This window comes from Macrotis lagotis, chromosome 2 (assembly GCF_037893015.1).
Source record: "Macrotis lagotis isolate mMagLag1 chromosome 2, bilby.v1.9.chrom.fasta, whole genome shotgun sequence".
In the NCBI taxonomy this organism is placed as follows: domain Eukaryota; kingdom Metazoa; phylum Chordata; class Mammalia; order Peramelemorphia; family Peramelidae; genus Macrotis; species Macrotis lagotis.
Genome location: NC_133659.1, coordinates 188,060,392 through 188,129,093, shown reverse-complemented (window position 1 = coordinate 188,129,093; position 68,702 = coordinate 188,060,392). Strand labels below are relative to the sequence as shown.

The following is a 68,702-nucleotide window of genomic DNA, read 5'->3' as shown; positions in this document are numbered from 1 at the left end:
ATGAAGAAAGTAAGGGAGAACAAAAAAGTCGCTGGTCAAAACTGCCTCCTAAATTAATTAAAATCACAGTCAGCACAATTCACTCTACACCTAATCATCTTGGTTGCAATAAAGGACTCTCTTTCTGCAAGCTCTGAACAAACTCTAGATATGAACAATAAAAACATAAAAGCATTACATTAATGAGGCAATCCTAAAGTAGTCTTGATAACCTTTCTATGACATCAGTGTGCAAAGGAGTCAAACTAAAGGTAGTCTGGATAAGGCTTAAGCCATAACTCTTCCCCTCTAGATCTCCATAAGAATGAGATCCCCAAATTCCCCAGAGCTCTTTTAATCACTATGGTCCATGCTGCTGAGTGCTCCCAAGTCTGATTCATTGTTATGTAAGTGACTTCTATGTGCTCCTTTCCATCCCCCTTCATCTGCCTCTCTCTGCCACTTCATTCCCTATGCCATCCCCAAGTAGTCTGACTCTGTGCTCAGTGTCTTATTAAAGTGTGATTGTCCCCATTTGCTGCCAGTATCATCTTTCTTGGTCACAGCCAAAGAACTGGGCTCATTTGCCTTCATCCAACTGGTAATTCCTTTCAGTCTTTTTCCTTAAGATTTAAACCAGATACCTGAGTGGAACTGAATTTGCATCAGTCACACTAATCATAAGTGACCGTGGTATCATGAACCCACTGACAGAAAGCAGGGGCTGACAAAGGAAGTCCCTTTGTATCTTTGGATAGGGACTCATGTTTCATTGTACAGGATAAACTGGAAACAATGAACAGAGAGAAGGCACTAGAATTAAGGGGGATCAGTTGAAACTTTGAAGATGTTTTCAGGATTCTATCTTTGCCCTCAAAAGAGATATTTCAAAGAACCACAAAACTGAAAAGTCAGAGAAGATGCCAGAGACCACATGTCCTACCAGACCTAACCAAGTGTCCCCTCTTCATTGTTCACCAACAAGTGATCATTTGACCTTTCTTCAGGAACTCATTATCTGTTGAACCAACCCCATCCCAGTTTTGGATATCTCTAACTATTTGGAAGGCTTTTTTTTTATGTTTTTGCAAGGCAAATGGCTAGGCAATTATTAAATGTCTGAGACTGGATTGGAACCCAGGTACTCCTGACTCCAGGGCTGGTGCTTTATCCACTGAGACACCTAGCTGCCCCACCCCTGCTTTCTTTTCTTTTTTTTAAAGATTTGATTTGTTTTGAGTTTTTCAATTCTTCCCCTAATCTTACCTCCCCCCCAGAAGGCAATATGCCAGTCTTCATGTTGTTTCCATGGTATACACTGATCCAAATTGAATGTGATAAGAGAGAAATCATATCACCAAGGAAGAAAGTACAAGATCAGACAATAAGATATCATTTTTTTTTTCTAAATTAAAGGTAATAGTCCTTGGTCTTTGTTCAAACTCCACAGTTCTTTCACTGGATACAGATGGTATTCTCCATTGCAGACAGCCCCAAATTGTCCCTGATTGTTACACTGATGGAATGAGTGAGTCCATTGAGGTTGATCATTGTTCCCATGTTGCTGTTAGGGTGTACATTCTTTTTCTGGTTCTGCTCATCTCACTCAGCATCAATTCATATAAGTCCCTCCAGGCTTCCCTGAATTCCCATCCTTTCTGGTTTCTAATAGAACAATAGTGTTCCATGACATTCCAAATTTCTCTCCAGAAGGGTTGGATGAGTTCACAGCTCCACCAACAATGTAATGTTGTCCCAGATTTCCCACAACCTTTCCAACAATGATCATTATCCTTTCTGGTCATACTGGCCAGTCTGAGAGGTGTGAGGTGGTACCTCAGAGAAGCTTTAATTTGCATTTCTCTGATAAGTAATGATTTAGAGCAATTTTTCATATGATTATGGATTGCTTTGATATCTTCATCTGTAAATTGCCTTTGCATATCCTTTAACCATTTGTTAATTGGGAAATGTTTTTTTTTAATTTGACTCAGTTCTCTGTATATTTTAGAAATTGAGTCCTTTGTCAGAATCATTCATTGTAAAGGTTGCTGAAAGGCTTTCTTTACATGAAGCCATAGGTTACCTTAGAAAGAATTAAAATATCATTTCTGTTTCAAATAGAAGAACCAATTCCTTGGACTAGTTTTTGGGAAAGAGACAAATTGAGAAATAAGGAATTTTTTTTAAAGAAAGATTTTATTTTGAGTTTTACAATTTCCCCCCCCATTTTTGCTTCCCTCCCCCCTCCCCCACAGAAGGCATTCTGTTAGTGCTTACATTCATTTCATGTTATACATTAATCTCAGTTGAATGTAATGACAGAGAAATCATATCCTTAAGGAAGAAATATAAAGTATGAGATAGTAAAATTACATAATAATATAACTTTTTTCTGATTTGATGGTAATAATCTTTGGTCTTTGTTCAAAGTCCATAATTCTTTCTCTGGATACAGATGGTATTTTCCATTGCAGATAGCTCAAAATTGTCCCTGGTTGTTGCACTGAAGGGATGAGAAAGTCCATCAGGGTTTATAATCACCCCCATGTTGCTGTTAGGGTGTACAATGTTTTTCTGGTTTGGCTCATCTTGCTCAGCATCAGTTCATGCAAATAAGAAATAAGGAATTTAAGGAGTGATTTCAAGTAGTGTTGTCAAACAAGTTGCCAGTTGGCTTTGTGCAATTATCAACACCTTTGAGTATATCATGAACCAAAAAAATGTAATTGCAAAGTATTTTTAAAAATAAATAAAATATAATAAAACATAGATGATGTTAATATTCTAAGCCAACATGCAACTGCAGGGATCTTTATGTTTATCGTGGCCACTATTTTTATTTGCATTTTGTACCACTGATGTAGAAGATTGGAATAGATAAGTCCATCAGTCAACAAGCATTTATTAAGTGCATGCTATATAATAGGCACTGTCTTAAAATCTGGAGTTGTAAAGAAAGGCAAAAATCTTTGTCTTTAAAGGTCTCTGTCTTTAAGGAGTTTAAAAAAAGTTGCAGCTGTGGTGTCATAGACTTAGGGTCAGAGGTACTGTGTTCAAGTCTTAGTTCTGCTACTCACAAGTTATGTGAGATTGGGTAGCTCACTTTATTTCTCTGAGTCTCAGTATTTTTCTTCTGCAAAATGGGAGTAGTAATTATTCTGTGTACCTTATAGAGTTAGTGAGGGTCAAATGAATGTTATGTGAGAAAGACTCACTAGGCTTTAACATACCATATAAATAAAAACTCTTCTTATGGATAGGGATTACAAGTTAGAGTCATAATTAAAAGAAACCCCTAGGTGAGGAAATTCTTTATGTTGGTTAGTCTCTTGGTTTTCCTTGTCTATTTCAAGGCCTAGCTAAAATTCTGCTTTCTGCAGGAAGCCTTTCTCAATTCAACCTAATCCTAATGCCTCCCTTTTTCTGAGTCATGCCATTTTTGTCCTGTCTATAGCTTGTTCAAACAGTTTTTTAAAGTTGTTTCCCCCATTAGACTGTGAACTCCTTGAAAATGAGGGCTGACTGTCTTTTGCTTTTCTTGGAGAATTATCCAGTGTCACACAGCTAAAGACTATGAAGGCATTTAAACTCAGGACCTCCTGGCTGCAAGGGTAGTTCTGTAACCCACTAAACCAAATTGCCTATTATAATGCCTATAGTGATGATAAGATGATAATTAATAGTAATAAATAGACTATAACAGTATAGCTTGAAGGGTAGGAAACTATCAAAGTCATCTAGAGGAAAGATGTAAGAAAAAGATGAAGATGGAGTTCCATTTTGACAGATATCATTTTATATACCTGGCTTTGTACAACTAAGTCATTTTCATGTGCTGAGAGGCAAATTGTATTAATAATGAATTTAATTTACAGGAGAAATTCCATCAGTAAATATTTGCAAACTTCCCTACCCTTTGGGAAAATAATCTATTTAATAAAGTTGTCCTGGGTTGGACAATGGATACATGGAAGAATTCAAAAGCTACAAATGTAAGGTATTGTTTTTAAGTTCAATATTGCATACACTCACAGAATAATCTAGCTGGAAGGGATCTTAGAGGTTGACCAGTCTAATAAATGCCTAAATAAGAATCCTTTCTATAAACTCTCTGATAATCATACCATCTGACTTTCTCTGAGTGATGAGGAGCACATTGTCTATTGAGGCAGTCCTTTCAAATAAGGAGTTTCTCCATAAACTTAACCAAAATCTGCCTCTGCCACTTTTCCCCCATTGCCTCCAGGTCTGGCTGCTAGAGTCAAATAGAGCAAGAGTAATTCCACTTCCATAGAGTAGTCCTTAAAATACTTGAAGATGATAAGCAATTTTTTTCTAATTATTTTTTCTAGAATTTTTTTTATTGGTCAGTCCTTCCAGTCATGTTTGACCCTCTGTGGCTCTATTTGGAGTTTTCTTGGCAGAGATACTTTAGTGGTTTGCCATTTCCTCCTCCAATCATTTTACAAAAGAAGAAGCTGGGGAAATCACTTGTCCAGGATCACACAGCTAGTAAGTGTCTGAGGTCAGATTTGAATTTAGGAAGATGAGTCTCCCTGATCCAAACCTGGGACTCATTTATTGCAACAGCCAGTTGTTTCTGGAATTCTTAGACTTTTGAATGTGTAGATTTTAAAACTAGAATGTTCCTTAGTCCCTAGACCTGAGATTAGTAGAGATATGATCAAAAGAGATGTGATCTCAAATAAAATATTAGAATAAAGGCAGAAAGCTAGGAAACAATTTTTGCAGTTAGTCTTTCTGATAAAGGACTAATATCCAAAGTATATAGAGAATTGAATCAAATTTATAGGAATCTATGTCATTTCCCAATTGATAAATACTCAAAGGATAAGAACAGGCAATTTTCAGATAAAGAAATTAGAGCTACTTATAATTATATGAAAAAATGCTTTAAATAATTATTGATTAGAGAAATGTAAATTAAAACAATGCTGAAATAGTACCTCACACCTATCAGATTAGCTAATATGACAAAAAAAGGGAAATGATATCTATAGAAGGGGACATGGGAACACTGGGACACTAATGCCCTGATAATGGAGTTGTGAATTGATCCAACCATTTTGAACAGAAATTTGGAACTAATCCAGTAATACCACTACTAGATCTGTATCCCAAAGATATTATAAAAAAAGGAAAAAACCCACATGCACAGAAATACTTATAGCAGCTATTTTTATGGTGGCAAAGAATTAGAAATTGAGGGTTTGTTCATCAATTGGGTTATGACTGAAGAAGTTGTGGCATATGAATGTAATGGAACACTATTGTCCTTTAAGAAATGATGAGCAGGTGTATTTCAGAAAAACCTGGAAAGACTTATAAGAAATGATGCTGAGTAAAGTGAGCAGAATGAAGAGAACATTACACAAAGTAAAAGTAACATTGTGTGATGATGAACTATGATTCATTTAGTTCTTCTTAGCAAAACAATTCTAAAAAAACTTGCTTTGGAAAATGCTATCCACATCCAGAGAAAGAAGTATGGCATCTAAATGCATAACAAAGCACACTGTTTTCACTTTTAAAAGTTTTTTTGTTTTTATTTCTCAAGGTTTTTTGCTTTTATTCTGATTCTTCTTTCACAACATGACTAATATGTAAATATGTTTATCAGGATTGTGCATATGTAATCTATATCAGATTGCTTTCTGTCTTGGAGAGGTGGTAGGGGAGAAAGGATGGAGAATATTTTATAAAATGAATGTTGAAAACCATCTTTACAAGTAGTTGGAAAAAAGTAAACAATAATGTCTTAAAATAAGAAGACTGACAAAAAAAGAGATGTGATTCTGGTCAGCTCAGAATATAGATTGTTCACTGTTGCTTAATGACAACTATTTCTTTAGAGAAAACTGTGGAGAGTAGTAGCATATCAGACTGACCCCTAGACCATGCCACCTTGCTGGCTTCTGAACTCTTTTTGATCATGGTACTTACTTTTGTTTCTGGTTCTATCCACTAGTATCAGAAAATCTTCTCAGTTCCAATTATTCAGGTCACCGACTCTAACTCTGGATAATCACTTTCTTACCTGACCATTTGGGGATGTGACTTTTCTTGCTCACCAGCTTTTTGTTTTTTTTTTTTTTTTCAGGCTTTCTATCTCTTGCCAGAGTCTTCAATCTACAATTTGGAAAGTCTTCAGTCCCAGTTCATGATGTGTCCCACCCCAGGCCCTGCCCGAGGGTGAGGTCGGGAGGAGCAGAATATCAATTATTAAGAACTTGTCATGACTTTGATAATTACCATATCATTTTCTTAACTGAAATATGATAATTCACTGAGATTCATTCTTTGGGCAATTTGCCATTCTGCATGATCTGAGATCGCCACCATAGGCTACATATTATCTGATAGCATCAACCCATCAGTCTAAGAAATAAAAATGAAGGAACATTCTTTAGTTAAAAAAGTTTTCACACACACCTCTTCATATATAGGCCAAATCATTTTACTAATCCCAAAGAACCTGGAAAATTCTATTAAGCATCTTTTAAAATCTGTCTCTTTTGCTGACCACTCACATTTGTCCTGCCTTCAAGAATTAGTCCCTGGTTTTCTTCTGTCTATATACTTTCTCTCTAGATCTCTTTCACTTCTTCAGTATTATCACCTCATATCAATGACTCCCAAATCTAAATCTCCACTTTCAATTTTTTCCAATAGTCCCCCTAAGACCTAGTTTCATTTTTTCAGTTATCTGCTAGAAACTTCTAGCTTAATGTCCTATTACCACATCAAACATGTCCAAAGCTGAACTTACCTTTTCCTCAAACTTTCTCCCATCCCTCCACCCCACTCACTGCTTTCTGTTGATGTCATCAGTTTTCTCCTGAGTTCCCAGGATTACAATTGTGTAGTCATTTTTGCCTCTTCCTTCTCCCTCATACCTGTTCCACCCTCTCCAGTCAATCAATTAACAGATCTTTTCAATTTTGCTTCAAAAAGATATATCATCATAGAGTCATGGGAACTAAACAAAACAAAACAAAAACCTTAGAAATTCAGTAGGACAATCTTCTGACTTTATCGGTCAAACATGAAAAATAAAACTTTTTTAAACCTACTCTGTGTCAGATGAGAAATCTGAGTGAGTTTCAGAGAATGATTTAAGTTACCTAGGTAGTAAGTAACTCTGGCCCTGTACAGGTTCCTCTGACTACAGATTCATGTTCCTCCCATGTGTTACAATCAATAAGTTGCATTTTCTTTACATTCTCTAATCTCATCCTTTTTGCTTCATTTCAGAGTTTCATTTCGTACCTGGAGAGATTACCTTTCTCCAGTTGTCTCTAATTCATCCTTCACACTGCTGCCTAAGTAATCTTCCTAACATAGGAAGGAAAGAAGGAATAAGCATTTATTAAATGCCTACTATGTACCAGTCACTGTATTAAATACTTTGTACATATTTTCTCATTTTGATCCTCACACAACCATGGGTTATGTCTGTGTTCAGTTGTATCTGACTCTGATCCCTTTGGGAGTTTTCTTGGCAGAGATACTGTACTAGTCTGCCTAGCTAATAGGGTCTGAGGTCAGATTTGAACTCAGGAAGATGAGTCTCCCTGACTCCAGGTCCAATGTTCTACACACTGCATCATCTGGTTGCCTCTATAAACCTGGGAGGTAAGTCTTATTACTCTACTCATTTTACAATTGAGGAAAATGAGGCAGAAAAAAGCTAAATGATTTGCTCATGGTAATATAATTAATAAATGTCCAATGTTAGATTCAGTTCTTCTTGACTCCAAGACAACTAGGTGGCACAGTGGGTAGAGTGTCAGGTCTCAAGTCAGGAAGACTGATATTGATCCCAAATTGACTTTTTTATAACTTTTAGCCATTGCTTCTGGTTCTGCCCTCTGGGGACAAGCAGAAGAACTTTATTTCTTCTTCTAGGAAAAAACCCTCCTGATAATTAACACCAGTTATCATGCTACCTCCTCACTCTTATATTATAATTTTAGTGTCCAGGTCTCTTTCCCATTGTGTCCTTCTCCTCATTCCTTCATATTATCAGTTCTTTGAGTGCATGGTATGTATCTTTAGAATCTATGCATCTTAATTTCAGACCTTGAACACTGTATGTGCTCAATAAATATTAAATTGAATCATATTATATTCAAATACTGTCTTATTAGACAATACAAATAAAAGTATTACTCAGGAAGCCCCTTTATTTATAGATACACTATGAATAAACATACTATTATATATTAACAACAAAAATCATACCTAAAATGCCAAAAAAAATCATACCTAAGTAGGCTAACCTTTTAAATGAAGTTTGTATCAACATAACTATAGACAGTCTTTTCAAGCCCCTCAGTAGAATTGTCATTATCTATATATATTAGAGAAGGGTTAGAATCAGAAGGAAAAAGGCTCAGTGGAAAACAAGCACTGGATTTGAAATCAGAGAATGGGTTGAATCCTAGTTCTGAATATATTCCCTATGTGACCTTGGGAAAGTCATCACCTCCATAACATGGCATCTGTATCACAAATGTGATCTTTTCCTCTGAGATTCCAGGCACTGGAAGATAAGCTTGTGATTTACCTTGTCATGTCTCACTACTTCATAACTAACCCCTTCATTTTCCCATCTCTTCTTTATGCATTGTTTCTTTCCATTAGAATGCATGCTTCTTGAGGGCAGGGACTCTTGCTTGATTTTATTTGTATTCCCCATGTTTAGCAAAGTGATAGGCATATAGTAGATACTTAATGCTCATTAGTTTTATCTATCTATCTATCCATCCATCATGTCTGTCCATCCATCCACCCATCCATCCATCCAACCATCCAGCTATCTATCCTCTTTGGATTCTAATTTTTTTCCCTCTGTCAAAATAAAGAGTTTGGACAAGAGGACCTTAAGGTTCCTTGTTGCATAAAATCCCAGATCCTCTAAGATATCAGTATACTTCTTTCATCAACTAATTAAACCAGATTGCTTTCTTCAGTCTGGACTTCTATTGTATTCCCAGTAGGTACTTCAACCACTTTAGATTCTGGCTTAAGAACAAAAAAGTATAATGGAAGAGGAGATAGATGGAAATGAGGGGAGAGGACTCTGATAGACTCCATGCTTTCCAAAAATGAGGAATACAGTTAAAGTCATCAATAGCAGATGGAGAATGTTAGATTTCTCTATAATTCACCTATTTCAAACTCTAGGAATTGAAAAGTAATGAACTTTGGTCCCTAAGGATCCAGAAGATGCTCTTGATCTAAATATGAAAGAAGTTTTATGAGACATGAAAGGAAACCTCTAAAACTACATAACAGCAAAAGAGAAAACAAAGCTTACATAGATTTAGAGCTGGCTGGGACCTCAGAGGTTATCCAAACTTTTGCAGATCAGAGTCACAGAGAGATTAAGTGACTTGCCCAAGTCATGTAAAATAGTAAATTACAGAATCAGGATTTGAACATGTCTTCTGATTCCACATACAGGAATCTATTAACTATAGCACACAGATATAAGATTTTTTCCCCCTTTGAATGCTGTTTGATTTTAGATTTTTCTTTTTGTTTTGTAAGGCAAAGGGGTTAAGTGACTTGCCTAAGGTCATACAGTTAAGTAATTATTAAGTGTCTGAGGCTGGATTTGAATTCAGGTACTCCTGACTCCAGGTGCTCTATCCACTGTGCCACCTAGCCACCCCATGATTTTAAATTTTTAACTAAGTTTTCCTATCTGGCAAAGAATACAGGTCTGTGCAATATATCAAATAGTTCAAGGAGGTGGTTTCATCAACATGAGTCCTTCCACCACCAGTGCAGATTATGACTATAAATTTATAATCTCAAGTGTTCTTTAATTGTAACCATAACTTACATTTACATAGCACTTTAAGTTTTGCAAAGCACTTTCAATGGATTTATTCCATGCACCCTCTGTACATCTGTGAGGTAATTACTACTGTAGAAATAATTTTCTCCATTTCACAGATGAGAAAACTGAAATTTAGGTTAAATAACTTGTCCATGGGCACATAACTAATAGATCTTTCCTTGACACTAAGAGCACAGCATTTTCATCAAATCACACTCCCTTTATTCATGCATTTTTGTGATCAACCTTATGAAAAGCTCTCCTAGAATTTAGCTAGGATGGTCCTTAGATGGTAGACATGGCCTGTCATTGGTCCAGGAGATTTAAGTAAGATAATATTTCTTATTTTATATAAGACTTTATGAAAAGCATTAAAATCCCCATAAACCATCTTACTTTATTTATTTTAATCCTTTATTTCTTTCTTTTATCCTTCTTTTCTTGCTGTTTCTCTTTCTCTCTTCTTTCTTTTTCTTTCTTTTTCTTTCTTTCCTTCTTTCCTTCTCTCTCTCTCTCTCTCTCTCTCTCTCTCTCTCTCTCTCTCTCTCTCTCTCTCTTCCTTCCTTCCTTCCTTCCTTCCTTTCTTTCCTCTCTTTCTCTTTCTCTCTGGGTTTAGATCCTACTTCTACCACTTACTACCTGTGTGTCTTCAGACAAATCATGTCACCTTTCTGAACCTTTTGGACCTTAGTTTCTTCAACTATATAATGAACAGGCTACTTAAGATGACATCAAAGTTCTTTTAAAATCTATGATTTACCACCCCCAGAAACAAATGTACAATAAGTGTGCTATTTAAAATACTGTTTAGGATGGTACCTAGCACATTGAAGGCACTTAATAAATGCCCATTGGCTGACTTTATTGACTGATTTTAGAATTTTTCTGTGAATTTCACTCAATAACAAGTTTAATCATTAACTATGTCACAACCTTAGACAAATATTTTAACATGAACCTATATTGGTAAGATAAAAGAAAAAGACCAATTTCTGAAGCACAGGATCCCTCCTTTGTAATTAAAGCTATCTCCAGATTCTTAATTTATCTTCTTAACTTCAACTAGTAATTCATCATAAGCTCTGCCCTCTTGTATATCCTGTTAGAGCAAGATTCTTTCCCTCTTCATTTCTGAAAGACTTGCATTGGAAAAATTCTGGTGACAATGTAGAACTGGTAATGTGTTACAGCTGGAAGGAATCTTACACAGTAATGGGTTTAGACTCAAATTGGAGACAAGTTAAAATCTTGCCTATTTTATTTACTATTATGTGACAGCAGGATAGATCACTTCCCCCTCTAAGTATCCTTGCAAAGTGGAGATAATAATACCTCTAGTAAGATGAGTCTCTGCAGGGGAGAAGGGACAAATAGATACAGACAGACAGAAACTTTTACAATATAAAAACCAAAGATGTCAATTGGAAATAATAATGATTTTTTTAAAACCCTGAGTTACATAGGCTCATCTTCTGTCTTTGAAACTTATTACTTGAATGACCTTGGTCAAGTCACCTATACTTCCTAGGTTTTAGTTTCCTTGACTATAAAATAAGGATGTTGGATTGGATGTATTCTAAATTCTGTTCAACTTCTAAATCCATGACCCACTGACCTAAATCATAAAACTATTGTTTCTCAAATGTGATAATATATATAAAACACCACATCAACTTATAATACTTATAAAATATAATTTATGATTATGTAGTTCAACCTTTCATTTTATAGATTAGGAAAGCAGTCCCAGAGACATTAGATGACTTGTGTATTGCTATTTACCTTGTTACATGGTAGCACATTTAGAAGTATGGCCCAGAGTCACTGAGGGAAATATAGAGGAGTCATTCTCCATGGGCATGAAGAAGGAAATATATCCCCAGCATCTGGTAATTTTCAGGTGTGTCTTCATGAATTTGAAGGGCTAGCATACTTAAGAGAGATTAGTTGTGTTCAGTGGTCCTCAAGAGAACAGAATTAGTGCCAGTGGGTAGAGAAAATGCAGAGATTTCGCCTGATGGCAAAAGAATGTCCTTAACAGTTAGAGCTGGACTGAAAGTAAAATGGAAAAGAGGATGGGGGTGCCATAAGAAGTTCTCCTTCATTGGTCTTCTTCAAATAGAGGTTTGATGATCCCTTGGTACATATATATATATATATATATATATATATATATATATATATATGTATATATATATAATATATTAAAGAAAGATTTTATTTATTTTGAGTTTTACAATTTTCCCCCCATTCTTACTTCCCTCCCCCAACCCCCCACAGAAAGCAGCCTGTTAGTGTTTACATTGGTTCCATGTTATACATTGATCTCAGTTGAATGTGATGACAGAGAAATCATGGTAGATATATTTTTTATTGGAACAGATGATCTATGAGATTCCTTCTAACTCTTATTCTGTGAATTCTTTGAAGGTAAGAAGTTGGATTTGTGGTACCACGAAAAGAGCTCTGGCTTTGCAGTAAGATGACCTGGCTAACCAGCCAGGTAACATGATGGATAGGCTACCAGAGGAGCAGTGGACAAAGCACTGGGCCTAGAGTCAGGAGACCTTATCTTCCAGTGGTCAAATATGGCCTTAGACAATAATTAGGTGTGTGACCCTGGGCAAGTCACTTAACTCTGTTTGCCTCAGTTTCCTTACATGTAAAATTAGCTAGAGAAGGAAATGGCACACCATTCCAGCATCTTGGTCAAGAAAACCTCAAATGGGATCACAGAGAATAAGATATGATTTGAACAACAACTAAATACTAGATCTGCAGTCAAGATGACTTGAGTTCAAGTATAGTTTTTGTCTGAGCTAGTCACCTCTTAAGACTTAGTTTTTATCACCTACAAAATGTGATAATAGCACTTATCTCCCTGAATTTTTGTAAGAATAAAATGAGACAGTATCGGTAAAATGCTTTGTAATTCTTAACTACTATAGAAATACTAAATCCTAGTGTTTTCACTTAATACTAAAGGCAGCAAGGTGATGCAGTAGATAGAGAATCGAGTTTGGCATCAGGAAAATCTGAGTACAAATCTGTCTTTAGACAATAGATGAGGGACAGCTAGGTGACACAGTGAGCACCGACCCTGGAGTCAGGAGGTCTTGAGTTCAAATCCAGCCTCAGACAATGGATACTTAAACTAGTTGAGTGACCTTGGGCAAGTCACTTACTCTATTGCCTTGCAAAGAAAAAAAGAAAGAAAAGGAAAAAGGACAATAGCTGTGCGATCGTGGGCAAGTCACTTAACCCTATTTACCTTAGTTTCCTCATCTGTAAAATCAACTAGAGAAAGAAATGACAAACCACTCCAGTATCTTGCCAAGAAATTTCCAGATGGGTCACAAAGCCTCAGACACAAATGAAATGAATGAACCATAATAATGCTGGATCATTGTGAGAATAAAAAGAAATCATACCAATAAAATGCTTTGCCAACATTAAATCACTATGTAATTGCCAACTATTACCAAATCCTGCTTTTATCACTACTAAGTGACCTTGAACAAGTCTATTTCCCTTTGCAACCTCAGTTTCCCTAACTGTAAAATGAAAGAGGTAAAAGATGGTCTTTTAAGCCCCTTCTAGTTCTCAATCTATTGATCTATGCTATTAATTTGATTGGTATTTATTGAACACATACTATGTAATTACTTGATAGTTCTCTGGGCATTGTAGAAAATACAAAACAAACAAAATCTAATTTTTCTTTGGAGGATTATAGGGACTATTTGGGGGAGACAAAACATACATATATGAAAAATATAAACAATGGTATAGTATCACAGTGAGGGTTGAGTCCCAGAAGAATATGGGCTGTGTTTGGGGGTGGGGTGGGGGGTGGTGATAATCAGTTTTAAATTTGAAGAGGACTTAGGAGAATGGCTGACAGTCTCTTTGGATTTGGCAAGACAGAGGTCACTGGTAATCTGGGAGTGAAAAGTTTCAGTGAGTGTTGGGGACAGAAGCCAGATTGTAGGTGGTTAAGGAGGGAATGGGTGGGGCGGCATGCATTGCTGTTGCAGACAGTGCTTCTGAGTAGGTGTCAAAGACAAATATGAGTGAGAGGGGGAAATCTAGGTAGAACAAAGAAGTTTAGGGCAAGATGAGGTCTGAGATGAAAGTCAGAGTTTTGAAGAATTCCTGGGAATAGTTCCATTCTACATGGGAAAAGAAAGCAAGACAATTCAGCTACTGGAGACATGAGAGAGCATAGTTGAGAGAACAGAAAGTGATATTACTAACAACAGCTATCTGGTGGGCACTTGTTACTTATGAAATTTAACTCAACAAATAATTATTAAGGATCTATTATGTGCAGTGCACTGTGACTGTTGGATATTTAACATAAATGTGGAGATTTCAACTCAGATGTTCCTGTCTCCTAGTCTAATAATCCAATTCACAATACTACCAGGAATCTTTTAAGGCACTGATCTTGGAGTCAGAAAAATCTGGTTAACAATCTAGCCTCTAGCTCTTTTCAGCTATGTGACCATGGCAATGTCTTTGTACTTTTCTGGATTTCAGTTTCTTCATCTGTAAAATGGAGATAATAAAATCTACTTCACAGCTTTACATGGAAAATGCGGGGGGGGGGGGGGGCGCATTATTAGGCATAGGGGAGGAAGAACCAAACAGTGGAAAGGATGATGACTCTGAGACGGTCTGGGATAAGATCCTGCTTTTAAGACCTTTTGCCTTTGTAGCTTTGGGCAAGTTGCAATCTCAGTAGTCATTTTCCTTTCCAAAGGCCTCTGTGATTCCTTGAAATTCTATATGTTAGGTCATGTAAAACGTATTAACAATTGTTGCTTTTCTGTTAATTCAGTTATATTCAACATTTTGTGATCCAAATTAAGAATTTATTTTGGCTAAGATACTGGAGTGGTTTTCCACTCCCTTTTTCAGATCATTTTACAGATGAGGAAACTGAAGCAAACAGGGTAAATGACTTGTCCAGGGTCAGATTTGAACTCAGAAAGATGAGTCTTTCTGACTCCAGGGCTAGTGATCTATCCACTGTGCCACCTAACTAGCAAATAATAGAAAGTCAATACACAGTGAGTACTAAAGAGAACTTGTTGCTCTCTTAGTTAATTGTTTGAAAACACCAAAAATAGTTTAGAAATAGTTATGGTAAGGATACTCATTAGGGCCATATCTGTGGTGGGTTATTAAGGTGATGGGTTCCATTCAGTTTCAGGGAAGGCACTTTCTAAATGGACATTTATCCTACCCACATCTTGGTAGCTTATGTTTGCATGTTGTCTTCCCCTTTGAACTATGGGCTCCTTAAGGGCAGGGAATGTCTTTTGTTTTTCTTTGTGCCCTCATCTATCATACCCTTCATTTTATGTAGGAGAAACCTGAGTTGCAGAGAAGTTGAGCGTCAGACAGATGTGGGACTTGTACCTCTAACTATAGAGATAGGATTCTTTCCATTGTCCCATACTGTCTTCCTTGACACAAAAGTATTCTGTGAAAACTTAAGCCCCAAATGTGAACTATTATTATTATTAGAAAATATGAGGTTGTCATTATTATTATTATGGGAAAATGTGAACTATTATTATTCTAGTTCAATGGAGCTCACTAGTCCATGGTGGTAGGTCCTTCTACTGATTGGGCATTCCCAGTTGTTGGAATGTTCCCAAATCTGCCTACCAATATTTCTTTATTTTTTTTTTAAGGGAAAGGGCATTTGATTTGGAGTCAAAAGACCATTTCTTTGAATCCTATTTTTTGGAAAAATTCTTCAAGCTAATTTGAGCCTTAGTAAAATATCAGAAATCTTTACTAGATATTTTCTAAGGGCTGTTATAGCTTCAAATCCTATCATTCTAAGATCACATTCTATCAGATACTTCTGACTCTAATCTCTGGCTCACAGGATAAGTTTAATTCTTCTTTTATGTGACAATCAACTCTCTAATTTATTCCCCTCCACCTTCTCTATGATTTGGTGACACTGTTCTTATGTCTTGTACAAAAATCTCCCATTTTCCATTCATTTTCTCTTTGTTTCCCTCATCCTGGCTTTCCTAGTTTCTTTCCAGGAAACCTTTCCTCATCCTCCTCAGTTAAAATTTCACTTTCTGTAAGAAAACTTCTCGTGGAGACTTTCCTTTTTCAATGCTAATGCCTTCTTTCTGAATTTATTTACAATTGATTTGTGTATTTGTATTTGCACATTGTCTCCCCCCAATGTGATCTCTTTAATGTTAGAAACTGTTTTTCTTTTTCTTTTTTCTTTACATCCCTAATCCTTAGTATAGTGCCTGGAACATAAGCACTTAATAAATGCTTTTTAACTTGGCTCAGAAAATGTAGACATCTGTCATCTCCCTATTCCTAAACCTCCATCTGTCTTTACCTCTAGTTCCTTTAATTAATTCCTCATATGGCATAATTTTGGAGATTCCCCACTATTTTAGTCACCTCTATACAGGTATTCTGTAATCTAGGTCTTCAATCCTAATTTCTCTCTTGGAAAAGGTTGATGGTCATACCAAGGAACATGATTTGGTAGGATTTGTTGTTGGCCTCCATAACCTCTAATTCAAATACAATATCAAAAGGGTTAGGATTGGACTAGAAGTACCTAACATGGCATTTCCTATTTCCCTAAAATTTCTTTGAATCTACTTCTTTATATAAAACAAGGAATGTCTCCCTCCCCACCTCCTCCCCACTCAATCCCATCCTTATTTCATTGACACTGAGTACACGGCTGGTTTTGGGACTTTCTGTATATCATCTGCTGGCAATGGAATCTTGTGTTCCTCCCTAGTTGGGTTTACCCTTCTTGGTGAATGCTGAGGTAAGACCTGTCACTCAGTACAATTTTGATTTCAGCACTGATTAACTGACAAGCTTCTAAGCTATAATTATTACCTTCCTTCAATTAAAATCATAATTTATTTGTTACAACACATGAATATTGCAAAATTTCATAACATAAATCAGATTTTGTTTCACATTAACAAACTTTCCCTGTCAACTGACCTTTATAAAAATATACACAAAACAACACCCCAACACAACAAAACCTTCCTGGCTGCCTCTATTGCTATGGTCCTTCAGCCAAATAGGGAATTCTGCCCAGCAGAAAGTAACCAATAAGTTTTGCCTGTTTGATTAGATTGCCCAGTATTCCCATTTGGCCATAGCATAGTAACACACATGCATTATGCTATTACAATGATCATTGACACCCAGAGGGTGCTTTAAAGCTTGTAAAATACTTTTCCTCAATTGAAACTCACAAGAATCTTGTGAATTAGGCAATATAGTATCATTATTTCCATTTTATTTATGAGGAAACTGAAAATCAGCAACCTTAAATGACCTGACCATGGTTTTAGAGATGGTGTCAGAGGAAGGATTACAGCTCAGGTCTATGTACTGTGCCATACTAATCTATTGCAGGGTTGTTGTTTTTTAAACCAACAATGCCTTTGAAAATGACTAAACTAAATAAATTTCTCATTTAAAATCATGTATCTTTCTGAGAATTTTAAAGCTCTTGATCACCATTATTTACATGTAGAACTTCTGCAGGGCAGAAGGTGCTCATTTTTGCTTTTATTTCTCTTTCCATTGGTTAGTACAATGTTCACACGTATAGAAGAAATGCCCCCACATACTCCAGATTTACAGGGACAATGCTATGTTTCTCCTCCTCCTCCTCTTCCTCTGCCTCTTCTTCTTCTTCTTCTTCTTCTTCTTCTTTTCTTCTTCCTTCTTCACATTGAGGATTGGAAGAATGAAACACTGGAGAGGAAGGAAGGGAAAAGTATTAGTGTTCAATTGGAGGTAAAGACAAATTTAAGAGACCATCCAGTAGGAGTTAAAGGAAGGAACCAAAGTTGTTCTGATTGGTGATTACCCACACGAGGAGAACTGAGGTAATTATTGTTTTTTTGCCATGGTAATAGTAGCTAGAGAAGTCTTTGTTAAATGGAGCATGGATAAAGAGTATAACAGAAAATTTCTGAAGATATATCAAGATAAAAATAATTGTTACCAATTTTTAGCAATTAATAAGAACAGAAATGAATGCTGACAAGAAAAAACTTTAAAAATAGCCAAAAATGATACTGATTTGGACAAGAAACTGAAAATAATAAGAGTACAGTGGATTTTTTTTCAGTATTGACCACTGGAAGCAAGAGATGAAGAAGAGAAGAATTGATTTATAATATGCAAGGGAGAGTCTGAGAATGGAATTTGGATTTTTATAATATGACAATATATAGGCATGACAGACTCCTTGTGAATGAATGTGATGTATACAATAAGGAGTGATAAGCATAAATTTGCCAGACCCCCAAGAAGAGATAGAATGTACTTTCCTCTATTCTTTTTATTCTTTGTTAAAAGGAATTGTTCTCTGAGTAGGGGAGGGGAAAGAATATTTTGGAAAATGGAAGTGACATACAAATATAAATATAAATTGAAAATAGGCAATATGTTTGCTGGATGTCTTGATATCTATTAAAGCCATTTAAGTCTCTGACCCTCAGTTTCTTTAACTGCAAAATGAAAGAGTTGGACTAGATGACCACGAAGTTACTTTTTAATTCTTAATCTTTGATTCTTTTATAAAAAAAAAGCAAAACTGGATTCTTCAACAGCAGACTAACCTTTTCTGTTTTTTTACAGGACTATTAAATAGAGTTTACCTACATTTTTAAAAAAAGCATGTAATAAAGTATCTCATGATGGTTTTGTAGAAATGGTGAAAATATATTAACTATATGATAATACATTAAGGTTGATCTGAAACTGGCTGAAAGTTCAAGAAGTAGCTATTGGTTCAATGTCAACTTGCTAGTAGGTCTCTCTTGATATGTCTTGAGTATCTGTTTGACTGTGCTTTTTACAATTTTGATTAATGACTCCAATAAAAGCAAAGAGCATGCTTCTCAAATTTTTGGAAGAACTAAAAATGGGAAGGACAGTTAAAACAGTAGATAACAAAGTCAGAATCCAAAAAGATATTGATAGTATTGGGCTGAATCTAATGAAATGAAATTTAGCAAGTTTTACACTTGCACTTAAAAAAATCAATTTCAAAAATTGCAGGATGAGGGAATTATATTAAATTGTTTAAAAAGGTCTGGTGGTTTTATTAGATTGCAAACTCATCCTTGGTTAGTAGGGTGATATGACATTGAAAAAAGTCACAGGTGGTTTTGGGTTGCATTAAAAAAGTATCATTTCCAGGAATAAAGAAATGATGAGCCCTCTGTATGCTATCTGACCAGATCACATTGGGAGTGTTGTATTCAGTTCGGGGTACTGCCATTTAAGCTTTTTGATAAACTGAAGAGCATATGATGGCATGCAACCAGAATGTCAAAAGATCCTAATTATGAGCCATACCTATCTTCAAGCATTTGAAAGACTAAAATATAGAAGTAGGATTAAATTTATTCTGTTTATCTACTGGATTAAAAAACAACAACCCAAGAGCAATGGATGAAAGCTACAAAGGCAAATTTAAGTTTAATGTCAGGAAAAACTTTCTTGAAAGTGAAGCAGCTGCAAAGTGCAACGAGCTGCTCCACCGCACAGAGATCTTCAAGCAGGCCAGTTATGTTATAGTGGGATTCATTTTGGAGTAGAAAAGGGACTAGATAGCCACTGAAGTCTCTTCCAACTCTATAAGGTTGTGATTCTGAGAGTTGTTTTTTAAGTGCCTTGAGATATAAAGAGAGATAAGTAAAGGGAATGGATTTACATGTAACTGGGTTAAAAAAAAAAACCCAAGGGTGTCTAGATGGTGCAGTGGATAAAACACCAACCTTGGAATCAGGAGGACCTGAATTCAAATATGGCCTCAGACACGGTGTATAACCTTGAGCAAGTCCCTTAACCCCATTACCTTGGCGGGGGGGGGGGGACAAAAAATAAAGATGAAAATGAAAACCAATTCACATGTTAATAAAGGATTCCACAGAGGTGGAAGAAAAATGAAAGATTACATCAACTATAGTTATTTAAGTGAAGAAAGGTAATTCATTAGTAATTTTATTGAATCCCTGCCAATTTATAAGCTATTTTCTTTTTATATAAAATGATGCATCTGAATGAAAAGACCTCCAAGGCCACTTACACCTCCAAGATTCTACTTGATAGGCAATCATTTTGCTTTTTTGGCAAGATGTAACTACTAGAGTGTAAGCTTCTTGAAAAAGTTATTCCATTGAATCACATATTTTGCTTTTTAAAAATTGAAATGCTATTCATTATTATTCATTTTCACCTTGTTTATAGAAAACAAATTTACTGATTAAGTTAAGAGGAGTGTAGAATAGTAGATACAATATTGTATCTAGAGCCAAAGGATCTGGGTTTGAATCTTGACTTATCTTAGGATCAAAGATCTAGAGCCAGAAAGGATCCCAATGGACTTCTAGGCCAACCCTCCTCCATCATTTTATAGTTGAAGAAAGTATAGAGGAAATTTAAATGGCAAACCTAGGGTTGTAGTGGTAGTAGGTGGCAGAAGTTCCTCAGACTACAAAGACTATGCTGTTTCCACTTTACTTGGGCAAGTCAATTTATCTCTCCATGTCTATTATCACATCTGGAAAATGGGACTAGTGCTTTCCAGTTCTAAAAATTATGACTCTGTGAACCTTTGGAATTGGATTCCTCATGGATTATCTACCCTCTATCCAGCTTTAGAAGATGCATAGCATCAGTGCCCAGCACTAGCTGAGTGTGGACATGTAAAGCTCACATTGGTATGAAATGTTGGCTTACAGGGTTGCAGATATAAAGGAATATTTACAATAATTTTTTGGCATTAAAAAACTGCATAGAAATGAAACATCTCTACATAGAACCCTCCCCACCACTATATATAGATAGATAGATAGATATAGATATAGATATATATGCACATATATACATTCATTTACACATATCTATATGTATATATAAACACATATACCTTCTACATATGTATATATATATATATGTGTATATATATATATATATATATACACACACACACACACACACACACACACACACACACATACATGTATTATTTTGGTCATGATGAAAATCTAGTTCTCCAGAATGTGAAAATCTGTCCTAATACTTTTAATATTTATGGGGGGGGAATTTGCAAATAAAAAGTTTCAAAAAGCAAATGATAATTGCCAATCTGTGTATTTAAATGGAAAATTATCTTTACTGAGTCATCAAGAACAGCAGTTTGAGCAATGTGATAAGTATCAATATTCTTTATGAAACCATCAAGTTAAAACGTGTTCATTTGAATTGGGAAAGAATCATCAAACTCAGGCACATAGAGTTAACACAGGAGGTGTAAAATAAATGTTAACTGATTTAATATTTCTCATTTAAAAGAATAAAAGTTCTTATGTTTTGACAGCCAACATTATTTCTTGTTAAAAACCTTGGGATTTCAAGAGAAGGGTATTAAATTACATTCATTTTTCTTTTACATGAAGTTGTCAACAAATATTTATGTGCCTACTATGGGTCAGGCCCTGAGCTTGGGGGTGGGTGGGTGAGGGACATCAAAAGAAAGGCAAAAAGCCAGTCTCTGCCCACAAGGAGCTCACAATCTAATAGGAGAAGTAACATGCAAATAATAATGTACAAACAAACCACAGACAGAATAAATTGGATATAATCACAGAGGGAAGGCACTAGAATAAAAAGAGAATGAGAAGACCTTCTCTAGAAAGTAGAATTCTTAAAGGGTTGTTGCTGTTATTTCTCTTGTATATGACTCTCCATGACCCAATTTGGGGTTTTATTGCTGAAGATTCCAGAATGGTTTTCCATGCCACTTCTTAAAGATCATCTGCTAAGGGGCAAAAGGGTCTTAATCTGCATTAATTAGTGAGGGTAGCATCTACACTCATAAACCACAATCCCCCAGGTTGTTAACTTAAAATTTATACTGATTATCTAAATTTGTTTGAGACAGCTAGGTGGTAAGTAAGATAGAATGCTGGACCTGGGGTCAGGAAGAAATCTTCCTGAATTTAAATCTGGTCTCCAACATTTACTAGTATGACCTGGACAAGTCACTTAAAATTGTCAAATGAACTGGAAAAGGAAATGGCAAACCTCTCTAGTATCTCTGCCAAGTAAACCCCAAATGAGGTTCCCAAATGAGAAACAGACAGTGCTGAAATGATCAAACAGCAACAACAACAAATTTAGTTATATTTTAGTAACATTTGAGATTAGAGTCTTTTTTTGATTTATGCATGAAGAAGTTCATTTCATTTCAAATATCTAGAAAACTCAGATTTTCCTTTCCTACTTATGTCAACCAGGCAATTGTATAATACTCTGCTTTTACCCATAACCTTGCACATGTGTTGCATAATAACCTATCCATGTCAGTGCCCTTGTCTTCAATCATGCTTTCCATCATATTTCTGAGCCCTCTACCCTGAAGGTGGTGGATAACAATGACTAAGATGTTGATTGGTCTCTCCTCCCTACTGGAACCTACCTTCCCCTACAGCTATTCCCAACCTTGTTTATATTTCATCTTGTTGCCAGCTTTGGCATTTAAGGATACAACAATGCACCCTCCCAAGCAAGAGATTCTTGTATTGGCTGCCCCTCCCAGAACATTCTCCAGTTCTCCTATCCTTGCAGAAACAGTGAAGGGGTTCAGTGCCCCTAGCCTTAGACTTGTGAGATGGAGAATTGAAAGCATCATGATAAATTGTTTAAGAGCAAAGAATTTCAGTTTGTTTGATTTCAGTTCTATTCTCAACTCTATCATTTCTTACTTGTTTGACCTTGGACCAGTCAGATAATTTCACTGGGTCTCAGTTTCTCTATATGTAAAATTAGGGGATTGAGTTCTCCGATCTCCAAAGTTAGTTGGGTGATGCAGTAGATAGGGTGTTGGGCCTGGAACTGAGAAGCTCTGGATTCAAATACAGCCCTAGACACACACTAACTGTGTGATGTTGGACAAATCACTTAACCTCAATGCCAATTAGGAAGGACAATTGAATACAGCTTCATGGTGATTTAAGCATATAAGTAATATTTCCATTTAAATAATTTGTTCAAGGCAAAATAATCCTAAATTCTAAAAAAAATTTGTGTTTTTGTTATGTTCCCCTATTCCCCCATGATAGAATCCTTGCTTGTACTAAAGGAAAAAGAGATTATATGTCACAATGATGATTCTGAATCAATTCTGTTTCTTGGAGTTCCAAGTTTCCTGTTCCCTTCAAAGTCCATTCATTAATTATTCCATTTCTCCCCCTTTCCACCAAAATTATTTTGATTTTAAGTGTGCTGGAGTCAGCTCATACTCATTCTGATGAGCCAGTTGCTAAATTTTCAGTGTGAGCATTTTACACCTTGGAAATGTGCAAATAATACAAATTAGGCTTTGATTTGTTGATTATCAAAAGTAATAAAAAAAGAAAAAGAAAAAGAAAAAAAAAAGAAAGTCAAAAGTAATAACAAAAAGCGTGATGAGTGTATTTCTTCCTTGAGAGCTGGTTGTTAAACATTTACAAGCATACCTTGATAATTTATTTTGTACTTATTTGTGTCTACATTGTTTCCTTCCAGTAGAATGTAAGTTCTTTAAGGGTAGAGATTGTTTTCAATTCTAACTTCGTATTTTTAGCAACTAGCATAGTACCTGATAATAGATACTTAATAAATGTTTGTCTAATTGCATTGAATGGAAAGAAAAATAATAATAAATATTCTTTTATTGTTCTACCAAAAGAAATGTATTTCATTAGCTTTTCTCTTTAGCCAAAACGAATCATAATCTGCACTTAATTGTCTTTTATTGTTGTTTTTATTTATATTGTCATAGTCATTATGTATATTGTTCACCTGGTTCTGCTTTCTTTGCTCTGCTTCAGTTCATATTGATCTTCCCAGATTTCTTTGAATTCTTCCTATTCCAAAATTTCTATCAGACAATAGCAATGCAGGGAGTTATGGACATAGGAGATGTGATTAGAAACAAATTTTGTAATCTTTTATACTGTCAAATTCTGTCTGAGTGGGGAATATGTAGAAGGAGAAATATCTGTATGTAGGAGAAATCTCTGTCTAGTTTAAAATGTTTGTTATCTGTGCCTGTCTGAGGGCTTCCTCAACTGCATAGACCCTGGTCAGGTGTGAATTGATTCCTATTTGTTCAAAATGATTCCATTGTTAGAACTAGATTCTCCAAGTAGAAAGCAGCCTCAGCCTGTTCCCACTCCTCCAGTTCCAGCTTCCAGTCTTTACCTGACCTTGGCCATGTTGTCATTGATGGGTCAAGTTTATGCTGGTGTGACAATCATCTTCCATAGGAAATGACATGTTGGACTTAAAGGTTGTTCACTTTGGGTCAGGAAAGACCAACACTTAGCTTGCCTGTTGAAGAGTACCTGGAGCCAGGTGCTGGACCATTCCCTAAGCACGACCCTTGTACAACCCATTACCGAGGAGTATTTAAATCAGAGACCTGGAAGAGATGCCCTTCTTCTTCCAACTTTCAGCCTGCAAGGATGGAGATTCTCTCTCTCTCTCTCTCTCTCTCTCTCTCTCTCTCTCTCTCTCTCTCTCTCTCTCTCTCTCTCTCTCCTGGCCTAGGTTCAGTGCAATACCATGGACCTCTAGGCCATGTGACTGGACTTGCTTGAGTCTAAGCTCACCAAGGTCTTCTGGCTGCTTCCCTCTTCTCTCACCTAAACCTTTTTATTCAACTTGTCTTCAAGCAGCTTGCTATCTCTCCAGGAGGAGAAAATGTTGTTGTTTTTTTTTTTAGGTTTTTGCAAGGCAATGGGGTTAAGTGGCTTGCCCAAGGCCCTGACTCCAGGGCGGGTGCTCTATCCACTGTGCCACCTAGCCTCCCAAGAAAAGTTTTAATCTGTAAACTTGGCTGGCTTGTATAATAAATCCTGAACAGTTTTAAAAAAACTCCAGGGCTAAATTGTGAATTCTTTCACTTTCACCAATTCTCAATCTTAAATGACAACAACCAATCTTCAGTCAACAATAGTACCCTAATGCATTCTTAATATCCCAATAGGTCAACTTTCTCTAACTAATGGGCAACTTGAATTGCTTTTATTTTATTTTTTTTTTGGCTCCCTTGTAATGAATCTTCCTTTAAGAGGTCAAATGAAGAATTGCATTGTTATTCACTGAATAAAACCTTTTAAATATCTGTGATGGGTAAGACAAGGTATTGAAAAGGATGAAAACAAAGCACTATTAAGATACAGCCCCTGCTTTCTAGGAAATTTTAGTCTAACAGGAGGGATTTTTAAAGCACAGATCTAATCATGTTATTTCCTTTTCAATATCCTTCAGTGACTCCCTATTATCTCTATGATTAAACAAACATCTGAAGACCTCTTTTGTCTTTCAAAATTTGCCCTTTTAAAATTATTGCATAAAGTGTCTATTTTTGTTCACTTTACTCTGCATTGTTATTATTTTTGGCAAGGCAATGGGGTTAAATGACTTGCCCAAGGTCACACAGCTGGGTAATTAATAAGTGTCTGAGGTCAGATTTGAACTCAGGTCCTCCTGACTTCAGGGAAGATACTCTATCCACTGTACCACCTAGCTGCCCTCTTTGCTCTGAATTATTAGCTGATGCAAATCTTCCCAGTCAACCTGTTCTTTTAGTGTAACAAAATAAAATAATTTCCTTTTCCACATGATAAGTCTTAAAAATATGAAGACAGTGTTCCTGTTTATAGGCAAGTAGGTGACTCAGTGGAAAGAAATATGGACTTAGGTCAGGAAGACCTGAATTGAAATTCTGCCTCCTGGTCTTATTAACTATGTGGACATAGACAAATCATTTAATAGCTCCCATTCTCAGTTTCCTCATCTCTAAAATGAAGATAATAGTACCTACTTCACAGAATAATTATGAGAATCAAATGAGAAAACAGATAGAAAGGGCTTTTTGAACCCTGAAGTGCTATCCAGGGTGTTTCAAAAGTCTTAGTATGGTTTTAAGCTTTAATACCTATTAAGCTATTAATTAGTTAATAGCTTAACTAATTCATGATTAATAGCTTAATAGCCATCAAATTAATTAATAACTTGATAATTTAATAAGCTATTAGAGCTTAAAACTGCACAAAGATTTTTGGACACCCTATATATGTTTATAGAAATAAATATAGTATAATGATGATGATGATGATGATGACAATGATCTGCTCATCTTTTCTCTCCTCATTTCTTTCAAATTGATTGTTTTTTAAGGGTGCAACATGGGTTTCTCCATCTACTCCAAATGCTATGTTCTTTTGAAACCCAAATATCCTGGTTGCCCAGTTCTGGACACAAGAGTATAAAACAAAAGTCTTTTCAATTACCTTATTGAAATCCAAATGAACTAATTTATTTATAGTATCTATAGTAAACCATAGTATCTGTTAGTCTCATAAATTGATTAAACTGGCCTGTCTTCTTCATGGTGGGTTCATGAGGTCTTCTAATGATCCATTTCTCCTTTAACTGCTCTTTTAATTAACTGCTCTTGTCTGACATGGTTCAGGCTCACTGAGGTATGATTTCTAGAGCCTTTAATTCTGATTTTTAAAAATTGAGATGTTTATCTCTGGGTTCCAATATTGCTTTTACTCTCCCTGATTCCTTAAAGATTACCAAATAGCACTTTAGCAATCACTCCTCAAAGTTCTTTCTTTACCTTTTGTTGTGATGAGGAAACTTGGTGCTTTAATGAGTTGAGGAACAGTCAAACAAATTGCCACAACTTTACTAGAACAGAATCAGTAAAGGTACATAATATGAAATAAATTCAACCAGTTGTAGCCACATTGTAGAGAGCTTTAAGAAGACAATTTGCATATTATCTTAGACACAATAGGGCATCAGGCAATAAACATTTATGAGTAGGAGGTGATGTGGTCAGACCTATATTTCTGGAAAAAAATTTTTGGGGGTGCTGTGTGGAGGGTGGAATGGAAAGGTGATATAATAGAAACAGGAGGATCAGACAGGTTTTTTTATTGCAGGTCAGGGAAGATATGATGAGGATCTGAACCAGTGGTTTCAGGAGTGGAAAGACCAGGAAAATAAGCAATGTGGAGGTGTAATTGATAAGAATTGGTAACTGATTAGATATGGGGAGTCAGAGATCACTCAATGAACCTGAGTGACTAGTATATGGTTCTGTCAATATAAGTTTAGAGGAGGAGTAGTTTGAAGGGAGGTGAAAACAGAGAAGTGGGTTTGAGGAGAGGCAAAGTATAGGTTTGATAGCAGTTGAAAATAATGAATTCTGCTTGAAACTGGTTCAGTTTGAAGAGCTGGGGTTGTTGTTTGTTATTTGCTCTCAAAGAGAACCATGCTATCTGGAAGGTGATGCCATGATATGCAAGTGAACTGAATTTAAGTGAGGGAGTGCTGTGCAAAGTCACTAACTTCTTTTCCACTGGAGCCATTTGGGTCCAATGGCAAGGACAACTGGAGTTGCCTTTGATACAATGGGAAAGCTTGATCTTTTTTAAGCTAAACTTTTTTCTCAGGTTTCAGTTTGACTGAAGCAACACCCATTCAGTGATTAAAGACTAGTTACTAAGTGGGATAAAGTCTGAGATTTCTTCAGTAGAATATTACAGATTAGAGAATACTTAACTATGTGTCCCTCCTCCCTAGACAAAGCAACCTCTGGGATACTGGTGAAGAGTCAACTGACCCCACCTTATCTGTTGAAGTTGGGAGGACCATTCAATTGCTGGGCCTGAATAATCTGGTTTCGGTTTGAATTTTATGCTCTTTTCCTTAGATTAGTCTAGATTGTAAAACCACATTACTCAGTAACGAGGGTGGGTCAGTGGGGGTGGGGGTGGGGATCGAGTTAGGATAAATATGATTCTTGGACCTTTTGTTTTTGCCTCAATCTCTGTAACTGATTGTGGCCCCTTCCTGGAGAAACGAATAAAGCTTTCACTTCATATCTTGAGAGATCTCTGAAATTTATTTAAGTGGCAATTGCCCCACACACAATGAAATGAGACAAAGAATGATCTCTTTTACCTAATTAAAAATAATTCAATCTGGAAGGAAAGATCTTCAGGGCTTCTGGTCAAAATACATTCATTTTGAGCCTTTAGACAAAAAAAATAACCATGTGAGTCTTGGACTGGGACCTATTGTTGGCCAATTGATGAGAGCCAGAGTGATTTTGGTTTAAAGACATGGTTCTTAAGAAAGAAATTTAACCTATAAACACCAAACTTTTTTTGAGGTTTCAGCACTCAAAATTTATATTCCTTTGATGGAGTACCCACAAGTAAGGATATGTATGATACCCTATGTGAACAGGGTGGGGGGGTGAGAGGAAAAAGAGGAAGAGGTAGGGAAGGAAGGAAGGAAGGAAGGAAGGAAGGAAGGAAGAAGAAAGGAGAAAAGAAAGAGAAACAAATACCTGTGAGTAACTGGGGATCCAACTGGTGAGTTCCAGTTGAGCAATACAGCTACTTCCTTCCTTCCTTCCTTCCTTCCTTCCTTCCTTGGATTAGAGTTTAAAGTGAGAGATTAGAACTTGATAATGGTTTACTTTTATACAGAAATTTCTAGTTTCTGAGCACCTTATTAATTTGATATAAGTAATAAATGTGTAAAGCAGGAATGGAGAGGAGAGGGTAGTAGGTACTACTCTGGATTTGGAATTAAGTTCCCACCGCTGAAACCAGTCATAATCTCTGTCTGCTTCAGTTTCCTCTTCATTAAAATGTAAAAGTTGAACTTAGTGACCTCTAAGGTCCCTTCTGTCTCTAAATTCTATATTTGTAGGAGTAGCACTTATAGAGAGCTTTGCCACTGACTAGGCAGTGTTCTGGTGCCTGTGCACCAGGTTCATTGAATCAGGGTTGCCAAGTGATCAGAAAGACAGCTTTAGACTAGTTTAGAATGGATCTTCATTATTATCCAGTGGTCCCTACTGTGGGGCCTGGAGAAGTACTAGTATCTAAATATATATAAACCCATTTTTTCTTCCTGCAAAAGGAACCCTCCCCTAGAAACCCCAAACCCATGGAAAAACCAGCACTCCTCCTCCCAGATCCACTTAACTCCTCACATTTATACTCTCATATCACTGTTTCCTCACCAGATGCAGGTTGGCTTCCTCAGATGCAACAGCACCAAATCCTTACCATATTTTCCTCAAGAAGCCCAAATTCAGCCCCTGGTGGATGTACTAATGCTATTTATATCCAACCAGTGCTAGATGTTTTCCACAGCTTTGCTCAAAAGGAATAACCTTGGGAATCTCAAGGGGATCTTCCCTACTTCTGGTTCCTGCAGGTACCTCATTCTCCCCACTTAGCTGATTACAAGGTAGTGAGAGGTAGGGATAAATAAAAAATGATTCTAAGAGTTCAAATACGGGTAACACAAGGAAATGCAGTGTCAGTAAAGAATGGCTTGTTAGGCAAGTCAGGAGAAGAAACAGGGTTTTTTTTTGGGGGGGTGGGGGAAGAAGAATTTATTTTAAAGTATATGAGGAATATGTTAGTCTTAAATATTATGAATATGATATGTCATGAATATGAGATGCCAATGAAATGCTTCACAAATAATAAGTACTTAATAAATGTTATTAATTTATGAGTTAATTAATTCAAAAAGACTTCCAGGTAGAAATTGTTCAGTTGGAAATCTGAGTCCAATTCTAAGGCCAGTTCTCTAATCATTATGCCATGTTCCTTCTCTATTCTACATTGGAACACCGTGCTTTGTGGGTCTGTCACATCCCACCTCATATTAGATTGTAAACTTAGTGGCAGTGTATCATTTTTCATCTTTTATCTTCCCCAGAACTCAGCATATATCTTGTATGTGGTGATTCATGTTTGTTTATTTGAATTCTTGACATTTTTGAAGAAAAACAAAAATAAAAATCCAAGGTGGTACATCAGTGACTAAGTTATTTGAATATTTGGAAAAAAGTATGTCTTAGCTTGAGTTTTTCAGATTGACTTCAGAAGCTTTGATTCCAAGGTTGCATTTATTGTATTCAGCATAAAACTTGATCCAAGGGTATGCCTTGAATGTAAATTACTCATTTGTAAATTAAGATTCTGGTTACCCTTCCTAAAAACCTTGCTTTTAAAAATTTCCTAAACATCTAAAATGATTTTGGCATGGTTTTTCAAAGATTTATTTTATAAGATTCCACAAGATGGCACTCCAGTAACAGGTAAAAAATTAGCCAGGCCACCTCCTTTTCTGGTTGTCTCATTCATCAATTTTAAATATCCTTAGTTATTTAGAATAGTTAAATTTTTGAAAAATGTATAAGGGTCCCAGAGAGTGCTAACCTTGGGCTGTGTTTCCTTTATAAGTCCCTTATAGCAATTCTCAAAAGAAACAAACACAAAAAACCCCCAAACCAAACCAAACCTAAACAAATATTTTAAGGAAGCAAGGTAGTATAGGGGAAAGAAAACTAATTCTTGAATCATGGGACCAGGATTCAAATTCTACCTCTGTTGCTTACACCCTTTTCTCACCACTTTCACCATTTTATTTGAATTTGGTAAGTCATTTAATCTCCATGAATCTTAATTTCCTCAACTGTAAAATGGGGAGGTTGAATTGAACCCTATTTGGGGCTTCTTGGCAAAGATATTAATTTGTCACCTTTCCAGTTCATTTTTACAGATGAGAAAGCCAGAGTTAAATGATTTGCTCAGGCTCATACAGGTATCAAGTATCTGAGTTTGAATTTGAAGTCAGGTCCTTCTGACTCCAGGGTCAGCACTGTATCCTCTGCCTCAAGAGGATTGGATTAGATGGTCTCTAAAGTTCCCTTCAGCATTAAGTTATACTCTGTTGTGGCTCTGATGTTTCAGACTAAGCAGATATGACTCCTATTCAATCTTCTGGGAATAGACTGTACTTTCATGATAAAAGCACTTATCTGGACTTGCTTGTATGGAATTATAAAGTCCTCTTTGCAAAGTTCAGGCTCTGGTGTACTGGAACATAAATGCAGAATAAGAATATTCTTTCATTTCATTCAATTAATTGTTGTTCTACTGGGATCTTGTATCTAGACCTGCAAGGGAACTAAGTGTAATGACTTGGTCAAAGTTTCACATAAGCTAAGCATCTTCGGGATTTGAACCAAAGTCTTCTTGGCTCCATTTCCAATGCACCTATCACTATCCCATATTGTTTCACTAATTTCTTTTGACTTAAGAAGGGGCTTAACATGCTATGTTCCATGAAAGAAATCTTAGACATTAGTGCTGGTTAGTTAGGATTCTGTGGCCACTATTACAATAGGTAGTGTTATAAACTTATTTTTTTGTTACTTGAAACTTGTGTACAAATCCTATTTTTGAATCTAGTATTTTTCTCTTCTGCCTTCAATTTTCATTTCTCTTTAATGCTGCATTTGTTACCAGTCATAGCAAAGGATCTTATCTGAAAAGAACTACCATAGTTATTAAGCATCCATCCATGGAACTATTATTACATTTGTAATCAAAAGAGAAACATAGAAATTTAAGAGAGTTTATTATAACTCCTACAGCTTCTTCCATCTTCAACTTTATTATCCAAATATTTAATTATTCCATTAAATATTGAAGATGACCAAATTCCCTCCTCCTATCCCATGGATCATTAGCTACAAACACATTTTGCTTTATTTTAATTTTCTTTAAATTTATGGCATTAATATTTCATTGCTTGATTAAGGAGACATGCAATTTTCAAAAAAGCTGAAAGTCTCTAATTTAAAGTCATCAAAATACAAAAAAAATTCTTACTTTTGGTTTCACTGATATAGGAAATTCTCTCTACTGATACAAATTGATACCTACTCTTCAACTTATGGTTTTAGAACTAAATTGAGGGGGTCATTGGAAGGTTAAGTTCCTTGACCTACATCACACATATCAGAAACAAGATTTGAATCTTAGCTTCCCTGCTTCTAAAGTCAACTCTATAGCTACTATGCCATGCTGCCTCTCATCAAGACTACCTGCCATTTTTAAGTATATAATGTCAAGAAATTCCTGTCAATGCAACTGGCTGTTTAAAGAAGGACATGGTATTCAGTGCACTGATATTCTGACCCTGTCTGAACAAAACTAGAATTGTATTCAGTTCTGGGTTTTACATTTTAAGGACATTAATAAACTGATTGTTTGGAAAGGGATGACTAGGATTTCTGAAAGTGCCTTGAGTTCATGTCATATGAGAATTGGTTAAAAGCAACTAACTCAGGAAATTTAGCCAGAAAAGGAAAAGACTTAGGGCCATGTTAGCTATCTTGAGTTATTTGAAGGGTTATCACTCTCTCTCAATACCCCTCCCTTCCCCACTGTCCCATCCAATCAATTACTAAGTTCTATCATTTCTATCTTAGCAACATCCTCAAATAAACACTTTTCTCTTTTGTGACACTGTCACCACCATGATCCAGACCATTGTCATTTCACACCTGGAATATTAAAATAGTTTACAGTTTGATCCCCTTGCCTCACATCTTTTCCCAGTCCAAATGATCTTCTTTAAACAATAGGTCTGACCATGTCACCCCTCCTCCCTACTCAACAAACTCCAACAAAAACCAGTGTCTGTTTACTTCAGGATCAAATATAAAATTCTCTGTTTGCCTTTTAAAGCCCTTCATAACCTGGTCCCTTCCTTCCTTTCCAGTAGTCTAACTCCATATACTGCTCCCTCCACCTTTCCATCTACCATGTTACTCTATCTATTGACATTGGTCTTGTTGTTCTACACACTATGTACTCCATCTCCCATCTGTAAGTCTTTTCACTTGCTGTCCCCTTATGCCTGGTATTCTCTCCTCCATTGCAACCCCTTCCTAAATTCCTTGATTTTCTTCAAGATTCAGTCAAAATCCCAAATTTGGCTAGACTTTTTTTCCTGATCCTCCTTAATGCTAGTGTCTTCCCTCTTTTGATTCTTTCTAATTTATCTTATCTATATCTTCTCTGTCCATAGTTGTATGCTTATTATCTCCCTCTAAGACTGTGAGGTCCTTGAGAACAGGGACTGTTTTTGTCTTCTTTTATATCACTAGTGCTTATCACAGTGTTTGATCCATAATAGATGCTGAATCAATGTTGACTCAGGAAGGGGTCATTTCTCTCTTATAAGAGGTGTTCAAGCTGAACTAAAGTGAGAGAAGATTCTTATCTGGTATGGATTATACTAGATGACTTCTGGGTACTTTCCATTACTGAACATTTTATGATTCTGTGAAACTCATTTAAAAAATAAACTCAAAGGCAAACCCCTAAGATTTCATTCTTCTTTAGCCCCAGTCTTATCATAGACTCCTTTAGGTTTTAAAATATGTTGTCCCTTTTAATGATAAATGGAATTGAATATATGAAACCTACTAACATACTATGACATTTGCAATCCCTAAGTTAAAGAATTAATGCAAAGAATAATGAAAGATAAAAATTAGCATTACTTTTTAAAAAATCAGTTAACAAACATAGAATTCTTTCCTAAAGAAGTTGCAAATGTTTACATTTGTAAAGCTTAACAAATAATAGTAAGTAAACCTATTTCTTCTCCACCTGTTTATTCTTTACCTCCTCAATATTCATTCTTTTACTCTGATCCCCAGTTACCAGAAAGATGTGTATTAAAGGGCTTCTCTGAGTATTAAAGACTAAAGGCAAAATAATTTGTCAAAAGATCACATTGGGTTCCATTAGTATATTACTTGCCACAAAAGACTTCCCACAAAAGAGAACCAAAGGAGAATAGACTTCATTTTCTTTAAAACAATATTAGGAGGGACTAAAAAGGGGGCAGCTAGGTGGTGCAGTGGATAGTGCACCAGTCCTGTAGTCAGGAGGACCTGAGATCAAATCCAACCTCAAACACTTACTTAATAATTACCTAGCTGTGTGACCTTTGGGCAAATCACTTAACCCCATTACCTTGCAAAACCCCCCCCCCAAAAAAAAAAGAAGCAGAGAATGAGTTAGCAAATAAAAACCAAGAGCTTTAGAATAACAATATTTCTTCTGGTGAATTTCTCTTTCCTGATTCAGAAGTCAATCATATGGAGCTAACTTCTGATTCCTTAGATTTCTTCTTCAATTTCTTGAACCTCAGAGGCAACAACTTTTCCATCCACTACCTCCTGCACAATTGTCTTGATCTTCCTTGTTCTGGTTGGATCTAAAGACAAAGTGGTAGAACTTTTTAAAAAAAAATAAGACTGGTTGTTTTAAAATGTGGAACGAAAATATGAAAATTTTTTTTTCAAGTTAGGTCTCTAAAGAAAGTTATCAGTTAGGGCAATCTGTAAAATGTAAACCATTGTAGATTATTTTTATAGACTATTTTAAATAGGATTTTATGTTCAAATATGTAAAAATCTGAATACTTTGATATAATTCAACAAAAATCTTAATTCATTTATTAGGTTTCTACTATGTATCAGACAATGGGAACAAAGACAAAAATGATAAATTAAGAAAGGAGAGAGCAATAATGGTTGGGTAATACAGAGAAAAGATGAAGACATATAGGTTAGGTGTACTCTTATGGAACTCATTGAACAGCAATGCTCAAAGAATAGTAATAAATAGTTCCATGTCAGATTAGAAGGTCCTGTGAAATTTTGACATTTTTAACAGTGATTTATATAAAAGAATAAATTAAGTTTGTGATGCCTATCAATTTGGGATGGTCTTGATGGTCTTGAAAATTGGGCTGAATCTAATAAAATGAAATGTAATCAGGATGAATAAAAAGTCTTTCATTTGAGTTCAGGAAATTGGCTTTGCATATACAAGACATGGATAGACAACAGTTTATCTGAAAATCATCTTAGGGTTTTAGTGGATTGTAAGCACAATATGAATCAGAGTTATGATATGATAGCCAAAAGAGCTAATTTGGAGGCATAGTGTTTATGCTGTATTCTACCCTGATCTGACTAAATATGTCTATAACACCTATCTTTTGGTGTTGTGAAAGTCTAATGAAAGTTATGAATTCCTTCTCAGCATAATGTTTTAAAATAAAATATTTTAAGTGAAATCGGTAGGAATACAAAGGAAACTAGTTATATTAAAATGCAGTTATCAAAATATTAAAAGTTGCAAATTCACAGAATCTTTGAAATCTTATCCCAGATTCCTTCTGTGGAGTTCAGTTTAAGAACCCTTGATCCAGACTACTCTACTCATTTCTAGGTGCCAAAATTTGAAAGAATATTGATGAACTGGGTTAAGTTCACAAGTGGGCAACGTAGAGGGCCAAAAAGGATAAAGCCCATAACCCTATGTGATTTGGAAATGATTGCTCAGCCTTGAGAAGAAAAGGGAAAGTGGAGGGTAGCAAGAGGTGGGGTATAAGAAAGATAATAGCTGTTTTCAAGTACTCAGTAGGCAGTCAAGTAAAAGAAGGATTAAACTTGTTCCTTTGGTTTCTATGGGGCAGAATTAGGGAAGATCAGTAGAAGTTGTAAACAGGCAAGTTTAAGCTTGATGTCTGGCAAAACTTCCTAACACGTGGAGCATTCATTTGGTTGGCTGGCATGGCCCTTTTTGATACTGAATGACTGATTACTAGTAGTAACTATTCAACAAATGGAATGGGTTGCCTGGAGAAATGGTGGGATCATTCTCCTTGGAGACCTTCTGGGAGAACTTGAATAGCAATGTCTTGAGTGTGCTGAAGTGAGCAATCTTTTGGGGGCTGTGATTTCAACTACAAAGCCCAATTCTATGAGGGAAAATTTTTTTGTTTATTTTAATCAAGAAAGTATCCCCTGAACTGAACCTTTAAGAAAAACAAAGATCCTGAAAGGAAGAGATGAGGAGAAAGTATGCTCCAGGAATAGGGAATGGCCAGGAATTCATTTCCTTCTCATCAACAGCACCTTCTTTAGTAATGAAAAAGATAACTATTAATTCAAACATAAATATTAGTTGGAATGTTCAGAATGCCTATTAAGATAGCAGGATTCCTGCCAGGTCAAAGCCCATCATATACTATAAACTAATGAATTTGCTGCATAGAAATATATGTTATTCTTCAATTCTGTGTTAAGAAAAAGTGTAGCTATGGCTTTGTGATACCATATTCTGATATCCTTAGTCTTTGAAATAGTAGCTCAGGGCATTTACCCACCTTTGGAAGAATCAATCGATTGTGCTTGAGAATTGGATTCTGGCACAACTAAACTTTCAACAGCATCATTCCTGCAGAGAAAAGAAAAGCAATAATTGTAGCTTCATAGTTTCTAGAATTAGTTGTCATGGACCTAGAAAGAACTGGGTTTTAATCATGCTTCTGACACCTACTAATCCTATGACAATGGGCCAATCATTCAACCTCTCTTAGAATCATGTTCCACTTCCATAAAATGGGTATGTATCATTCCTGCAATGCCTTCTTTAGATCAAATGAAATATATAAGCATATGTATACAGATATTTATAGACCTATATCTACATCCATATCTAAACAGTTTCTAATCCTCAAAGTGCTATGGTTATTAGAGAAACATAAAGAAAATTATATCAAAGACAAAACTGTTGCTCATTTTGGATATAGTTCTGCAGGGCCTAAAGCTTTTGATGTTCCCTGTACCTCAGTACACAAGAAATGTACATAACAAAAAGGAAGGCAGGAAAATACAAGGAAAGCAGTTTGAATACAAAGGCCATTAGAGCTATACAGATCTGTGACATCTTAATTGACTCACAAACTCTCTCCTTCAGAAAACAAACAATTCTAGGCTTCCTAACAAAGGCCAGACCAGAAAGGCTGACTCTTGATTTTAATAGCCCTTGGGCAACTTCAGGATTGGCAACTGTCTGGGGTCTGGCCTATGACTTATCACACAACATCTGCTCTTGATCCCAAAGCTCGGATGTTCTGGCTTCTTTGGCAGGTTCAGATAAACTTAGGGTCAATGTTAAGTTTGAAGTTAAGGGAAGAAAAATTATACCTAACTAAACAGATAGTAATGGTGCCATTTTTCTTCTGCTTGAGAAACTAGAGTGATGTCCCCTGGATTCAATATTAAAGTTCAGGAGACTTTGTCTCAGTAAATCTGCCTAGAAAAATAAGGACACCAGTATTGGAAAAATCAGTCAGTTAATTAACTAGCTTATATTAAGCACCTATAATGTACCAGATATTGTGCTAATAGTTGAGCTACAGAGTATGATGGGGGGGGAAGAGATAATTTTTCTTCAACTCCAGAAAAAATTTCCTGTTATTGCATGACAATCTATATTTAAACTTAAGGTCATATTCCACTAATAATTTGTTGGTGAAGTTGGGAACTAGTCCAATCATTCTAGAGAACTAATTTGGAACTATAGCCAAAGTATTATAAAACTGTATAAATTCTTGAACCTAGTACTACTACCACTAGATCTGTTTTCCAAAGACATGAAGATAAAGGGGGAAAATATATGTACAAAAATTATTTATAGAAGCTCTTTTTGTGGTGACAAAGAATTGGAAATTGAGAAGATGTTTGTCGATTGGAAAATGGCTAGGAAAATTATGGCATATGATTTTGATGAAGAACTATTCTGCCATAAGAAATGATGGAAGGAGGTGGTTTAAAAAAAACAACAAAAACACCATGGCAAGTCCTATGTGAACTGATGCAAAATGAAATAAGAAGGACTGCGAAATCCTTATGCAAAGAAACAGTAATATTGTAATGATAATCAACTGTAAAACTTGGCTACTCTGATTAATATAATGATCCATGACAATTCCAAAGGACTCATGATGAAAAAATGCTATTTACCTCCAGAGAGAGAGAGAGAACTGATGAACTTTGATGACAAAGTAAAGTATATATTTTTTTGCTTTCCTTATTTTTATTTTTTGTGGCATGGCTCATATAGAAATATGTTTTACATGATTTCACATGTATAATTGATATATTTTGCTTGCCTTCTCAGTAGGTGGGGAGGGGTGAAAGGGAGAGATTTTGAAGCTCAAAATTTAAAAAGAAAAGAATGTTAAAAAGAAAATTAATAATTTTGTTTTTTTAAATTCTTAAAAAAAAGATTTTTTAGGGGGTAAAGAAAAGAAAATTTGCACAAAACAGGGATGATAATACTGCTTATGTCCCTGGATTGTTGTGAGGATTGGATGAGATAATAATGGTGACATTTGCTAACCTTAAAGCTCTTATACTAATATTCTATATTAATAAAGTTTGTTTGACTGAATGCTGTTTATAGAGAGCACAGTCGGATAAGTTGTACTTTAGTGTCAGACTGTGATGTCTTCTGCACATTCCAAGAGAAATCTTGATGTACTCTCTGATGAACAAATTTATTAAAAATGCACTTTCCATTTCATGTTTCTTATTTACCCTTCATGTTCTCCCTCCAACAGGCGGTGATAGGTCTCAATCTCCATCTCCAGTCGGGTCTTGATATTTAGGAGTTGTTCATATTCTGCATTCTGACGCTCCATGTCACTCCTCACCTGGGAAAGCTGGGCCTCCAGATTGCCAATTTGGAGCTGTATCTGGGAGAGCTGATTGCAGTAACCACTTTCTGTTTCTGCTAAGGTGTCTTCAAAGGACTTTCTCTACATATCAATGAAGAATGATGCTGATTTAGTAATAAGGAAGGGAAAAGAGGCTTTAGAGTGGAAGGATAAGGTGGTTTATATGCAAGCTTCTTTCTGTTTTGCTATCAATTTTGAATTAGAATAGTGCATATAAATCAGAAAATTGAAAACTAAAAGGAACCAAACGCAATCTTTTCAACACTTCCATTTTACAGACAGGGAAACCGAGGTCAAGAGATTTGAAGTGATTTGGTCAAAGTTATACAAGTGGTAAGACTCGAACTCAGGTCCTCTGGCTCTACCACCGATGCTCCTTTTCTCTACATCTATCCCATTGCCCTCTTTATTAGAAACAGCATGAATATTTACTTTCCCTACCATAGCAAGCTGAGATTGGAGCTCAATTTCTAAACTTTGGAAGGTGCGCTTCAAGTCCGTTATTTCGCTCTTGCTTGACTGGAGCTGCTCCGTGTTGTGGCTGATCTCCTTTTTCAGTTCTCCGCTCTGATATACAAGAGAAGGGGTAGGTCAGCCTAAGAGAAAACCCGAGATCATTTGAAAAGGTGTCACGGTACCTCGACTTACTTTTTCAGCGAACCAGGCTTCGGCTTCCTTGCGATTCTGTTCGGCAATGGCTTCGTACTGCCCTCTCATGTCATTCAGGAGTTTGGTTAAGTTGATTCCTGGAGCAGCATCCATCTCCACACTAACCTGACCAGGTCCCGCAGCATGGATGGCTTGAAGGTCCTAGGAAGCAAAAAAGGGAGCCGCATGTGTGAATTCTCTCCTATTTTTCCCATCTGTCCTTTGTACACAGTTGTTTGCAGGTTGTTTTCTTCCTTGCTCTGTGAGTTCCTGCAGGGAAGGGACCGACTTTCATCACTTTTTTTTCTCTTTCTTTCTTTCTTTCTTTCTTTCTTTCTTTCTTCTCTCTTCTTTCTTTCTTTCTTTCTTTCTTTCTTTCTTTCTTTCTTTCTTTCTTTCTTTCTTTCTTTCTTTCTTTCTTTCTTTCTTTCTTTCTTTTTTTTATAGCCCCAGTACTTAACACAGTGCCATTCACATAATAGGTAGTTCACAAAGTTGTTGACTTAATTGACTGGTCAAGTCCCTGGAACTTATGAAGGAAAACAGACTCAAATTTTAAAAAAAGACAGAAAAATGGAGTCTCGGGTGCTTCCAGTAGTGTCTTTTTCTCACTTTTCACTTTGAAGATGGGACAATAAAGTCAGTTTAGTAGCTCCTAGCATTGTTCATATTCATCACCATTTAGACAGTGCTTTAAGCTTATGCCTTTTCAGATTCATAGAACAGCAAAAGCGTTATTTATTTAAACCTGCAAATATTATTTATTTAAGCTCAGAGAAGGACTGACTTGCCCAAGATCACTTGGGTCAAAGGTCAAGATTTGAACTTCTGACTCTAAATCCAGCTTTCTGTCCATTGGATTTGAACACAGGAAACCTGGAAACATTAAAAAAGGGGGCAGTTAGATGGCACAGTGAATAGAGCACCGGCCTTGGAGTCAGGATTACCTGGGTTCAAATCTGGCCGTGTGGCCTTGGGCAAGCCACTTAACCCCATTGCCTTGAAAAGACATTTACAAAAAAGAAACCTTGAACAAGAATCTTGTCTTCAGATCTTTAGAATATCATCCCTTTTGTGGGGATTTGCATTTTATTTTGTTTTTGTTTTTAAATTGTTTTATTAAAAGCTTAATAATTGAATACCAGTGCAACAAATTAGTCTTGCTTAATAATGCCTACTAATTTTTTTTGGCAAGGAAATGGGGTTAAGTGACTTGCCCAAGGTCACACAGCTAAGTAATCATTAAGTGTCTGAGACTGGATTTGAACTCAGGTCCTCCTGACTCCAAGGCCTTTGCTCTATCCACTGTGTTACTTAGCTTCCCCTTCCTTCTAAATTTCAGTGTGCATTTCCACATTTCAATATATCCACTCCAAGACCCTGTCAGGACTCTTTGTTCATTCATTTCCTTTTACTTTCCCTCTCCTTTTCTCCCTTTACTTCATGAGTGTCCAACCTTTTAGTCTTCTGAAAAAAAATTTGTCAGCAAAAATTTCTCAAAGACCACATATAAAATTTAATATTTATTTATGACAATATAATCTGTATTACTAATGAATATAATAATAAAATGTAATAATGCCCCATGAATAGGTTTTGAGGGCTACATGTGGCCCACAGGCAGCTGTATCTAAATAAAACAACTATAAGCACTGTGATTGTAAACCAACTCATTTACACAGAAGAAAATGGAATTACCATGGAATAGGGGATAAATCAGGGCATTTGGAGTCAAGAAAACCTGCATTCAAATTCTGTCTCAGTGATGTGACTCCAGGAAAGTCACTTAATCTCTCTTTATCTCAGTTTCTTCATCTGTAAAATGAAAGGATTGATCTGTTGGTCTCTGAGGTCCCTTCCAGTTCTAAATCTAGGATTCTTGGAGTCTCAGAGAAGTGTTCTGCTGAAGTCATTTTTAGCTAATAAGCAATAGAGCAATGAGCGCCAAGTCTTTTGGTTCCAAGTTCAATAGCCTTTCTACTCTTTGAATAAGAATATACAGAGTAGGCTGTTAGGCATTGAAAAATTTTCAGGTCTCTGATATCAGGGGACAAAACAAGCATTTATGTGATAGAGGAATCCACTGTGGATAAGGAGTAGAACCCAGAGTCTGGAAGTCCTGAATTCAAATCCAACCTCAGACATTTACTAGCTATGTGACCCTGAGCACATGAACAATTTCTACTTGTCTCAATTTCTTCATTTGTAAAATGAGAATAATAACTTGTACATATCACACAGGGTTGCTCTGAGGCTCAACTGGCACTTTGGCTTGCTATATAATATCCTAGAAATTATTATTATAATTATGATAGCATTCTCTAGTATCAGTCAGTTCTATTTCAGGGTTTAAATGAAATTATTTCTAAGACTGTTTAGCTTTAAAATTATATTATTCTGTCTTCATTCTCTTTTAGAAAAGAATGACAAGTCCAGAGCTACTAAACTGACTTTGACTCATCTTCAGAGTGAAAAAGTGAGAAAAAGACACTACTGGAAGTACCAATAATAACCAGGGACTCCGTTTTTCTGTCTTTTTTATTTGTGTCTGTTTTCCCTTCATGAGCAAACTACACCTTATTCCCCCTCCTCCTTCCCTAGTCAAACAAATCTCCCAGAAGTCAATAAAAGAAGTCCTCTCATTTTTCTAATTTAGTAAGAATGTAAACTGGAGTGGATTGGGGGAGGGGAGGAGAAGGAAAGACAAAGGAGTGACTAAAGCCTCCTCACCTCTTCATGGTTCTTCTTAAGATAAGCCAGCTCTTCCATCAGACTTTCAATTTGCATTTCCAGGTCAGCCCTGCCTAGGGTCAACTCATCCAACATCTTGCGTAGGCCATTGATGTCAGCTTCAACATTATGGCACAAGGCCTGCTCATTCTCATACCTTAAATGCAAATGGAAGGGTGTTCCAGGAGATTAAAAATAAAGCACTAAATAAACAAAACCCACCAGAAGAAGTGATTTCTTTCAGGGATTAATTAGCATGAGCATTTTAAATGACAATTCATCTCAGAATAGCAGCAATATGGCTTAAGGAATGGTGAGCTACCTTTAAAGAAAGGAGGGCCCAAATTTAGGCTTTGCCTCATTTTACTTGCTAGTAGTGTGATCTAAAGCAAGTCATTGAAGTTTTTAGTGCCCCCAGAAACTCTGTAAGTATCCAAATTACTAGTGGGTTGCTGATGAGAATCAGAAGAGGGAGTTTCTGCATTGAAAATTCCTTATCCTGGGGCAGCTAGGTGGCCAGTGGATAGAGCACTAGCCTTGGAGTCAGGAGTACCTGAGTTCAAATCCAGCCTCAGACACTTAATAATTACCTAGCTGTGTGGCCCTGGGCAAGCCACTTAATCCCATTGCCTTGCAAAAACTAAAAAAAAAAAAGAAAAGAAAAAAAAGAAAATTCTTTATCCTGAAAAAAACGCATCTGGGTCAAATTTCAGGGGAAAAAAAAATCACTATTTAATAATGATACCTTGTTTACTGGAATAATCTACCTCTTCTCCTGGTTTTCTTGCCCCCATAGATATTTGACTACTTCATTAGAAAGGCAAGAAGAAAGGAAATGAAAGAAAGGTCCTCTGCACATCCAGTAGACACCTGTGTGATGAATTTTTGGTAGGGTGTAGATGGGCACTGGATGGGCCCAGATGAGTGAGCTGCTATCTGCCTTGTTAGGAGGGATTACCAACACTACTTAATAGCCAATACAAGGTTACATTGAAATATAGGACGTTTTATGCATTGTAAATAAAAAAATAAATATTGAAAGGAAAGAAATGCCATTATCAGACTTGTTACTTTTCACTTACTTCATCCTGAAATCATCAGCTGCCAACCTTGCATTGTCAATCTGCAAAATGACCCTGGAGTTCTCAATTGTGGCTGAAATAATCTGAAAAAGTACAGAAAAAAGGTTTCTAAAAGCATTAAAAGACTGGTGTAGAATTCTGTTACAACTGTCAGGAGATATGGTAACAAATGAGATCATTTTAGTTTCTGCCAGATTTTTAATTTGCCTATTTTCAAAATGAGAAAGACCTCCCTCTCTTCTTCTTTCTTTTCTCCCTCCCTGTCTAGTTCTCCCTTCCTCCCTCCCTCCCTCCCTCCCTCCCTCCCTTCCTTCCTTCCTTCCTTCCTTCCTTCCTTCCTTCCTTCCTTCCTTCCTTCCTTCCTTCCTTCCTGTCTTCCTAAGGAGTATAGACTCTGGAGATGAAAGCAGGAGTATAATGAAACCAGCTCAAAAAACTGATGCCATTATTAAATTTTTTGTTTTGTAGATTATCTCAACTAGAGATGTCAGACTCACTGTTGCAGGCAGCAAGTCAGTAGAAAACTCCTTCATGATGCTGGAATCAGATTAAAATGTAATTGAGAAATGTTTAACAAAAATAAAATTACAAACCCACATAGATAATGTTAATTTGTGATTTTCCAAGGGAATGTGTGGTCTGCCGGGATCCAATTCTCTTTTTACTGGTCAAGATTTAAGAAACTGTTAATATTGCTGATTAAATTTAAAAAATAAAAACAGCATGAATAATTCTGGCAACCCCCAGCCAATTGTTAAGCCTTTGCCATCACATTCCTATATTGTTCTATAATTAAACTTAGAGACCAGCAGAAGTATAATAGAAAGTTAACAGAATGAAATCACCAGAGACTAGTTATTATTCAGTAGTTGTTCTCTTATTTTTCGGTCATGTTCAACTCTTTTTTTTTTTTTAGGGTTTTGCAAGGCAATGGGGTCAAGTGGCTTGCCCAAGGCCACACAGCTAGGTAATTATTAAGTGTCTGAAACCAGATTTGAACCCAGGTACTCCTGACTCCAGGGCTGGTGCTTTATCCACTGAGCCACCTAGCCACACCATGTCCAACTCTTTATGCTCCAATTTGTGGTTTTCTTGGCAAAGATACTGCAGTGATTTGCCATTCCCTTCTCCAACTTATTTTACATATGAGGAAACTGAAGCAAATGGGGTTAAATGACTCACTCAGAGTCACACAGCTTGTATGTGCCTGAGACTAGATTTGAACTCATTTCTTATCAACTCCAGGTCTATCCACTACATCATTTATCCACCCCCTGTTGACTATAGGCTAATGATCATCATGATAATGGGCATTTATTATAGTACTCTAAATTTTGCAAAATGCTCCACATCTATTATTTCACTTAAGCCTTCCAACACTTCTTAATGGAAGGGACCTTAAACTTTATAAAATCATAGGTTAACAACTGGAAGAGATGTTAGGGATTACCTGGCTTAGCCTTATTATTTTACAGAGGAAGGAAGTGAAACCCCGAGACTTAATTGAAGTAGTTAAGTAGTTAAGTAAGGATTAGAATTTAGATTCTTCTCTTAATCCCCAATCAAAGTCAAAACCATTTTCTTCAGCTCCAAATATAGAGCTCTATTACATCACAGAGGAAACATAGTTCACATTAAAACAGAATACAATAGAATGTAAATTCTTTGAGTTTAGAAATTATTTCCATTTTTTTATAAGCCTAAATTCTTGCAAAGTCCATGTCACATAGTAAGATCTTCAAAAAATTACTCCTTGAATCGAATAGACACTAACAAAGACGGCTAGATAGCACAGTGGGATAGAAGACCAAGCCTGGAAATTCTGAAGAAGGGTCTCAAGCCCTTACTATCTATGTGACCCTGGGCAAATCATTTAAACCTCTTTGTCTTAGTTTTCCTCAACTGTAAAATTATCTAGAGAAGGAAATGGCATGCCACTCCAATATCTTTGCCAGCAGTTTAATCATTTTCAGTTGTGTCCAACTCTTCCCCAAATGAGTCCCAAAGGATCAGACACAACTGAACAACAACAAGAATAACAAGAAGGAACTATCAATCTACAGCTTTGAAGAGTACTGTAAATATTATCAAATTAATAATATTTATCACTTGCATAATTTAGTAAAAGATACAAATAAAAATTGTATTATTAAAATCTTTAATTTAAAAGTCCATGTCAGGAGTCAATTAAAATTACATGAGCATTGGATGGCTACTATTACTTTAAATGATGAAATAGAAAAAACATTCTTACCTTATTCTTAAGATCTTCAATTAATGGGTAATATTTTTCATAATCATTTCCTGACACAGAATCACCAGTCATACGTGTTTCATACCAGTTTCGAATTTTGTTCTCCAGTTCAGTATTTGCTTCCTCTAGAGCCCGGACTTTAGCCAGATAGGAAGCCAACCTATCATTGAGATTTTGCATTGTTTCCTTTTCTGATCCAAAATTAATAACTCCATCATTTCCACAGGGAATGCCTATTGAGCCACTGCCTAGCCCTTCTCCATAACCATGGCCTAGACCTCCTCCATAACCACTGCCCAGTCCTCCTCCATAAACACTGCCCAGTCTTCCTCCATAACCACTACTCAGTCGGCCTCCAAAGGCACTCTTGGAGCTGCTCCCAAAACCACAGCTGGAACCAAACATGGATGCAACACTGAAGCTACCCCCAGAAGTGGTTCCAGAACTGAAGATGTTTCCACCAAAGCCACCTCCACTACTGGTACTGGACAACCGGCTAAGCCGACGGCCCCCCATCCCACAGTGAGTCGAAGCCTGCTGAGATGCCCCAGAATTGTAGACAGAAAGAGACATGGTATTGATGCAGAGATTGCTCAGTTAGCAAAATGGAGAAACAGAGGGCTTAAAATTAGCCAAGATATATAGCCTTTTATACCCAATGAAGTGGGTGTCAGTTGTCAAGTCCAAATCTGCACACACTAAAATTCAACCCTTTATTTTTTTTGTCAGCTCAGCATCCCTAATCAAATTAAGTCATATGTGCAGGTGGAAATTGTTTAATGGTGCAAAAATAAAGGTGCCCACTAGGTATTTGTTTGACAAAGAAGAGATTTGGGTGGGGTAGAGTTTCCCAGTCAAGAAGGAATTCTTTCACCCTTGCAGTGACAATGTGTTTTTGCTAGTATCACCCAAGCCTATTTCTCATTTGTATTTTAAGCTCTTTACAACCTATTCTTTTTGTTTTTTTGGCAAGGCAATGGGGTTAAGTGACTTGATCAAGCTCACACAGCTAGGTAATTATTAAGTGTTTGATGCTGGATTTGAACTCAGGTCCTCCCGACTCCAGGGTCTGTGTTCTATCCACGGTGCCACCTAGCTGCCCCAACCTATTCCTCTTTTTTAAAAGTTATTTATTTATTTATTTTGAATCCCCCCCCCCCCCCAATCTTGCTTCCCTCCCCCCCCCCCACAGAAGACAGTCTATTAGTCTTTACATTGTTTCCATGGTATACATTGATCTAAGTAGAATGTGATGAGAAATCATAAGCTTAAGGAAGAAAAATAAAGTGTAAGAGATAGCAAAATTATATAAGAATTTTATTTTTAAATTAAAGGTAATAGTCTTTGGTCTTTGTTCAAACTTCACAATTCTTTCTTTGGATCCAGATGGTATTCTCCATTGCAGACACTCCCAAATTATGTCTGATGGAATGAGCAAGTTCATTAAGGATGATCATCACTCTCATGTTGTTGAAGAAAGAGATTTTTTTTAAAAGATTTTATTTATTTTTGAGTTTTGCAATTTTCCCCTAATCTTACTCCCTCCCCACCCCCATCAGAAGGAAATTTGCCAGTCTTTATATTGATTCAAATTGAATGTGATGAGAGAGAAATCATATCCTTAAGGAAGAAACATAAAGTATAAGAGATGGCAAGATCAGACAATAAGATATCAGTTTTTTTTCTAAATTAAAGTTAATAGTCTTTGGTCTTTGTTGAAACTCCATAATTCTTTCTCGGTATACAGATGGTATTCTCCACTGTAGAGAGTCCCAAGTTTTCCCTGATTGTTGCACTGATGGAATGAGCAAGCCCATTAAGGATGATCATCATTCCCAGGTTGTTGAAGAAAGAGATTTTTCTTAAAAGATTTTATTTATTTTTGAGTTTTACAATTTTTATCCCGAATCTTACTACCTCCCCCCACCCCCATCAGAAGGCAATTTGCCAGTCTTTATATTGTTTCCATGGTATACATTGATCCAAATTGAATGTGATAAGAGAGAAATCATATCCCCAAGGAAGAAAGTATAAGAGATAGCGAGACCAGACAATAAGATATTGGTTTTTTCCCCTAAATTAAAGGTAATAGTCCTTGGTCTTTGTTCAAACTCCACAGTTCTTTCTCTGGATACAGATGTTATTCTCCATTGCAGACAGCCCCAAATTGTCCCTGATTGTTATACTGAGAGAATGAGTGAGTCCATCAAGGTTGATCATTGCCCCCATGTTGCTGTTAGGGTGTACAGTGTTTTTCTGGTTCTGCTCATCTCACTCAGCATCAGTTCCTGCAAATCCCTCCAGGCTTCCCTGAATTCGCATCCCTCCTGGTTTCTAACAGAACAATAGTGTTCCATGACATACATATACCACAATTTGCTAAGCCATTCCCCAATTGAAGGACATTTACTTGATTTCCAATTCTTTGCCACCACAAACAGGGCTGCTATATTTTTGTGCGAGTGATGTTTTTACCCTTTTTTCATCATCTCTTCAGGGTATAGACCCAGTATTGCTGGATCAAAGGGTATGCACATTTTTGTTGCCCTTTGGGTGTAGTTCCAAATTGCTCTCCAGAAAGATTGGATGAGTTCACAGCTCCACCAACAATGTAATAGTGTCCCAGATTTCATTTATGGGTGGCACACTCATTTATTAATTTAAAGGATGTGGTCAGTGTGGATTTATCCATTCAGAAGAGGAACAAGAATGTACTACAACAACCACCAGAACAGCCCTTAAGTCCCATCTCATCAGAAGCATTCCTCTCCACAGTGGCAATATTTCTCTGAGCTAGTTCAGGAGCAGGACATAGTGAAGCTAGCCACAAAGACACACAAATTTGATGTATAGAGTTTTTACTCATAGGCATATAATCAATTAAATAAATATATCAATTTATTGAACTAAATCAAATAGAATAATGCTTTTATAGCTACACTTAGTTTCTTCCAGATTCTGGTCTCCCATGATTTAGAAGTCTTAAGAAAGGCATATTTTTCTTATTTAGCCCTACTTTGCCAAAACTGAACAACAGCCTCTAAGAGATCATAGGCATATTAGTTGGAGAGTTAAGTAACTCAGGGTAGTTTGCCTTCAGTTCATGGTATTGAGAGAAGGTTCTGTGGATACATTCTCATTTTTGAATGTTTCACTCTGACCTTTTCCTCTAGTCTCTTGTGTTTCATTTTTCTTCTGGTGATCTGGATCTTGCCCATAGTCTTATCAAGGAAGGTTGATAAATTGACCATATCAGGTCTTCTATATGCTGCTCACCTTCTTGGTTCCCTGATTTTTCTTCCTTTGTTCAGGTTTTCTTATTGGCCAAGAATAGTATTTCCTTCTTGGTTTATTCAACTAAGTTTGGTCCAATCTCTTGTCTTTTTTCTGTTCTAGTAGTCATGGCAAGAAAAAGCCAATGGAGTTAAGCCATTTCCAGCTCCTAAGATCTACTTCCTCCTTTTCTTGGCTATCAAAACCCTTCTCTTCCTTCAAAAGTCAACTCATATACTGTCTCCTTTGTGAAAATTTCCTTGATTCTCCCCATTGAAAATATTCCATCCCTTAATTTTGCCCCCCATCATTTTGTTGTATATAATACTTCTTGTCTTCAAGGAAATATATGACTGAAGAAGAGATGGGCTTATAGTAAGAGAAGGGGATCACAGGCATATTACTTTTGTGACTCAGTGGTATTCTTGTGTTATAAGGAAAAGACTTAGAAAAACCTTGACATATTGAATGGACCCTTTGTAGAAAACTTGTGGGAGGGACAGGATTCATAGAATGGTCAGGCATAGATACTTTTGAATCCCTATCATTGGAAAGAATATCTAGATATTCATTAGATAATCATTCCATTGAGTATTGAGTTTTTGAGTATATGAATAGAGCCGATAAATATTTTTCAAAGGAAAATACAAAACTTTAGTCCCAAATAAGTTATATGTTTGTTGGTACATCCATAAATGCATATGTAAATATAAAAGATGCATTAACATATATTTGTGCAGATATATGCAAATACAATACACTTGGGGTTAACATTTTGCATTCTGCTTCTGAAGTTATTTGATTTGACAGAATTTACTTTTCCTTAATCTTTAGTGGTTTTAAAAATGTTCTTTCAGATGCATTTAACTTTAATAAAGATGACATCGTAGACATTTTGATGAAAATTTGTTCTGAGTCTAATTATGTATGGTGAACAGATTCACTCATTACAGCCAAAAAGCAAATGTCAGTGGAAACCTTTCTTACTACTGTTTTTGCATAATAAAAATCAATTATCTCTCTCTCTCTTTTTTTTTTTGCAGATTTAAGAGATGAAAGGAATTATTTCTGACAACTTGGCAACTTCAGACTTTTATGTTTATTGCAATGGTTTGATAGAATTTTAAGTGGAAGCAATGATTTGTTTTGGAGTAAGCTTAGTGAGAGAATCCATAGCTTCCTCAAAAGTTTATATAATCATTGACTAATTTTAAAAGTTTTACTTAGAAGCAAATGGTATCCTAATTATAGAAGATTGTCACTATGACATTGATACAACAGAAGAAAGGTCAACAGACATTGAGTTTCATTAAGTGAAACAATTTGCTAAAGGTCTGTAGCTGATGAGTGATTCACAAACCAGGATTTGAACCTAAATCATCTAACTTCAAATTCATCATCTTTTTATCATCCTAGGATATTATCTATGTGATACAAAAACTGGTCAGTCATGTTGAGGATAAAATGGTCCTATATGTATTCTAATTTTAAAGATGATGAGTATTTAGGCACTCAACCTATTATTGGAATTGTTGAAATCCATATAACACTAAAATTTTCAGAATTAAAGTGGGGAAGAGCTTAGACATAGATCTGACTTTGTGTATTCCAAGAAGATTAATTAGCATAAAACAATTGGATATTTTAATAGTAACCCAAGTAAAATTTAAAGCTACCTATTTTCAAGAATGTCAAAAAATTTTACCAAAACCTATAACTATATTTGCCTATATTAAATGATAATAAGGTAAAAGTTTTTTTATAGCTGAGGCAAGAAGGGTAAATGAATGAAGTCTCATTTTTTCAATTATTCTTGTTGGGTATTAAAGGTCAAAACTGGGGCAGCTAGGTGGTGCAGTGGATAAAGCACGGGCCCTGGAGTCAGGAGTACCTGGGTTCAAATCCGGTCTCAGACACTTAATAATTACCTAGCTATGTGGCCTTGGGCAAGCCACTTAACCTCATTTGCCTTGCAAAAACCTAAAAAACAAAACAAAAGGCCAAAACTGTAGATCTTTGTCTAGATTTGGTCACATTCTTTGGAAGCTAACACTAGAGAAACTGGAAGTAACATAATTTAAAACCAATTTTAGAGAAATCTATATTTTTCTGAAAAAGAATCTAGTTGGACAATTGGATTGAATTTAATAATATGAAATTCATTAGGAATAAATGTAAAGTCTAATTTAGGTTCGAAAATCACATCACAGGAATAGACTGTTAACTAGGGTATCAGATAAATGGACAATTAGAGGTGAATGGTTATATCTGATCAATGTTAGGTTATATCAGATTAATGTCAGTTAAGGATCAACATACTTCAACATGAAATTAGTTACTCTAAATAGTAGCTTTAAAACCTAAACATCAATTTTTGACCATGCTCATTTTTACAGAATAATACAAGGAATCTTCAGGGCATCTAATGTATTTATTTGTAATACCATTTATGTTTAAGCATTGAAAAGATAGTTGTCTCTGAATTAAATGTGAAAAGGTAACTATATATCTGTGTGTGTGTGTGTGTGTGTGTGTGTGTAACATTCTCACTTCACAAAACAAAATAATCATGAATCACAATCATTTATTGACAAGAGTACAAAGAAAACCAATATTTCACTTTGTAAGAGCTAGGGCTCTTGATAATTTCTCAGATGCTCATTCCAAGTATGGTTCCCTGCAAGGCATATGCCTTGAGTTAATTTCTTAAAAATATGCCATGGTGGGTGGGTGAGGGGAAAGGAATAGAAGTTCAGAATAGATAGATAGTAGATAACCTGAAATTCAGTGAGACCATTAGAGAAATGAGCATTACAAAAACCAGACAGCAGAAAAATAGTATATGTACCTTAGGGGAAAAAACTAGAGCGATTTCTCTTCCATTTGTTTGTATCTATAAAATTAGAATTTTTTTTCAGAATTAAGAGGTCTACAACTTTCAGATAAGGAAGCAGTAAGGATGCTTTAAATTTTCTTGCATTGATTGTACTTACAATTTATTTGCAATAGTCTTGCAAATGTTCTGAATGAAAAAGAATTTTTGGAGGGGTTTTTTACAATTCCCATAGAAGAATATAATCAATGAGTTTTTTTCTTTTTCTTTTTTGTTACCATAAAACATCTACCAGGCTTTCTGAAAGGAAATTTCCTAATGGAACATTGTAAAATTTGATCAAATTTTTCCAACTTGTTGAATGCACCTTCTTTTCATGGCTGTTTATAATTGTTCTTCTATTTCTTTGATTTGAGATGACACAACCTTGCCATCTACAACTTCTTCCACAACTGTCTTAATCTTCCTGGTTATCTTTGGGTCTGGATGAGAGATACAAAAGAAGCTTGATTATGCATGTAAATCTATCAATACACATTTCTTTTTGTCTCTGTCTCTCTTTTCTCAGTGTTAGGGAATTCCTGCTATCAAAACTCCTTCCATCAAAACAGATTATCAACAGCTCTTCTGAAATTTATCATGCTGGTATCATTAAACTAGAGCTGGGTGGGATCTCAGGGACCATCTATTCTAATTTTCTCATTTTATGAAATCTATAGATGAGGAAATGGAAGCATTTAACCTCCACTAACCAGGGAGGTTAATGTATCATTCAAGGAAGATTTTGAGCTCAAGACTTCTGACTCTACACCTGGTTCTTTCCACCATGCCAACTGCTTGGGACACTAAGGGGTCTTCAGGATAACATAGTATTTGTCAGAAGTGGGATCTGAACCCAAATTTATTTAACTCTAAGACTGGCTCCTTCATCCACTATGTGTATATCTCCTCTCACCAATTCATGTTATCAAACTTTAACATTATTTTGTACTCCTTTAAAAGATTGGCAGCTAGGTGGCATAGTGTGGGGCCTGGAGTCATGAAGAATCATCCTTCTGAGACCAATTCTGACTTCAGGCACTTAGTAGTTGGTGATTGGGCAAACCAATTAACCCTCTTTGCCTCAGTTTCTTTATCTATCAAATGAGTTGAAGAAGGAAATGGTAAACCACTCTAATGTGCTTGCCAAGTAAACCTCAAATGGGGTAATGCAGAGTTGGACACAACTGAAACGACTCAATAATAACAAAATTCTTTAAAAGAACTTTTAATTTACCATTCCAATTCACCCAGTTAGTTTTATATGATCTTAATTCATATAATTACATGATCTTAATTAGTTGCTACAAAGAACAGCACTTCACTAATCTTGGAAACCTAATCGAATGTACCACCCAATTAATTACTATCCCATCTACATAATGAGAATCCTCAAAACTTCCATCTGTTTCCTAATTAATATAAGGAATCCCAAGTCTGTTGAATCTGTTTACTTATATCTTAATGATGCTGGGAAATGCCCATTTACAAGTAAGCAATGAAAAGATAGTTGTGTTTAAATTAAAGGCAATGTCTGTCTTTCTATTGAGGATTTTAAGTATATATACATAGACAGATTTTATATATATATATATATATATATATACATACATGTATACATGAATGTATATATATATATACATAGTTTATGTGTATATGACTGGTGCATATACCTTTGTGTACATATGTAGACATAAATATAGATACATCTACATAAATATAAATATATATGAATATACATGCACATAATTATCATACAAATCAGAAGTAGATATATTTTAAAGATAGACAATTTCCTTAGTGTAAGTAATCACTTTGCTATTGCAGATTGCAACCCTCTACACCTTAGGAGAAAGTCTTAGAGAGTTACTGTTCCTGAGAAATCCATCCCTTGACAGCTACCCAGGTGATAAACCCTTTCATACCATAGTCCTCTCTGATTAGTTGTAATTGCACTGAGAGATGAGATGACCCATCTCCTAAAGAGATGGTAACTATGTATATATATATATATATATATATATATATATATATATATATATATATATATATATATGTATATATATGTATTCAGAGATTGGCTCAATGAATTCTGGCTTTCTACATCTCAATTCTTGGGAGGAGGCAAGGTAATGGATGCAGCAACCAAGAAGCACAGAGGTAGAGACACAAGGACTGGACCGTAGAGTGATATGGTGTTGCAAAGGTCCTGAAGACCAGAGGACTACAGAGGCTAAAGTCTGCTCCACCTCACATCAGGCAAAAGTCCTAATTGCCCTACTCTAGCTTTGGTGCTAGAATTCAGTGTTACAGGCAATGTGTGTAAAAAGTGAAATGTAGAATAATTACCTTTTTCATCTATGATGTTTAACTGGAAATTCTCAGATCTTTTTGGAGGAAAGAAAAAGAAAAAAAAATAAGTTTAGCCTTATCCACACAAATGTACCCTTCTCTTACCATTTATGTTGGAAATTCAAAATTTAGTGTCTGAGTGTCCACATATGATGTTCCCCTTAGGCCAATCCCAATATTACAAACACATTTTGGTCTGCACTGTAGGATATGCCATATTGGTGAAAAATGATGAACTTTCTTTAAGATAGTGGTTCTGAATTTGGGGGGCACAGACTCATAATAGGTTTTTGCATGTATTTCAGAGAGTCTATGAATCTGAAAGAGTAACCAAATCTCATTTCTTCTTCAATATAATTTGTTTCCTTTTAACCTTATGTTTTTTATTTAGTGCACTTTTAAAAGATATTATTCTGAGGAGTTCCTAGACTTCATTAGACTGCTAAAGGGGTCTGTGGTTTAAGATTATGTTAATTTAGCAACATTTTAAATTGTGTGTGTATGTGTGTCTATGTGAGTGAGAGGGATGGAGACAGTGAAGAGAAGAAAGAAGGAAGAAGAAGAAGAAGAAGAAGAAGAAGAAGAAGAAGAAGAAGAAGAAGAAGAAGAAAGGGGGAACAGAGGGAGGCAGGGGAGGAGGAAAGGGGAGAGGGAGAGAGAAGAAAATGGAGAAGGGGAGAAGGAAGGAGATAGGACAAAGGAGGAGAAGGGGAGAGAGAAAGGGAAAGAGGAAAGGGGGAAAGAGGAGGGGAAAAGTTAGAGGAAGGGGAGGAAGAAGGGAGAGAGAAGATAGAAGGGAAGAAGGAGGAGGGTGAAAGGTGGTAAGGGAAAAGGGAGAAATGGGAAGAGGAAGGAAAAAAAGAAGGACGGATGAGAGGGAGGGCAAAGGGAAAAAGGAAGGAAAGGAGACAATAGGAAGGAGGGAAGGAAAGGAGAGAGAGGGAGAGAGAGCATAACAAAAATCTGTGAAAGGGGCTAGGGAGGGAGGTTATTAGTTTAAATGTTCTTTCAATAGTCCTTCTGCTTTTAGATGCAAAAGTTTCCTTGAAAATGGTTCACATTCAGTTTTACTCAAAGATATACAGGTTTCCTCAAAATTGAGCCTCAAAACTGTTAACCAGTTTGCTGGTTCTGAAAAAAACTATGGCAAGTCAGTGCGAGTCCAGTTCTGGTTTCTCTTCTTTCCCTTTTAGGCTCCACTGCTTCCAGACTGGCCTTTGCTGTAGAGCAGGGAACTGATCCCAGAGGGCAGGGCTCACCCGGCATCCTCGCCCTCCAGCAGGCGCCGATAAGTGGCAATTTCCATCTCCAGGTGGGTCTTGATCCCTAGAAGGACGTTGTATTCCTCGTTTTGTCTTTCTGTGTCAGATCGGACTTGCATCAGCTGAGCCTCTATGGAGCTTATTAATCCTTGAATATGAGCCAGCTGTGCACCGTAACGGGCTTTGGTCTCTTCTAGGGTGCGCTCAACAGCCTCCTTCTACATTCAATGAAAAAATAAAGAATTTAATCCAAGAAGTACGGACATTTTAAGGTTGACAGAGTATTTTCTACACAATAACCCGGTGAAATAGATCGTGCAAGCATCCTTGCTTCCATTTTACAGATGAGCAAACTGAGGCTCCCAAAAAGTTAATTCCCCTGGTCATATTGTTCGAATCCGGATCTCCTGACTTTTGTTAACACTCTTTCCTCTAAACCTTGGGAACCATGGAGGTCTCTGTGGATAGATTTTCTAATCTGTGAACTTGGATGGGAAAAAATCCATCTTTGTATTCACTAACCTCTGAGTCTTAGTACTTCCTTCAATTATGAATGCAGGCAATAAACCTCTGTAGTAAGAGCAGCATCCATCTGTGATTTTGTCATCAATAAAAATCACAAATATTTTCATATCACATTATAGTTTTTGTAAATATCTCAAAATATCATTTATTCCATTATTACTTTGTAGTTACTAGATCCATTCTAGATCACATATGATTGCAGTCTTCCTATCTTTTCTAGACTTCCAAAAGTTCAGTTAAAAAGAGGTCAAAAATTAATTTAAGAAGACTTTAATGATGACTTTTAAAAGTTTAATTTTTTAAAAAAAGTTTATTTTATAAAAAATAAAATTTCTTTAATTGATCAGTAATGGAGTTATCATTAATATTTATTTAAAATAATTTTTAAACCAATATTTCAAATGATAATTGATCATAGTAATAAAAACCATTTTAACTGAAGAAACATGAAGATTCAGGGTACTATGCTAATACAAATTATTAAAAGAATTATTACAGATATTGTACCCATAAGCAATGTTATATTATGTCCTGAGAGAGAGTGGCATAGTTTCTAGAGGGCTTACCTGAGGTGAAGTCTGATTCTTTATTTTTTTTTTAGGTTTTTTTGGTAAGGCAAATGGGGTTAAAGTGGCTTGCCCAAGGCCACACAGCTAGGTAATTATTAAGTGTCTGAGGCCAGATTTAAACTCAGGTACTCCTGACTCCAGGACCGGTGCTCTATCCACCTAGCCGCCCTAATACTATAAATCTTAAATGAATCATTTATGATATGGGGCACAGTGGATAGAACACTGAGATTGGAATTAAGAAGATTCAGCTTCAAATCCAGGCTCAGCCATTTGCCAGTTATATGACCCTGGGCAAGTCACTTAACCCTCACCCATAAAAATGAACAGAAAAAGGAAATGGCAAATCACTCTAGTATCTTTGCTAAGAAAATCTCAAATGGGGTCATGGAGAGTAGGACACAATAAAATAATTGAATATCTATGATGCACATTATCAAATAAATGGGAATTTCACTTCTGGGAGTTTTCAGCAATAATGAAATGGTCAGTTTTAACTCTCCCCAATTATAGTTTATTATATGTCAAACATTGTGTATGCCACATTGGTACATGCATGTGTATATGTAATATATGTATAGATATATATGTATGTTAAAAGATATGAAACCCAGGGCAGTGTAATGGAGTGAGGTCTGGCCTTGGAATCAGAAAATTCTGGGTTTCAAATGCTACCTCTGACATATGTGAGCTGGGTGACTGACTGGTGGGAAGTCCCTTAACTGCCAGGCAACTCTGTCTCTAAGTTATAGATAAGTTGTTGGTCTGCACCAGAGGGAGTTTCTGTACTGAGAGTTACTCACACCAATGACTTAATAGGCTTAGTACAATAACCATGAAAACAGGTCACTAGTATATGCCAGATTATATAATGTTTATTGATAAAATGTCATATATATTTACCATACTGTAGTGGGACTGGAGCTCTATCTCTAAGCTCTGATAGGTGCGTCTCAACTCCGTCACTTGAGTCTCACTGTTCTTTATCTCAGTGGTGCTTATTTGAACCTCTTGTTGCAGACTTTCAATCTAAAAGTAAAAAAAAAAACAGAAATAAAAGAGAAAGTATTTAAGCTGTTTCCTCTTTTGGGGACCAACTGGAAATGTGATCTTTCTTACCCGTTTCTCAAACTGTTCCTTGGCCTCTTGAAGATTCTTCTGTGCCAACATTTCATATTTCTGCCTCATTTCATTCATGATGGTTCCAAGGTCATGACCAGGAGCAGCATCTACTTCCACTGTGACAGTTTTACCCAATTGTCCTTTCAGGTTAGCAATTTCCTAAGAGAAACAGCATCACTATCAATTTTATTGTGAAGTTCATTCTTGTACCTATAGCTAGCTTGAGAATTGGCCTAAAGACCTTTCTACATATGCTTTAAAACTTAAAATGGATCAAAATGACAGAAGCAGAAGCATCATCAATCCTAGTATATTTTCTGTTGTCACATTTCTGTTGGAAAGCTACCTGGTCTAAAAGAGATGACTCTTTTTCTTACCTCCTCATGATTTTTTTTGAGGAAAGTCAATTCTTCACTCAGACTTTCAATTTGCATCTCTAAGTCTGTCTTCTGTAGGGTGAGATTATCAAAGACTTTATTCAATCCCTTGATATCAGCTTCCACGGCCATTCTTAGTCCACACTCATTTTCATATCTATAAGATAATCAGTTGTAAGTAATGACCAGTTGTGGGTGCTGGGGCAAGTTCTTTTTATAAGACAAATGGGAAGGAGAGAGGAGAAGAATATAGTGAAGAGAGATACCAAGGAAAAACTTTCAGACCTTGGGGAACAAGGCTCCCTACAGGGAAGAAATATAGAGCTATTGGCTTATGGGAGACTGTCAAATCAATACCAGAGAAGGAAGAAGGTGGGCAGAGGCTAGAAAGGAGCAAATGAAGGGTGTGCTTTGGGGTGGGGGTAAAGTAGGCCATTTCGTAGCTTCCTATTTTAGTTAATTATTCTTGCTGATGAACTTTGTTGATTCTACCAGCTAAAGGAGTACATGTGATCTCAGCACATTGAACTTTTGGTGACTCTGGGCAAAGACCTACTTGTCTTTTTTTTTTTTAAGATTTTTCAAGGCCATGGGGTTAAGTGGCTTGCCCAAGGCCACACAGCTAGGTAATTATTAAGTGTCTGAGGTCATATTTGAACCCAGGTACTCCTGACTCCAAGGCCAGTGCTCTATTCACTGCACCACCTAGTCGCCCCTTGCCTTTTCTTAATTGAAAAAAAGTCAGTGTTATGCAAAGATCAATTCCTTCTTTGGCTATTATCTTTTTGATTTGGCTATAAAGCAATGAGGTTTGTTTTTTGAAGCTCCACTGTATCTGCATGGCTGAATGGATAGAAGGTTGTGACTGAAGACAGGAAGACCTGGGTTTGGGTTCAAATGTGACCTTGATCATTAAGAATTTAAGCGAGACTACCCTCTGCCAGAAATGCTATAAAAGGACTTGTTTGCAGTAGGGAGAGATTGGACTAGAAAAGGTTTAAGGACACTTCTAACTCACATTGTATGATTGATTCTCAGATAAACAGTTGTGTGAAAATTTGTGGAACCGGAAAGAATGACTAAAACAGATGCTATCCTATGTTCTCATAAGGAGGCTCAGTTGTTCATTGAAAATTAATTCTTGGGACAGCTAGGTGGTACAGAGAATAGAGTACCAGCTATGGAATCAAGAGAATTCTGTTAAAATCCAGGTTCAGACACTTATTAGTTGTGTAACCCTGGGCAAGTCACTTAACCCCAAATGCTTCACCCTTCCCCAAATTAATTCTTTAGAGATTTTTCACAGTTGTGGTCAGACATACTTCACTTTGAAATCATCAGCGGCCAGTTTACTATTATCAAGCTGCAGGATATAACGGGCATTGGAGATCTGGGCAGCCTTAATCTGGAAGAAAAGTTGAGAGGGAAATAGACAACTGATCAGAAGCTTCCAATAGTTAAATTAATTAAAAAATGCAATTACCTTAAATTAGAGTCTGATATTTTTGAGGCAATAATCACATCAAGTATTTTTAAAATACAGGTGAAAGGAATTACAAATAGCAGTGTTGCTCAAGTAGATAGTTAACCTCAAAGCTAGAAAGATCTTGGGCAAGTCACTTACCTTTCAGTGCTTTAAGCAACTTTCTAAGACTTTTAAATTGTAGAGAAGGAGCTGGCCTGTTAAAAGGGAATTTCCTCATCCTAACCCAAGGAAATAATATTTTCAGTCTCTATCCCCCATCCTTGAAGGTCAAACCTAGAGCTATTGCACTATATATATCTCTTTTAAGCCACTTAAAAAATTCCATTGGCTCCCATTTACTTTCAGAATCAAGCATAAACTTCTCTAACATTTAAAACTCCTGACAACCTGACTTGTTATTAACTTTCCAATCTTTCCTTGCCTTATTGACCTTCATGCATGTTAGAATCCAGCCATGCTAGTCCTCAGCAGTCCTTCCAGCATGGCAGGTCATTGACATCTTGAATGGTTTTGCAATGATCTCCCTTCCTACCTCTGCATTTCTGCCTTCTAGTTTCTCTTTCTTCTTTAAGACAATAGAAGTCCTACCTTCTATAGAAAGCCTGTTCCTATCCCTCTAGCCATAAGGATATCCTACTGTACATTGGTAGTTTTTTACATGTTGTCTTATATTATAATGGAAAGCACTTAAGGTCAGAGATTGTCTTCCTATTTAGCCCTCAGTGCTTAGCATAATATCTGCCACATAGTAGTTACTTAATAAAAAATTTAAAATAATTTTTTAAAAATTTAATTAAAAGTAAAAATAAAAAAATTAAAACTTGATGACTGACTTTGGTCCAAACCTGTGATTTCATTGCCCATGGGGATGTAATATTAAAAACTCATTAAGACTTGTCTGGGGGTTGTGACAAGCCCATGTACACAATGTTAATGTAAATCAGAGGTAGACTTGGAACCCAGATAGATAATGAGGCTATTCCACCATCCAGGACATCTCTATCCATAATAGTTGGAGATGTAGTATGGAGAGACCTGGGCTCAAGTTTTCTTAACCAGGATATAAATTCCCTATGTGATCATGGACTTGTGCCTAATGATATTCCTTTCAGGTAGCAGGCCCTCAATGAATGCATGCTGGACAAATAAGGAACTTAACTTCTCAGTGATCCCTGGCTAATCTAAGACCATGTATTATAGAAGAACTGCTGAACTGCTTTGGTAGAGGGAGTTTCCACAAACTAATGAAATTTTTGGTCTGGACTACTGCCCCCCCTAAAAAAATAGATATTTCTATAGTTCTATACACAATTCTTTGTTTCTATTTGTATATATAAAAAAACATACATAATTTTAAGCTGTTAAATTCTCTTAGACTTCTGGGACATTACACATATGGACACATATATAAATATGCATATTTTTCTTCACCATTACTTGCCACCCATTATCTATATCTATCAATTAGTCAGACCTGCCTATGTATCTCCATCTCCTCTCCTTTCCTCCCCTTCCCTCCCCTCCCCCCCTCCCCTCCCCTCTATCCATCTATCTACCTTTATATCTTCCTCTTTTCTTATCTACCTATCTGCAATAGTATCTTATTCATTCCTCTCAACTTCCCTGGTGGTTGGGATTGGGACAGAGAAAGGGCTTGTGATTGAATTGTCATGGGAAACTTCTTGGAAAGGAGATTCCCTCCTCCAATCATATTGGCAACCTTCTCTTCAACTTAGAATCTTATTTAGTTGCCTAGAGCATTGACATGTTAGGACTGGAACATAAGTCTTACTGACTTTGAGGGCAAACTGCCACTCCAAAGTAAAATGATGACCCCCATTTTATAGAGGGTCAAAGAGATCTCATAGTATGATAATCTTAAGGAGGAACCTTAAGGAGCACCTAATTCCTCTCTCTCTCTCTCTCTCTCTCTCTCTCTCTCTCTCTCTCTCTCTCTCTCTCTCTCTCTTGCCCCCATTTATATAGTCGTACCTTCAATGACATATAATTCAACCTCTTTATTTTATAAGTAAAGATACGAAGGAGAAGTCAAATTGCCCAGAGTCACATTGCTGGTAAATGCCCAATCCAGAATTTCAATCCAGGTCTTTTGACTCCAAATCCAGTACTTTTTGAATGTGACACCACCACCAGCAGCAGCATTATCTATGCCCCTCACTAATTGGGATTGACTTTAGAGAACAGCTCTTTCAAATTGTCTTTGTTAATGTTTTAAAAATATCATTACAACTAACATTCAATCATTGCTTTACAGTATATGAAGGTATCCTTATAGGATCTCATTTACTTTCCCCAAAGTTAAGAGTTAACTTAGAAATTCATTCAGATAATTATATGGAAAGAGGAGTTTGGGTGAAAGGGATGGTTTTCCAGATTCTGATTGTTTTAATAAAGTTAGGTTTTCAGAAGCCTAGACATGATGGAGAAAAAAATTAGAACATCTTTTGCCTGCTATGGGAGGAGTTTTGGGTCCCCATCATGGCTCTCCTAGGAACTTTTTATTATAGTTGGGCCAAGTGGTTCAACTAGCTGCTCTCAGATATAGCTTTAGAGAAGTGGACTCACTGATAAATAAACTTTCCTTTAAGTGTCAATTATTGCTAAAATGGAAAAGATAATGAAAGAGAACTTTCCAAAGATAAAGGCTCCCTATCAGAATCATAAACTTTCTGTTAAGGTCAAAGTCTATTTAGGGCTTGGAACTGATAGAAGAGAGAGCCCCACCTTTCCTGTGTATCTTAGCTTTTATGGATGGGACTTGGAAGCATCATAAATGAAAAAAATACTGCCTCAATAGTCAACAGATTGAAGTTACAGACTTGATTTTGCTGCTGCCTTGCTTATGTAAACCTTTGAAAAGTTACCTTTACTGGATCCCAGTTTTATTATTTGAAAAATTAGGATGGAAAATGATGCTTCTGAGGGTCCATCTATCACTAAGGTTGAAATCTTAGGATTGGCAAAAAAAATAAGAATAGAGAGATTACAATGTTGATTTACAGTAATAACACTTCATGTTTATCTAGCCCTTTGCCCCACAATAAGCCAATAAATTTGGCAGTAGTTTGTCTTTGTTTTATTGATAAGGGAGCTAGAGTTCAGAGAAGGTAAAAGGTTTGTTGATATTCACAAGGTCAGTAAGTGTTTAATGTAATATTTGAACCTGGGTCTCAGGCTCCATACATTTTAAGTCACTGTCACCCAATTAGTTCCACTGAAAAAAAAACTAGTAATGGTGATAGGAAAGGATAATAGACTTAAAATAAATTTAGACATTTTTGAATCTTCTTCCAAGGATGGCTAACCATTTTCCATTGCATTCTCACTACTCATATTTGGGCAATATCTTGTTATTCAATATATTGAATCCCAATATATTGGTATTCATTTATATAAATATTCAGTATATGTTGGTGTTCATCTATATATATTCAATATATAGGTATTCATCTATATAGGGATTCAATATATACTGGTGTTTATCTATAAGGTTTCTGAGAATGAAGGAAATCTATGAAATTATTGGGGAAAAACTTTATGAACAAGGTAATTAAGAGGCAGCTATTATTACATTTCTCAAAATTCAGATCCACAAAAGATGACTATCCTATCCATTTTGGACTGAAACTGTAGCCAGGTAAGAACATACAAAATAAGGAAATAATTATAGATTGAATTTAAATCATCATTATCAGAGATAACACAGGAAAGAGCATGGAGCAGTAGAAAGCAGGAGGATTCAGGTGTTCAAGACCTTGGGTTCAGTTCCTATCTTTCATACTTCCTCTGTCACCTAGGACAAGCCATTCTTTGTACCTTAATGATGAGGTCCCTTACAGTTGTAAATCTGTGAATCTTGTGAGGTCCACCTTATTGCCCTCCATCTTTATCTCTAAGAAATCCCATAAATTGGATTTGCCTTAAGAATTCTTCTCCCTGCTCTCCCCCTCCCACCTTCAAGGGTCAGCTAGGTGGCATGGTAGATAAAGTGCTGGTCCTGGAGTCAGGGAGACATGAGCTCAAATATAGCCTCAGATACTTACTGGCTATGTGATCCTGGGCAAGTCACTTAGCCCCATTCATTGCTTCCAAAAAAAAAGTCACCTAGCATCTCTCACCTGATTCCGGAGATCTTCAATTGTTTTGAAATACGCACTGTAGTCTCGGGTCATGGTAGGAGAATTCTTCTCATGCCATTGCCTGATCTGGAATTCCAGTTGGGAGTTGGCTTGTTCCAGAGATCGTACCTTTTCCAGGTAGCTGGCTAGACGGTCATTTAGATTCTGCATTGTGCTTTTTTCATTGCCAACTGAGAAGTCTTCACTGAGTCTACCTCCATAGCTAATCACAGAGCTGGTGCTTGAAATCCGGGTTCCCAGACCTCCAGCCCCACCATAGACACTGGGAGAATAGAACCCTTGCTTTGTCCCCTTCCTAAGACTGGCCCCACTCATGCTGAGACTACTCATGCCAGAGGAGCTGCTGCTTCTTTGGAAACTTTTGCGAGAGAAATCCATGATTGGGTTTAAGGACAGAACACTGGACTCTTCAGTGCTTACAGCTGGTGGAGTGAGATCTGCCTCCTGGGAGAGAGGACTTTTATAGACTGGATGGACTGCCTCTGGGGACACTCAGCCTTCCTGTTCTTTATAGGTAAGTCAGAGATAACTACAGTCACTTCCCTTGGGGGTGGGGATAGGGGGGTGATTTTTTTTAAACAATAGTAATAGGCATAAACCATTTACTGAATGATGTGATTCTTCCACCTGCCTTGGTAGAGTTTTCACTCCTCTGTATATAAGGCATATTTGCCATCCTCATGAATAGTTTAACATTTAAAAAGTCAGACCTTTAAATGGAGTGCTTCATGGTTGTAGACCATTATTAATATTATAATAATGAGATTTTGATCCCCATGTGTAAAGATAGGTTGAAAAAGTATAGAGTTTGTCTCACTTGCCTAGGAAAATAGGAAGCTGCTTTGTTCTCTTTTGATTCCATCATGGGCTAGATTTCTTTCAACTAAATACATACATACATACATACATACATATATATATATATATATATATAATGTGAAAAGATAATTCATATATAACACTTCATAAACTTATCACAAATTTGACACTCTTTATTTCTGCTCCCACCTGGGATTTCATTTTAGTCAATCAACAAACATTTTAAGTGCTTTCAATCACTGAACTAAATGCTGGGGAAATAAAGGCAAAAAAGTTCAAGGCAATAGTACCACTCAACACTGTCCCTCCATGGCCCCTCAGACCCAACAAAACAAAACAATTCAAAGAGAGCTCAGGTATAAACCATCTTTACTTATCTTCTTTCCCATGTCACTCAACTAGAAAGTCTAATATATAACATTTTTTATGTAGGACTTGTGCTTTCATCGATACAAGAAACTCACAAGGAAGAACTTTTCTCTACCAAAGCAGGTCGATGTCTGAGTCATTTATCTTCTCAGAGAATTCTTTTTTTTCTTTGTTTTGTTTTTTTTACCAGGCAATGATGAGGTTAAGTGACTTGATCAAGGTCACACAGCTAGGTAATTATTAAGTGTCTGAGGTTGGATTTGAACTCAGTTTCTCCTGATTCCAGGGCCAGTGCTCTATCCACTGAACCACCTAGCTTCCCCCCCCCAATAGAGAATTCTTGAACCCATTGAAAGATTAAATAACTTGTTGATGGTGATTCAGGATATCATATTGCCTCAGTATGTATTTTGTTGATCAGTTTTTTTTTCCAGTTGAATCTGACTCTTTGTAACCCCATTTGAGGTTTTCTTGTTAAAGATTCTGAAGTAGTTTGGCATTTCTTTCTCCAGTTCATTTTACAGATGAGGAAACTGAGGAAAACAATGGTTAAGTGACTTGTCTAGGGTCACAAAGCTAGGAAGTATTTGAAGCTGGATTTGAACTCAGGAAGATAAGTCTACATGACTCCAGGCAGACAGGAATTTTTTTTTAACAATGGTAACAGGTACAAACCATTCATTCAATGATGTGACCCTTGTCCCTGCATTGGCAGAGTTTTCACTCCTCTGGACAAATAAGGTATATCTATATATCCACAGTGCCATCAGTGTATCTTTACTAAAAAAAATAGAAATATTGAGACTTCCTCAGCAGTGACTCATTGCTTGATTAAAAGAGCCACCATCTTCTCAGATACATCTATGATATTAGTGTCTTGAATTCAAGCACTTATTTTTCCCAAGAAAACCACTCCTCCTATTTTTAAAATTCATAATGATCTCTATTTGAAGAGAATGTGGATATTTATCCTAGAGAAAAGATGTCTTGTTTGGGGAGGGATGGAATATAATAGTTGTCTTCAGACTTTTGAAGGACTGGACATTCAGAGGTATTAGATCTTTTTTTAATTTACAAGGAGTAAAATTAGGGACTATGAAGAGAAATTAATAGAAGCAATTTAATCTTTATATAAGAAAATATTTCTTAGCATTTTGAACTAATTCAACTGGTCTGCTTTCACTTGACATTTTTAAGAAAAGGTGAAATGACTACTTATCACTTAGGTTCTATAAAGATTCTGGTTCAGGTATAGGTTAGACTATATATCTCTTGTGATCCATTTCAGCATGCAATATTGGTCTTTGAGGGATGAATGTTCTGATTAGCCTGAGGAGAATCATTGGGCAGCAGGAACTGCTTTATCCTTGATTAGGTGTTCATCTGTTCCTCTGCTCACTGTAGCAGGGTATCATGGCTCCATAGCCAAGTTGGGAAAGGTCCTCTTCCCAAACTCTGCTGTCTTCACAAGGAAGTCAAACTTGTTCAACTCAGCAGAGCTAATATAATATCTCTGATGTACAGATGTACATTCACATCCTCCATAAACAAGTATTTGAAAGGAGGCTTCAGCAAAATCTCTGCATTGATCTTGATCCCAAAGGGGAGAGCCTTTGCTTGTCCAGTCTTATTTACTCTAGGACCCAGACCCTTAGCCTCCAATTAGGAATCAATGTGAACAAAAGATGAAGACCTTGACTACCTAGTCCTCCATGATTCTCTCACATGTCAGCCTTGGAGCCACATAGTTCAATCCACTTTCCCAGGATCCCTATCACCCAGGGTATCCATTATCACTTAATTAATGACTACTAAAGTACAACTAAAGTTGTACATTTCTGTCTTGTATTGGGCAGAGTTATTCATGAAGCAGACAAAATAGCAATATTAGGAGTCTGGTCTTTGTACTTAGAGGTAGAGTATTGGGGGTTGAACTAGCGGTCTTAATCTTTGAAGGAATCATTAGTGAAAGGTACTAAAATCTGATGAAGCAAGGTGAACACAATCTTGAATGTACTATTTTCATTTAACCACAGAAGTATCCTGCAAGTGCCCCCTTGTATGAGGGCCCATCTTACTTCATTCAACTCCAAATATGCAATTCTGGATAAAGGAAAATCATATGACTCACCATTCACTCAGTAGCAATAAAAGAATTCATTAGCAGGAAAATTACTGCTTTTCAAAAGTTATATTATAGATGAATGCTTCAAGTATTTGTTGTTCTTGAAGCCTAATGACTTAAAAAACAAAACATGGTCACCCTTAGGTGCTTGCTAAAGGCTCCACTTGGTCTGAAATTTATGATAGATAGTAAGATAGACTCCATTGGAATACACCCTCAACAATCATTGTTCAAATGAGTCAGTGAGTTGTGATTTTAACTTTTCATTTAATCTAAGAAATGTCCCTCTACCTGAAGAGACTTCTGTGGAAGACATCATGAATGAGGGAGTTAGGCTTATGATAACTTAGAGGCTTTCTTATCATTTGTGAGTATTCTAAATTATTATCCTGCCTCTCACTCTTATTCATTCCCCTTTTAGCCCCAATCTCAGTAGATTTCCCATATTCCCTAATGAAATCTCTGGGATACTCTTTTGCCAAGTAGTTTTTGTGCCTTTTGGATTGGAATGGATTTGCTGTTATTTAATAGCAAACCATACCTTGAGAATTCTACTAATATTATGTCCACTTCTGGACCAGACCCCAAACTCCTACATTTCCTGGTTCCTTAGACACCAATCTGTTTAAATATTTACTTAATTTCCAGATAGATAAAGCAGCAGTTATTCAGAGTTACATTTTGAACTTTAGGGTAGACTTTGCTATTCATGTTAATGATTAATGTCAAATATAGTAGTAAAATTATAAGCAGGCTAGATTAAAATCTCTTATTTTCTTTGTGCTTTTCATTGCTTGCTTTAAAATAAGTTGGTTCTTATGAATTGTGATGGGCTTGGGTGAGAGGGCTGTCCTCCCCTACTTTGATAGTGAACTACTCTTTTCTCATTCATTGAAAAGAATGACACAAGGAGATCTGATTGAAATTTATTGAGGAAGTCATTCACCCACTTTCAGACCTACCCTAATATGCTTTCCTCTAGTTGTTCTCTTTTCAATGTAGAGACTACTCTAGGAATTCAAAATGGCACCATTCAAATTTACAATCAGCCATGACTTCATGCCCACCTGATTCTTGAATTATTTCATGGGCAAGGCACAAGGTTCTAATTTATACTTTACCTCACCTCTCAGCAATAGAAGAAAGAGGCCTACAGTGTTTCTACAATGACCACAAATTTCCTTTCTCCCCTAGTTCTCTCAGGCAAACTCAACACTTTTTGGATCTATAATCCCAAACTTTCAAGGATCCATAAACTGTCAAATTGACAGGATTCATTGCAGACACAAACACTTGGACTCATTCTCTCAGCACTCTCCAATTTCTTTCTCTGACTCACACTGTTTATTATAAGTATGATACTAGTTCTTGGTCCATAGTCCATATCCATGAGGGTCATTTCCTAGTAATCACATATTAATAGTCATCAACAAACATAAGGAGAGGGATAGAGATTAGATTTGTGATTTCATTGATATGGAGTTCTTCCTGGCAAGTAAACGCCCTCTACCAAAGCACATTACTACCTTCTCTGAAATGTAAAAGCTTAAGGAGTTGTCTAGGATGCTATGTGACTCACCAAGAAGTATATCACCTATTCTACTAAATACCAGAACCAGGAGAATATATTTTTTAAAAAAAGATTTTATTTATTTTGAGTTTTACAATTCCCCCCTAATCTTACTTCCCTCCCCCCACACCCAACAGAAGGCAATTTGCCAGTCTTTACATTGTTTCCATGGTATACATTGATCCAAATTGAATTTGATGAGAGAGAAATCATATCCTTAAGGAAGAAACATGGAGTATAAGAGATAGTGAGATCAGACAATAATATATCAGTTTTTTTCTAAATTAAAGTTAATAGTTCTTGGTCTTTATTCAAACTCCACAGTTCTTTATCTGGATACAGATGGTATTCTCCATTGCAGACAGCCTCAAATTGTCCCTGATAGTTGCACTGATGGAATGGGCGAGTCCATCAAGGTTGATCATTGCCCTCATGTTGCTGTTAGTGTATACAGTATTTTTCTGGTTCTACTCATTTCACTGAGTATCAGTTCATGCAAATCCCTCCATGTTTCTCTGAATTCCCATCCCTCACCAGGAGAATATCTTGATAGGTCCTTTATAAAATAGTCTAGGAGAAAATCAAGAATTACCAATTACCTCAAACCCTCTTTCACCTTACACAAAACAACTTCCCTTTCACACTTATCAGTGGGGTTGAATTTACCATTACTGGGAGCACTGTCTTCCCTGGTTTTACATAACAG

At 36.3% G+C, this 68,702-nt stretch overlaps 2 protein-coding genes across 2 annotated transcripts; both read right to left on the bottom strand.

Annotated features, from left to right (window-relative positions):
• Positions 1-33,983: 33,983 nt before the first annotated feature.
• Positions 33,984-45,688, bottom strand: LOC141511345 (keratin, type I cytoskeletal 12-like). The gene is made up of 9 exons (XM_074220568.1): positions 45,654-45,688; positions 45,116-45,590; positions 42,862-42,944; positions 41,780-41,936; positions 39,050-39,211; positions 38,843-38,968; positions 38,262-38,482; positions 36,044-36,114; positions 33,984-34,081 (listed from the first exon to the last, which is right to left on the bottom strand). The coding sequence occupies exons 1-9, from the start codon at positions 45,686-45,688 to the stop codon at positions 33,984-33,986; spliced, it is 1,428 nt and encodes a 475-aa protein (XP_074076669.1).
• A 5,302-nt stretch (positions 45,689-50,990) lies between these two features.
• On the bottom strand, positions 50,991-63,556 carry KRT20 (keratin 20). Its single transcript, XM_074220567.1, has 8 exons — positions 63,093-63,556; positions 58,790-58,872; positions 57,468-57,624; positions 57,088-57,249; positions 56,872-56,997; positions 54,872-55,092; positions 53,610-53,647; positions 50,991-51,703 (listed from the first exon to the last, which is right to left on the bottom strand). The coding sequence occupies exons 1-8, from the start codon at positions 63,489-63,491 to the stop codon at positions 51,606-51,608; spliced, it is 1,284 nt and encodes a 427-aa protein (XP_074076668.1). The 5' UTR covers positions 63,492-63,556; the 3' UTR covers positions 50,991-51,605.
• Positions 63,557-68,702: the final 5,146 nt, after the last annotated feature.

Coding starts and splice junctions, on each gene's coding strand:
- LOC141511345 (XM_074220568.1), bottom strand. CDS start 45,688: ATGTCTCTTTCTGTCTACAATTCTGGGGCATCTCA. Junction 41,937..42,861: donor GCTGATGATTTCAGGATGAA/GTAAGTGAAAAG, acceptor TTTGCATTTAAG/GTATGAGAATGAGCAGGCCT. Junction 38,483..38,842: donor TCCAATCTCAGCTTGCTATG/GTAGGGAAAGTA, acceptor ATTGATATGTAG/AGAAAGTCCTTTGAAGACAC.
- KRT20 (XM_074220567.1), bottom strand. CDS start 63,491: ATGGATTTCTCTCGCAAAAGTTTCCAAAGAAGCAGCAGCTCCTCTGGC. Junction 57,625..58,789: donor GCTGATGATTTCAAAGTGAA/GTATGTCTGACC, acceptor ATTATCTTATAG/ATATGAAAATGAGTGTGGAC. Junction 55,093..56,871: donor TCCAGTCCCACTACAGTATG/GTAAATATATAT, acceptor CATTGAATGTAG/AAGGAGGCTGTTGAGCGCAC.